At 33.9% G+C, this 72,089-nt stretch overlaps 4 protein-coding genes, 2 non-coding genes and 1 pseudogene across 6 annotated transcripts; 4 read left to right on the top strand and 3 right to left on the bottom strand.

The window, feature by feature from the left end:
* The first annotated feature begins 18,951 nt into the window (after positions 1 to 18,951).
* Positions 18,952 to 22,280, top strand: LOC141692906 (uncharacterized). Its single transcript, XM_074497863.1, has 5 exons — positions 18,952 to 19,240; positions 19,332 to 19,811; positions 20,545 to 20,703; positions 20,864 to 21,351; positions 21,658 to 22,280. Exons 1-5 carry the CDS (start codon positions 18,958 to 18,960, stop codon positions 22,267 to 22,269), a joined length of 2,022 nt encoding a protein of 673 aa, XP_074353964.1. The 5' UTR covers positions 18,952 to 18,957; the 3' UTR covers positions 22,270 to 22,280.
* A 701-nt stretch (positions 22,281 to 22,981) lies between these two features.
* On the top strand, positions 22,982 to 26,890 carry LOC141693536 (uncharacterized). The gene is made up of 7 exons (XM_074498676.1): positions 22,982 to 23,161; positions 23,234 to 23,399; positions 23,676 to 23,819; positions 23,990 to 24,469; positions 25,248 to 25,382; positions 25,512 to 25,945; positions 26,190 to 26,890. Exons 2-7 carry the CDS (start codon positions 23,240 to 23,242, stop codon positions 26,799 to 26,801), a joined length of 1,965 nt encoding a protein of 654 aa, XP_074354777.1. The 5' UTR covers positions 22,982 to 23,161; positions 23,234 to 23,239; the 3' UTR covers positions 26,802 to 26,890.
* Positions 26,891 to 29,801: 2,911 nt separating this feature from the next.
* On the bottom strand, positions 29,802 to 34,631 carry LOC141690327 (uncharacterized). The gene is made up of 5 exons (XM_074495081.1): positions 33,654 to 34,631; positions 32,464 to 32,943; positions 31,711 to 31,851; positions 30,957 to 31,396; positions 29,802 to 30,525 (listed from the first exon to the last, which is right to left on the bottom strand). The coding sequence occupies exons 1-5, from the start codon at positions 34,474 to 34,476 to the stop codon at positions 29,911 to 29,913; spliced, it is 2,499 nt and encodes an 832-aa protein (XP_074351182.1). The 5' UTR covers positions 34,477 to 34,631; the 3' UTR covers positions 29,802 to 29,910.
* Positions 34,632 to 46,848: 12,217 nt separating this feature from the next.
* Positions 46,849 to 50,974, top strand: LOC141689419 (uncharacterized). The gene is made up of 5 exons (XM_074493700.1): positions 46,849 to 47,876; positions 48,272 to 48,754; positions 49,087 to 49,227; positions 49,525 to 49,964; positions 50,085 to 50,974. The coding sequence occupies exons 1-5, from the start codon at positions 47,108 to 47,110 to the stop codon at positions 50,454 to 50,456; spliced, it is 2,205 nt and encodes a 734-aa protein (XP_074349801.1). The 5' UTR covers positions 46,849 to 47,107; the 3' UTR covers positions 50,457 to 50,974.
* Positions 49,291 to 49,394, top strand: LOC141694633 (U6 spliceosomal RNA). Its single transcript, XR_012563921.1, has one exon. It is a non-coding gene; the product is annotated as a U6 spliceosomal RNA (small nuclear RNA).
* A 3,076-nt stretch (positions 50,975 to 54,050) lies between the features above and the next one.
* Positions 54,051 to 55,228, bottom strand: LOC141691345 (uncharacterized; annotated as a pseudogene).
* Positions 55,229 to 57,504: 2,276 nt separating this feature from the next.
* On the bottom strand, positions 57,505 to 57,611 carry LOC141694774 (small nucleolar RNA R71). Its single transcript, XR_012564057.1, has one exon. It is a non-coding gene; the product is annotated as a small nucleolar RNA R71 (small nucleolar RNA).
* Positions 57,612 to 72,089: the final 14,478 nt, after the last annotated feature.

The raw sequence follows: 72,089 nt of genomic DNA, 5'->3' as shown, positions 1-72,089 counted from the left end.
ATTCCTAAGTCAAATGAGTTAAGACCTAAGAAACAGAAGAAGAAAGCTAACAAGGCAGGACCCAAGGAAACTTGGGTACCAAAATCAACTTGATTTGATTTTGATGTGTGCAGGGAAATAGAAGGAATCTTTGGTACTTGGATAGTGGTTGTTCAAGACACATGACTGGTGATTCTACCCTGCTCACAGAGTTTGAAGAGAGAGCTGGCCCAAGTATCACTTTTGGAGATGACAGCAAAGGTTATACTGTGGGATATGGCTTGATTTCAAAGGACAATGTCATCATTGAAGAGGTTGCCTTAGTGGATGGTCTCAAACACAATATGTTGAGTATCAGCCAGCTTTGTGATAAAGGCAACTCAGTAACCTTCAACAAAGAAACCTGTGTTGTGATTAATAATCAAAACAACAAAGTGGTTCTCACTGGTGTGAGAAGAGGAAATGTGTATCTAGCTGACTTCAACTCAACTAAAGCAGAATCTATAACTTGTCTTCTCAGTAAAGCAAGTCAAGATGAAATTTGGCTATGGCACAAGAAGCTATCCCATTTGAACTTCAAGACCATGAATGAGCTGGTAAAGAAAGAGCTAGTTAGAGGCATTCCTATGGTGGAGTTTACAAAGGACGGACTGTGTGATGCCTGCCAAAATGGGAAGCAGATTAAAGCATCATTCAGAAAGAAACTTGATTCAGCAATTGAAGAGCCTCTACAACTGCTTCACATGGATTTGTTTGGACCAGTCAATATATTGTCAATCTCAAAGAAAAGATTTTTCCTAGTAATTGTAGATGATTTCTCAAAGTTCTCCTGGACCTATTTCCTAAAGTCCAAGGATGAAGCTAGTGAAATCATCATCAATCACATAAGGCAAGTTAACAATCATCCTGATTTCAAAGTTAGAAGGATCAGGAGTGATAATGGAACTGAGTTCAAGAACTATGTCATGAGAGCATTTTGTGAGGAAAATGGAATCTTGCATGAGTTCTCAGCAGCAAGGACTCCACAACAGAATGGAGTAGTGTAAAGAAAGAATAGATCTCTTATTGAAGTTGCAAGGACAATGCTTGAAGAATCAAAACTACCAACATACTTCTGGGCTGAAGCTGTAAACACTGCATGCTACACTCAGAACATCTCTCTGATTAATCAAGCAAGATGCATGACACCTTATCAATTGTTCAAGAATAAGAAGCCAACTCTGAACTTTCTTCATGTCTTTGGCTGTAAATGCTATATTCTGAGAAATCAAACTGATCAAAATGGGAAGTTTGATGCTAAAGCAGATGAAGGAATTTTTGTTGGATATGCTGTTGGTAAAGCATATAGAGTCTACAATCTAAGAACCAACATTGTTGTTGAATCTATACATATTGTGTTTGATGATAAAAAGATTGAAGGACTAAAAGATGGAGATTACCATGAGAGCCTCAAATTCGACAATGTTGAGATGGTCAGTGATGAAAGTGATGATGAGAGTGATCAAGAAACAGTGTCTAAGGATAATGCAGACAAATCTACTACAAATGAAGCACAAAACTCAACATCCGTCGAGTTACATAACGCTTCATCTGTCGGAAGGCAATCTGTATTATCCGTCGGAAGACAACCTGCCTCATCCGTCGGTACTCAAAATTCACCATCCGTCGGGTTATCAAAAGGAGCAGGAAGTCAAGGCAGATCACCCATAGAAAGCACCCCAATCTCAAATCAAAGATCCATAAACTCAGGGGGAGTTTCTAGCAATCAAAACTCAATCACACATCAAGACAACATTGAGGTCTCTTCATCTAGGGCTATCTACCTCAACCAAGAAAATGGACAAAAGATCACCCCTTTGAACTGATTATTGGTGACGTTTCTTCCAGAGTTCAAACCAGGAGAGCAACTCAAGAAGAATGTCTATACAACAGCTTCCTGTCTAAGGAAGAACCAAAGAAGGTAGAAGAAGCCTTGTTAGATCCTGATTGGATTTTAGCTATGCAGGAGGAGCTAAACCAATTTGAAATGAATAAAGTATGGAAGCTGGTACCCAAGCCTACAAGAAAGAATCCAATAGACACCAAATGGGTATTCAGAAACAAGATGGATGAAAATGGCATAGTAGTAAGGAACAAAGCAAGATTGGTTGCTAAAGGCTATTATCAGCAAGAATGAATAGATTTTGATAAAACATTTGCTCCTGTTGCAAGACTTGAAGCCATCAGAATCTTCTTAGCCTATGCAGCCCATGCCAATTTCAAGGTCTATCAAATGGATGTCAAAAGTGCCTTTCTGAATGGAGATTTGGAGGAAGAAGTGTATGTAAGTCAACCTCCTGGCTTTGAAGATCCAAATTTCCCAGAGTATGTCTATTATCTACTGAAAGCACTTTATGGACTGAAGCAAGCACCTAGAGCCTGGTATGATACTTTATCAAAGTTCCTTTTGGAAAATCACTTCACAAGAGGTACTGTAGATAAAACTTTATTTTTCAGAAATGTGAATGGCTCTAGCATACTTGTTCAAATTTATGTAGATGATATTATTTTTGGCTCTACAGATGAAAAACTTTGTAAAAAGTTTGCCAAATTGATGCAAAGCAAGTATGAAATGAGTATGATGGGATAACTAACTTACTTTCTTGGTTTACAAGTTAAGCAAGTTAGTGATGGAATATTCATTAGTCAAACTAAATATATTTTTGATCTTTTAAAGAAGTTTGATCTAATGGATTGCACATCTACAAAAACTCCCATGGCCACTGCAACTAAGCTTGAACTAAACACTACTGAAAAGTCTGTGGATATTTCAAGTTATAGAGGCATGGTTGGCTCACTTCTATACTTAACAGCTAGTAGGCCAGATATAATGTTTGCTACATGTTTATGTGCTAGATTTCAGGCTGATCCTAGAGAGTCTCATTTGATAGCTATTAAGAGAATTTTCTGATATCTCAAAGAAACACCAAACCTTGGCATTTGGTATCCTAGAGATTCTGGTTTTGATCTAACTGATTATTCAGATGCAGATTATGCAGGTTGCAGAATTGATAGAAAAAGCACAACAGGAACCTGTCAATTTTTAGGAGACAAGCTTGTGTCCTGGTTCAGTAAAAAGCAAAATTCAGTTTCTACTTCTACAGCTGAAGCTGAATATATTGTTGCTGGCAGTTGTTGTGCACAGATTTTATGGATGAAAAATCAATTGCTAGACTATGGTTTGCAAGTTGAAAGGATTCCTATTTTCTGTGACAACACAAGTGCAATTGCCATCACTGAAAATCCAGTGCAACATTCAAGGACAAAGCATATAGACATCAAGTACCATTTCATAAGGGAACATGTAATGAATGGTACTGTAGAGTTACACTTTGTTCCAAGTGAGAAGCAACTTACAGATATTTTTACCAAGCCACTGGATGAATCCACCTTTTCTAGGTTGGTAAGTGAGTTAGGTATGCTTAATTACTCTTGAATTTATCTGAATTATTTTACAAGTTGAAAAGTAGCCAGAAATTTAACTAATTTTTAGTCTTGGATGAAAATTTTGGCTAAGTCAAAATTTGCATCTCGACGGATGACCATTATCCATCGAGTTGAGTCATCCGTCGATATACAAATTGTAAATAAAAATCAATTACTTTTCTGGAGTATTTTAAAGCTCGACGGATATCAACTTATCCTCATCCGTCGAAGTGTCTAAATCTTAACCGTTAATTCCCTGAACATTATCCATCGAGTATACTTACAGTTTGTAAGCATTACACGACGGATAATGGGTAGAATTTTTACAGTTTATTTTAAATCGGCTGTTTTAGGCAATTTCTTTTGGGTAATTTACTTCTCTTTATTATTTTTTATCCGTTGATTTTGAGTAAAGTATAAAAGCTTATTTCATTCTAATCATTTTGTTTTATCATTCTCAAATTCAATTGTGTTACTTCATTCTCTCTCAAGCAAAAATCCTCTTTCTCTTCAAGCTTTTCTTCTCTAACAATGGCACCCGTAGTTAAGATCATGTCACAGACTGGGTTCATCTATGAGAAGAACAACTTCACTGCCTTGGTCAATAAGGGGATTCAGCAATCTGAAGACTATCATAAGATGATGGACTTCGTGAACAACTGCAAGTTAAGTTTTGCCATGCTGGAATCACCCACAATTTATTGTGAAGTTGTTGAGGAGATGTGGACAACAGCAATCTATAACTCTACTGACAAAACCATCACTCTAACCATCAAAGGTAATGATTTCTGTATCAATAGTGATGTCATAAAAGCATGTTTCAAGATTCCTGATGATAATATATCTGCACCACACACTGACACTAATATTGTCAATATGCTCAATTCCATTCATTATGCACTTCCTACTACAAAACTAAGTGAAATTAGAAGACTAGGTCTTAGGAAGGAATGGAGTTACTTGTGTGATGCAGTAACTAAAGTCTTTTCTGGAAAAATCAGTAATTTTGATTCTGTGAACATTTCCATAATTAACATGCTATACATGCTAGTTACAGACAAATATTACAATTTCAGTGACCTTGTTGTGTATGAGTTAGGTTTTAAACTAGGTGACTTAGCCAAAAGAGGAAAGAATATTTACTTTGCTAGATTTTTTATGCTTTTGGCTAACCATCTTTATCAAGAGATTGAACTTGAGAACCCAAATAACAAATTAGCTTGTTGGGTTCAAGAGAGAAGAATCATTGCAGACTTGAACAGAGCCAACCATCACAAGGATGTGCCAATGTTCTATTTTCCTATAATGCTGACACCTCAGGTAAGTGAGGTAAGTTCATCCAGGCCCTCAACTATTCCAATCTCTTCTATTTCTTTGACTTCAGGCATAGCTATGGCAACTGTGACAATGACCAAACAGTTGCCTACCAAAGTTGCCAAAACAACTGCAATTTCTAAATCCAAATCAAAGAAAACCCCCTCTGGTATCTCTCAAAAGATACCAGTTGAAAAATCTACCAAAGCCAAAGAGGGGAGTGTGAAGGAGGGTAAGATAGGTGAGGGAAGGGGTGAACATCAAAGAAACCCCAAGGATAAGGTTGGAGAGTTGAGTGAATCCCAGCCTAGCCACACTGCAGTTTCCCAACAAACTGTAGTGCTTAAAAAGGACAAAAGCTCACTTTTAGCTGCATCCTCCTAAAAGGATGTGGCTATTGAACAAAGCTCTCATCCAAGAGAATAGGCCAAGAGGGTTAGGGACACAAGCTCACACCAAACTTACACTAGAAAGAAGAAATCCAAAACAACTGGGGATGCACAGGGCACACACTTAGTGCAAACTGGTGCTAAAGACACAGTCCCTGCACCTTCTCAAATTCAGATTGATGTGGCTCCAATAAATGTGGAGTCACAGCCAAAATCTCTCATAATAGAAGCCACAGAAACACAATACTCACCAACTCACTGGAAGTGGATATGATAAACACTTCAATTCCTGATTCCCCTTCTTTAACTCTGTTGGGGAAGCCAAAATCTAGTGCAAGTGAGCATCATCTTTTAGATGATTTGTTGGCTCACTTGCCAATTCTTTCTGATTCTATTGTGACATCTGTGCCTCAAATAACTTCAATCAACATAGAGTCAACAATAGTTTCTCTTCCCACCTCATTAATTTCTACTCTCTCGATGGATATTGCTCATCCGTCGAGTAGTGATTGTATCCCGACGGATAAGCTTAACAGCAGTTATCCGTCGGATAGCTTTACCACTCACCCGACGGATATCACTTATCCGTCGAGTGTCTCTACACAACTTCAAACTTCAATAATTTCAAGTGCAGAAGATTTGGTGGTAATACAATCACTCTTAGGACTGAGAGAGGAGAGTGCATTGAGTGAGAGGCTGGGTTGCTCCCAGGCAAAAGGAGAGGAAAAGAGTGAATCTCAGCAATCCATTAATTCAGAATTGGAAAAAGTGAGTGAGAGGAGTCCCACCTTAGTAGGTGAAGGTGAGGGTGTGAGGGTGGGGAGCCAGGGTGAGACCCTGATGCAACAAAAGAGAGAATATGAGAGAAAGGGAGGTACTGGAGAAATAAGGATGGAACCAGCCATTGCTAGTGAGTCAATGATTGTGGATGATGCTGAAAAGGAAAGACAATTTCAGCAACATTACAAAGTTGTAATTGATAACATTTCCTTGGATGCTGACACTTTTACTCACCCTGTTTCAGCCTATCAACTGTTGGCTGCTCAGGGCAATGTGGAGGCAGAGCAGACTTTGAATTTAGTGCACACCACAGAATCTCTTCAAAGAGATAAAGCTGCTGTGAATAGAATGCCTTCTCAAGCTGGAGAGCCATCTGAAGAATTTGGAGTAAATTATGATGATGATGACTCTGGTTCTTTGGATGGAAGCATGAACTTAGGGGGAGCTGAAGGCCCAAGTTCTGCTTTCAGTTTACCTAAATGGGCATGGGCAAAGGAATTTTCACCAGGGCAATTTGAGGTGTCTTTGGTAAAACAAGTAATAGCTATTCAGCAGGCCCTTCAGGAAGCTTCAGATGCTGGTACCAAGGCTGTTCTTCAAGCTCACCTAGACTCTTTACATTTAATGAAGATCCAACACTCAAGACATAATCTCAGTGTGGATGAATTGAAAAAGGAGATAGCTGACTTAAAGACATATAACTCTGAGAAGCTGGATTCAATAATGCCATATGGTACCATACATGATCTATTACTAAGATTGAGGAGAGAATCAGATTCTGACAAGAAGATAGCCAAGCTGGAGAACAGAGTTCAGGTTATTGAGAATTCAGTGGCTCTACTTCTTCAAAATCAACAGACTCAGACAAATCTTCTTATGCAACTGGCTAAAGCACAAGGCCTAACTCCTCCACTTGATGATAACAAAAAGGGGGAGAGAGAATCAAGTAAGGGGGAGAAAGGACCAACTGAGGGGGAGAAACTTCTAGTTCAAATCAGCAAAGTAATTGTACCTTCAATTACTATCTCCAAGCCACCAGTTGCAGATGGTATAGATCTTATAAATGCAGCAGCAGAAAATTTGAAAGATGCTGATAAAGGAGAGTTGACTCTGATCAACTGGAAAACGATTGATGAGGAAATACAGAAAAAGTTTCAATTAGTCAATGAACCAGATCAGTCATCCATCCATCACTCTCATGTCAAGCCAATCAATGTGAATGAGATGAGCATGAACTATCTGGAGAAAGGACAATCTTCCTGCATCAAGACTACAAAGGCTGAGATAATTCTTAAACCAAGGGCAAACTATCCAAAGTTATCTTTGAAGAACCCTATGGATTCTGTGTATGAGACACCCAAGCCTGATGAAAAGAAGCTTCTGTCAAGATCTATTCTCCTCTACAAAGATCTAGCTGATTCAGCCTCAAGAAAGAGAATTGCAAAGATATTCAGAAATGGGAAGGAAATTTGTGTGGTAGCTGGACATCCACAATTTGCTCATGCAAAGGAAGAAGAAAAAGCCAGATTGAAGCAGGAAAAGAGGCAAGCTGCTCTAGATGCAAAGAAGTCTAAACAAAAGAAAGAACAGTTTGCTATCTTGGCCAAGCTACAGGCTGTGAATTCTTCTCAATAAATTCCCTCTCAACCATCTCAAGCTACTGAATCAGAGAAGAAGATTGAAAAACAGAAGAAATCCCCAAGAAAGAAAGAACTGGCTAAAAGAACAAAAAGAAAGTTGGATGTTGTTGACAAGGAATTGGAAGATCAATTTCCAAAGGAATCCACTCAAGCTGAAACTCAAGCATCAAAACCCTCTGTGGTGTTTGAAGACATAAGGGTGGTGGACCCCTACAGGAACATATATGGAGAGCCTATTGTGCCAAAGGATGAGCCAATAGAGTGGGATAAATTACCAATTCCTGACTTCAACTTGCCAATTCTTACTAAGCCAAGAAGGACAAAATCAAGGGCAGTCAAGAAAGTGAAGCTGTCACCTCTCAAATCCAAGTCAGTAGTCAAAGCTCAACTCAAGGTCAACAGGGGAGACTACTTGTACTTGTGTGACATCAAAGAATTCTCAGATCTAAACCTTTATCTGGAGGAGCTGTATGAGGTAAGGGCAATTGATGCATACAGAAACCTACCTGAAAGGTTGGTGTTCAAGTACAAAGGGGGAAGGGAGATTCAGTGGCCTCATCACAGGATACTTCAAGAAAGCCAAGCTGTGTTGATCAAAGTCTATTCATCCTTCAAGAAAAACTTTGGGTTCAATGTAACTGCAAGAAGATTAGTATTGAAGAAGATTGAAGAGCTAAGGAGTGTTAGAGCCAAAGATGCACTACCCAAAACTCTTATCATCCCATACACAGGGAGAAGAGTGCATCTAAGGCCCTATTGGCTGATGGAATTCATGGATGACAAGGGTGTGAGAAGATTCTTCAGATTAGAAGACCAATTGAGTATCTCTAGCAATGAGACTCTCTTGGAAATGCAAGAAATGTTAGATCTCTTAGAATCTGATGAATTAGAATTCCACAGACAGCTCCAGAATCAAATTGAAGAAAACAACAGAAAGCTTGGAAGAAGATCCAGACCTTCAAGAATCTAGAAAAATCTGCTCAGACTAGAGGAGCATCTTGAACTGACTGTGAGCCAAACCTTGTACATTTTTGTTTAAATTGAAGCACTTTCAGTTTTATCTGCTTATCTTTAAAGATATATGTTTAGGATGTTTTGTTATCATCAAGTATCTCTTAATTTATGGCTACAATTCCAGTAGACATAAATTGGGGGAGATTGTTGTGAATATGTTGTGTACTTGATGATTACCTAAACAAAACATCTAAGTAGATTTTACTTAGTGAAATAATGTAGCACTCGACGGATAAGAATTATAGTCCCGACGGATGACTCATTATAATCCCAACGGATGATTAACTTATTATCCATCGAGTGAGTAGCTTATGTAATAATAAGTTTGTAGCACGGTGTTGTATGCACCTTTGTATAGAATCTGGAGTATCATATAAGTCATGTTGACTTTAACTAGATATACAGAATAGGTTGATTAACTGTACATAAGCAATGTCTTGTAATTCTGTATAAGTGAAATAAAGTCAAGTGCCAAAATAGCTACCAACGGATGATTAACAAAGCTTCGACAGATGACCAAAATAGCTACCAACGGATGCTTAACAAAGCTTCGACGGATGATCAAATGACTATCAACGGATGTTTAACATAGCAGTCGACGGATGATCAATTAAGTCATCGACGGATGATCTGAAAGTCGACAGATGATCATATCAAGATTCAAACATCAGTTGAACAGTGAAAGCTGACACACAACCGTTGAGTTGGATACAAGTACACTGTGGAAGCCCATTAACTGGGTAATAGAGGACGAAAAGCAGAAAAGATCAAGACAGTTAGATTTTATATTTGTTCAGTTCTTTTGACTTTGTAATCTTGGTAATATATAAACCAAGAGAGTAGCAAATAGAAAAATAACTGAGATAGCTAAGAAACAACAACAGAGGAATCTTTGTAAGCACTATCTTTAGCATTTCCTGTGTTCTTAACAGTTCTATTTGTGTAAGCAGCTGTGAGCATTTCTGCACACAGAGTCCTCTCGATATATTAAATATATCTCTGGTGGAATTGTTTAAATCCACCAGAAAGTTTTTAAAGACTCTTGTTTTTAATTACTTATGTTTTGATTCATTCAAGTTTACATTCCGCATTGTGCTAATCAAAATAAATATATTCATAATCGAGTTGAACATTTTTGTTTCAAGAAAAAGGTTCAAGAATTCCATTCAACCCCCCTTCTGTAATTCTTGCTATATTGTTAAGGGACTAACATACGTTGAAGAGGATGCATCAACTAAGAAATTTCTTGTGAGTGATTTTAATAATTATACGATGATTGATAATAGGCCTGTAATGGAACAATTTCATGAAATTCAACATCTTTTGGGATAAATAAGATTACATGGTATGAATATGGATGAGGCTATTGCAGTTGCATTTACAATTGATAAATTACCCCCATCTTGGAAAAATACAAAAAACTTCCTAAAACACAAAAATGAGAATCTGACCATGAAATAATTAGGAACCCATCTCCGCATTGAAGAGGGTATCCGGGTTCAAGATGGTACTAATGATACTGGTTCCAAATACACAAGTGTTCATACTTCTTCCATTTATGTAGTGGATGAAGGACAATTTAGTGGGAATAAAAGGACTAACAAACGTCCTTTTAGGTTCAATAATAATAAACCTCCATACAACAAGAAGGCAAAGAAAGGAAAACCGGGAACTTGTTGGGAATGTGGTGATCCTCATTTTAAGAAAGACTGTCCTTTTTGAAAAATAAATAAGGCAAATCGACAATGTCAACAAAATGACAGCCAAAACCAAGGTATAATTTCACATGGTGCTACAAATTTAGAAATGAATTTTGTGGCTATGATTTCTGAAATCGATGTTGTGCAAGATGATGATTCTTGGTGGGTAGATTCAGGGGCTTCTAGACATGTGTGTAAAGATCGATATTTTTTCAATACTTTTCAAGAATTGAAAGATGAACCGATTTTGTACATAAAAAATGATTTTACGGTTAGAGCCAAAGGCATGGGTCATGTAGAATTGTTGCTTACTTCAGGGAATAAACTAACTCTTACTGATGTTGTCTATGTTCCAAAAATTTTAAAAAAAATCTGGAGGTATGTTGTAAAGCATGCTTTCAAGATGGTATTTGAAGCTGATAAGTTTGTATTAAGTAAATTGGGTGTTTATGTAGATTAAGGATACTACTGTAATGGAATGTTTAAATTAGAACTTGATAATAAGATTGCTAATTTTGTGTATGTGATTGATATTTCATCTTTATGGCATAGTCGTCTTTGTCCTGTTAATTATCATCATTTATATAACATGTCAAAATTAAGGTTAATTCTTCTTTTTAATGTCAATGTAGAAAAGTATAAAATATGTGTGCTAAATAAAATTACAAGAAATCATTTCTGTATGGTTGAAAGACAATCTATTTTGCTGGAATTAGTACATAGTGACTTTTATGATTTTCATAGCACTCCTTCTTTTTGAAATAAAAAATATATAGTATCTTTTATTGATGATTTTTCACGATATTATTACATATATTTGTTATCTTCTAAAGACGAAACCCTTGATAAATTTAAGATTTTTAAATCTGAAGTTAAATTGTAAACTAGTGAAAAGGTTAAGAGACTTCGCACGGATAGGGGAGGTGAATATTATTATTCAAGTTATTTTCAGTTCATAGAAGTTGTCCATGAATTAACAGCACCTTATTCTTCACAACAAAATGAAATTGCGGAAAGGAAAAATAGAATCCTTAAGGAAATGGTCAATTCCATGGTGTCTAATTCTGGTCTTAGTATTTTGAGGGAAGTCATGTTAACGACATGTTATATATTAAATATAGTTCATAATAAAAGGAATAAGGTTACCCCCTATGAACTTTGGTAAAAAAATAACCCGATCTTACTTATCTCATGGTATGATGATGTAGAGCAATTGTAAGATTGCCAGGACCCAAAAAGAAAGGCATTAGGTGAAAAAGGAATCGATTGTGTTTTTATAGGTTATGCTGAACATAGTATCACCTATAGATTTTATGTCATCGAACCCAATGATAATGTATTACTTCATGCTGTAATAGAGTTGAGATATGCATTATTTGATGAAACACGTTTTTCATCAATCTCAAGGCCAAAAGATATTGTACTTTTTATAAGGTGTACAACAATAGAGGATTTTATAAATGATCATGAAAATATTATTCCAGAAATTAGGAGAAGCAAGAGGATCAGAAAAGAAAAACCCCATGGACCTGATTTTCAACTTTATTTGGTTGAATGGTCTAGAGAATCAGTTTTGACTCAAACACTATATTGTTATAGTGTATAAGATGATCCTAAAACATTTAATGAGGTCGTGAAATCTCATGATTCATCATTTTGGAGGGAAGTTATAAATGATGAAATGGAGGCAATAATTGGAAATAACACTTTGATTTTATCAGATTTGCCCCCTGGTTGTGTTGATTTCGGTAGTAAATGGATTTTTAAAAGGAAATTGAGAACCGATTGAACTATTAAAAAATACAAAGCTCGTTTAGTGGTTCAAGGATTTAAGCAAACTTGTTGTGTTGTTTATTTTGACATTTATGCTCCGGTGGCAAGGATTACTACTATAAGGTTATTGATTGCACTTGCAGCAATAAAAAAATTGGTAATTCACCAGATGGATGTCAAAACGGCCTTCTTTAATGGTGATTTGGAGGAGAAATTATACATAAAACAACCAGAAGGGTTTGTGATTATTGGACAGGAAAACAAGGTGTGCAAGTTAATCAAATCTTTGTATGGGCTAAAACAAGCACATGTACAATGGAATAAAAAACTTATTGAAATAGTTTTGGCTAATGGATTCAAAACAAATCAGCCAGATAAGTGTGTCTATAGTAAATTTGATGACATCGGTAACAACATTTTAATTTGTTTATATGTTGATGACATGCTCATTTTTAGAACTGATTTGATGATATTCGAAAGGACTAAACATTTTCTTTCTTCTTGTTTCTCCATGAAAGATATGAGAGAAGCATATGTTATTCTTGGGATAAATATAATGAAAGATAATGGAAATTATATTTGACACAATCATATTACATTGACAAAGTGATTAGAAGATTCAATGAAGCAAATTCTTCTCATATTTGTACTCCTCTGGATCTAAGTGTAAGTGTTAAATTGGTTCCTAGTAAATGTCATCTAGCGGCATAATTGGAGGATGCAAGTCTAATTGGCTGTTTGATGTATGCCATGATAAGTACTCATTCAGATATAATTTTTGCTCTAGGAAAACTTAGCAGATATATTAGTAATCCTAGTATGTTTCAATGGTAGATTATAAGGAGGGTGTTAAAGTATTTAAAGAAAACCTTAGACTATGGTTTAACATTTAAAGGAGATCCTTCAATTTTAGAAGGGTATTCAGATGCTAGTCTGGAATCAAATGAAGATTTATTTTCTACTAGTGGTTGTGTGTTTCTTCTTCGAGGAGGTGTTATTTCATGGTATTCCAAGAAACATACTTGAACCGCTGAATCAACTATAAAATCTGAGTTCATAGGCTTAGCTTCGGCTTGTAAAGAGGCAGAGTGGTTAAAGTATTTTTTAAATGAAGTTGATTTATGGCCAAAACCAGTCCTCCTATCGCAATTTATTGTGATAGTACTTCAACAGTTTCAAATGCTTATTGTCAAGTTTATAATGGGAAATCACGACACATAAGTATGTGACATAGTTGTGTAAATGAGTTGATAAATGATGGAGTCATTATCATTGATTTTGTACGGTCTAAGTTTAATGGCAGATCCATTTACTAAAGCTATGCCAAAGGAAATGGTGTACAATACATCAAAGAGGATGGGAAAATCTATTCAACGTCTAATACAACATTAGATCTTGAATTCAATGGGGATACTACTTTAGTTGATGGTTAAAAGCACTAAATAATGAATACATCCCAAGTAAGTGCTTTGGTATTGTAATGTTCTAGAGATTGAAATATTTCTTATTAGACTTTTGACAAGTTATTCGATTGCATGACATGTTTCAAAAGGTTTACCAATTTGATTATGAAATTTGGCCGCTTCACCAAATCCAGGGCTTGATTTGTAGTACTCGTGAATGGCTATGAGCACAAGGCTTTAAAGTGTCTAAGAAACATTATATTTTGTATAATTCTTGTGTGTATTCAATTCTTCAACAATTTATAGTGGTTGTATGATTCAAAGATAGTCTATCATTATGATTATAATTGTTGTAAATAATAATATACTAAGTGAAAATTCAATCGTTAGATATTCTCATTATGCACGAGTATGTTTGTTTTTGTTTATTGGAAGATGGTAAAAAATTTCACATTTATTTTATAAATGGAGGAGGATTGTTGGAATTTATAGATAAATGTGTATGTACTTAATATCTAAGATATTAAAGTATACTTATATGTGTTTTTTATTTAGTTTACATTGTCTGTTAGGTCAATAAATATATCTATACTTGAATATACATGTCTTCAAGATGAGAAGATACATCTCTTCAATTTCTACAAACAGATTGTATGAGAGGAATGGAGTAAACATAATGAAAAAATTCATCATCCTGCTTTTGGTAAAAGAAAATTTCTGCAGAATTCTCTTTTTTCTGGACAAACACAATCTACACAAATTTTATGTGAATTGGCTTTGCAGAACAACAAAAGTCAATTAGTCTTCTTTGTATCCCAATAGTATTATCGTACAACTCAGTTGTTCCTAGAAAGACGATAAATAACTATTAGGAAAGCGATATCATGATTTACGCAACTTAAAGATTATTATCTTGTGTCTTTGTTCAGAATTGTCCTTAGTGTTCCAACACATATTCGATCAAATTTTAACATATTTGAGATTCTGAAGTAACCTAAATTTACAAAATAACCTTGTATCCCGCTTTGATATTTAATCTAAAAGTATGCGAACATTACTCCAACTATTTATTTGCAAATAAGTTAAGGGCATAAAATCAAAAATTTGCAAATATTATAACAACTCTTTATTTACAAATAAGTTAAACATGTAAATCAATTAAATTCAATTAGTTGCAAATTTATGTACAAAAGTTGTACTCATGTATCAATCAAATCTAAAAAGAGAGAGAATGAGAAAGAAGAGAAAGAAACCCCAAAATTAACTTGTCAAGTAGATTAAAAATTCAAATATCACCCATCGTCAATGATTGTCATACTCGAATATACATCAATGCCATAATATCATATATATCGAGTCAGGGACAGAGACAAAGGATGGTAGGGAGGTGCATATGCAACCCTAAACTCCGATATAACCATGGTAATATTACAATTTACGGGGAAAAATCAAAACTAGGCAGGATAACTTGACTAAATTATATATATAGGGGGCTGTTCAAATAAAAACTGACTTAAAATGAAAACTAGAAACCTACACACCAGTAGCTCTAATTTTAACACACCAAGGCCCAACCCAATATTTAATTAGTGTTTTAATATACACAGTTCTTTTCTCCCATCTTCATCTTAATATACACACGATAATAAATGTACATACATACACCATCATCATCATTTCACGTCTGAACTGAAATAATTATTTTATAATACTGATCACCACCATATATGATCTTACCCAAAATCACTATATTTTATTACTGAAATACCTGAATCGTTAAAATCACTAATTTATCTTACACAAATCACTAATAAGTACTAGAAAAATCACCAATTTATATTTAGAAATCACTACAATTTGATGCAGAGTCATTATATATTATATACAACGATTATACCACTGCCTCTTTCTCACCGTCCCCATCACCATCACTATCACTTTCAATTTCAATCACCATTATTTTAGATATGGGTGGATAATACTAAATAAGAAGGTTTTTAGTTTTTATTTTAAGAGGAGTTTATATTTGACCAAAAGGCTATATATATTCAATATTAAATATTGATTTTTTAGTTTTCGCCCCCTCAAAAAGATCTGAATTTTATGAATAAAATAATAAAATTAATAATATTTACAATAATTATGAATTTAAATACGTTAATTAAAGTATATTCATATATTGAAATTATTTAAAATATTTTTTACTAATTTATTTGATATGTAATAATTATAAAAATATATATTAATTACTCTAAAAAATTTGACCCGGCAAACTCATGTTTCTAACTCTGCTCTCGGTACATGATAAATATATCAATTTATTAGAGAAACCTTAGGTTATATTTGGTTGGGGTGAATGAAATGGAATGAATCTAATAAAAGGAAATAAATGGGAGTTGGAGGGAAGAGTTGAAAAAAAAATAGATGGACAAAATTATTATGATAAGAATTGTGAAGAAAATGAGGCTAGTAAGAAATAGAGCATTTCATTACAAATTGGGAGTGTTTAATTATAATGTAGGTGGTTTGGAATGAAATGTGTGAAAGATTGAAAATTTTATTAAATTTAATCATTTTTCACTTAAAATCTCATTTCATTCCATTTCATTCACCTCAACCAAACATAATATTAGTTTATAATTATCTATGAATTTCACATATATGCCCGTATTTTGGGTAAAATATTCAGAGCTCGGCAAGTGACGACACAGGGCTGTCAAATGTTGTAGGGCACATCCTTTTAAGGTGTACCATCTCACAAGCCTTGCTAGGGCGTAGCATTCGGTTGGTTCGGTCCAAAACCGGACCGAACCGAATAGACCGAACCGGACCAAACCGAATAGACCGAACCGGACCAAACCGAATAGACCGAACCGGACCAAACCGAATAGACCGAAAACCGAATTAACATATTTTTTTTGGACCAAACCGGACCAAAATTATATTATGGACCAGACCGAACCGAAGCGAATTATTTCGGTTCGGTCCGGTTTTGGACCGAACGAACCGAATTTTTTGGAAAAAATAAAATTGTATCAAAATTTTAAACCAAAAATTATGAAATCTAAAATATAATTAAAGTAAGGTGATATGTAGAGTTCTAAGACTGTATAAATATAATTACAAATTAAAATTTATGATTATATTTTTTAAGATATATATAAAATATATATAATATAAAATTATAGTATTTATCATCTGGTCTATTGGGTCTATTCGGTCCTGACCGAAATATTTTTTACAAGAACCGGACCGAACCGAATTTTATTTCGGTCTATTCGGTAGACCGAAATTCTGAAAAATCAGGACCGAACAGAACCGAATTAGCACGGTTCGGTTTTTCGATTTCGGTTCGGTTTTGCTCAGGCCTAAGCCTCGCACACTCATGTAATCTCTCAACTCTTCTTTAATCTAATCTTTTAAACCTTCTCAATTTAATTATTTTCGATCTCAATCTTCGCTTTTTTATTTTGCAAAACAAAGCCAACTTAAAATTAGGTAGTAGAGGTAGTTTGGGAAGTGTAATTAGGGCAAATAATCATTAAACTGTTTCGGTTGAGGGTTAGGTTTTCGCGGATGACACATATACGGTCCATAATTTGATTGTATAAACGTCGGCTTTTTTGTCCTCTTATAAGTTCTATCACGGTTCCGGTGCCGTGTCTAAATATCACAAGTGATTGAGTTAATCCTTAATTTCTGTACATAATTTCTGTACATGATGTAGTTGTAATCGAGAGAAAAGGTTGCACCTAAAATTTAGATATGACAACGAGTGTGAGTTTTTTGCCCCGACATTAAAAGTTAAAGAGGAAAATTGTTCTTATGACATACGTAAGTCTCATGTCAATAAAAGTATATATTATCCCGCTTACTTTTACGTATTTGTATGTATCAATAAATTACTTTGTACCTACAACACATGTATTTACTGTATAACCTCACCAGACACTGTCCTATAATATGATTGATTGATTGATTTACTATATAATAATCAATACATGCATGAATGACGACAGTGGTGAAAAAATGTTACGCAAGGAGGGTCAGTGACACAGATAAGAGAGAATGTCGTATTTTTTAAAAAATAAATGAAGAAATTAGAATTGAAAAAATTAATACATGTGGTATTTTTTTAAAATAAGATAAAATTGGTTGGTAACCCGTGCGATTTACAAGATTAAAAATAATTTTAAGTTATTATTTACATAAAATTAAATCTGATAATAATTTATGCGAAATACAGATTAAAAATAAATAAATAACTGTTATTAAATTACGTAGTTTAAAAATGGAAGCAAATGTAATTATAAATTTCACTTTATATTTATGTTTTACTAATATGACTTATAAATCTAGTTATAGTTCTAGTTATGCACCTAATTATTTTACTTGTTATACTAATTTAGCATGTTAACTTTTACTAATACAATTATTTAAAAATATATCGACGTTTGGATGAACATTAACAAATAAAAATTAATTTAAAAACAAAGTATAGTAGAAGTCAATTCGTGTTAGTTGAGATTTAAGTATATAAAATTTTAAATATAGTTATATAATTTTTTTAATGAGTACCAAGATTTTATAATTTTGTGTTCTAATTGAACATGATACTCGGGATTGTAAATGGATTCGAGTACCATTCTGATCGTTTATTAGTATAATTAATTGATAGTTGATAGTTGATAACACGCGGGAAACAGAATAAAATATCGAATTAGTAATTGTAGCGCGAAACACGGATCAAAATTAATATATTAATATGAAATACTAAATTGGTACTTGCAAAAAATAATTATGTTGTTAAAAAGAATCAAATCAGATGTGAAATTTTTCATAATAATTTTAGTTATTCATTATTTTACTTGTTATAGAAATCCAACATATTAATTTTATTTTTGTAAAATAAATTGAATAATTACCTAATGAACGAAATATTTGTTAGTTTAGATAATATAATATTAATTTATATTATTTGATAATTATCTTGTAATTAACTTTTTCAATATAATTTATTTAGTATACTTAATTATTGATAAAAATATATTTGTTATTTTAGATAATTTTGTCTTAATTAATCATTGATAAAAATATTTTTAACATTAGAAGTAAATACACGTTTGGATAAATACTAGCTAATAGAAACAAAATTGAGATAGAATAAAAGTTAATTTGCGCTAAGTATCAAAATTTAATATTTTAGTTCTTCAATATTTTTGTGTACTAATAAAATATGATTTCAATTATTAATAAAGAGTATAAATTAAACTATTGAAAAAAAGTAAAGTCCCCGTAACGGCTTTAGGCAAACGCTAACATTTAAATCGATTGAATACTGCACGTGACAAATACTTGTAAAAACAAACCACAAATTAATTGACTGGCTGAGGTCGAACAATTTTGAATTTCCTAGTTCTTACCTAAGTCAAGAAATAATTATACAATTTAATATTACTTAAAGAAGGACTCTAATGGAGGAATGTTAGTATATATTGACATGCGGGGTACTCTGAAGGAGTTTTACCTACAATTTTTTCTAAGCCTTAAATTCATTTTCCACGAAGGTTTTCTGAAACAAGTAACAATGGCAGAAAAGAGGTTAAGCACAGCTGCACGAGTTGCGGCGATGGATCTGCATGATGATAATGTTGAAAACACAAATAATCGAAAAACATTGTCTCTTTCAAATACGACTAGTGGTCGAGAAATCAGAGCTCCACACCATTATTCTATTGAAATGCCTCAGCAGCCTTCACCAACAAAAAAAACAAGAAGATCAAGTACTTTTGTTGCCGCAATTTTATATAATCTTTAATATTGTTAGTTGTTGTTGGTAATCTTACAAGGTCATGCTGTTTGATTTCTATGCAGAGGAGCAAACAGATGATTACAAAATGAAATGTGTTCCTCTGTACAAAGCTGCGATGAGAGGTGATTGGCAAGCTGCTGAAAAACTTATAAATAACGATCTCAAAGTCACAAACATGAGTATTACAAAGAAACAAGATACTCTTCTTCACATTATATCCACAACAAAACACACTCAATTTGCTCAAAAGCTGGTGAACATGATGAAAGTTGACGACTTAAAACTTCAAAATGCACTGGGGGAAACAGCTCTCTGTTTAGCGGTGGCTTCAGACGTTAAGATGGTTCAAGTTTTGTTGGAAAAGAATAGCGGGCTTATGAAGATACGTAAAAATGGTGACCTGCCGTTCATGCTTGCGGTTCGCTTTGGGGATAAGCACATGGTGGAGTACATTTATTCCAAGACTAATATGAACGATGAGGAGTGGACTTACTTGGATCGGAAACTTATACTGGAATATTGCCTTGCTTTAGGCCTATTTGGTAAATATTTCAACTCTCTCTTTCTAGTACAAATTTAGCTCTCATTTAATGTCAGATAATCAACTATACCAAAATCTTGAAGTGTTCTGGAATACTAGGTGAGCCTTCTTCTACAAATGATTTCTGTCTACTTATAAATCAAAATTTATTAGGGTCTGAACTCGAACTCCAGACCTCCATATTGATGCCAAATTATAAGTTAGAAGGTTTAATTGGATGTATCATATCTTTAACAATGTGCATAGCGTCACCTATGTTTAGGATAACAAAGAAATAAAGACTGCAAGGAGCCAAGGACTATCATACTCGGAACTGCATATAAAAACCGCAATGAGTTTAATTCTCAGCACTGATTGAAAGTCGATAACTCATCACACATTAAGCAAATAAGTGTTATGATACTGAGGTCTTTGTATCTTCTATTCCCTAGCTAAGGGGTGTTGAAATTGTTGATAGGTATAAACAGTGGCCTTTTAGCAAGGTCTTCATAATTAAAGCAGATTTTAGACTGGGACTTGCATTCGGATTCAGATTCTAGGGCTTTCCTTGTGAATGATAAATGTGTGCTCTGTTTGTGAAAATAACAGTGCCAAATGCTTTTCAGTTGTGGCATTTTTGTCCTGTTTCGTTGAATGGGTAAATTAAATCTGCCAGATCAAACAACATAAACATTGTTTGTTCTTGGTTTTTTTTATGAAATTAGAATTCTAACTGAACATTTCTAATTCTGCAGATATTGCACTGGACATATATAAACAGTGCCAGGATGATCAGGAAAGAGAAAAGATAGAAACCGATATACTGGGGTATTTGGCTAATTGTCCTTCTGCATTTGATGGAACAGTGCTACCTGTTATTAGAAGACTCCTACATACCAGGAATTTTTCTACTGGTAAATGTGTTTTATATTATAATGTCCCATTGAACGCGATAGTTTCAGTACTTATTAAGGAAAGTAAATTTATTTCCCTGTACAATGTATCATCATTTCAGCATTTACTCTACACATAATCATCTATTAATATCAGATTATTGATAATTCTCTTTTCCAGAACTCCGAGGAAGCATCGATGACATAAAACTGCCAAAAATAGTCCGTATAATATTGAAGAATATTGTTAAACAGAAGTATGAAGACGTGTGTAAACTAGTTTGTCCTAAAGTTCCTCCACTGAACAGTGGTACAGAATCATCCATTGAGATCGTTTCTGGCCAGCCATCGAATGAAAAAGATGAAGGGTTTCTATTTGCAGCTGCTAGATTGGGAAACTATAAATTCATAAGGGAGCTTCTTACGTCGCATCCTGACATTACATGGGAAAGAGATGGCAATAAACACACAATATTTCACATTGCAGTTATACATCGCCAAGTGAATGTGTACAATTTACTTTATGACCTTGGCTCCAAGAAGTTCGCGATGAAAGACAATGATGGAAATCATATTCTACATTTAGCTGCCATAACGCCAGCACAAAGTCGTCTAAATATTGTGTCAGGAGCGGCTCTTCAGATGCAAAGGGAACTACTCTGGTTCAAGGTACATATTCCTTGATTCTCGAAAATTAACTTGTGAACACACCTCTAAATTACTGATTAAGACTATTTATATGTAGTTTTACAAATTAAGCTATTTATTCATATAACTACGTGTGATGCACGTGCCTATTCTTAATTTTGTCGCACTTTTACAATTTATTTTTTTTAAATAAAATTGAGTAAATACTTGTAGACGACAGGTAAGTTAGTGTGAAAATACATTCGAGTTAATTTGTTTATCAACTACCATACTAATTTCCCGGCCAAAAAAACTATCATACTAATTCAAGTTGAAAATTTGTAATAGGAAGTAGAAACAAGGGTAAGTCCAGCAGACAGAAGACAAGTAAACAATGAAGGGAAAACTCCTCAAGAATTATTCACTGAGCAGCACGCAGGATTAATGAAGGAAGGAGAAAAATGGATGAAGGAAACAGCGTCGCAGTGCATGATTGTTGCAGCCCTTATAGCCACAATTATGTTTGCAGCAGCTTTTACTTTACCAGGTGGTACCAACGATAACGGGCAGCCAATATTCATGAAGCGGAGTGCCTTCATCGTGTTTGCAGTAACAGATGCGATATCATTATGCACCTCTTCAGCTTCCATCCTTGTGTTCTTGGCCATTCTCACGGGACGTTATACAGAAAACGATTTCTTGGTATCAATACCGATGAAATTGATGGTTGGACTGGTAACACTTTTTATCTCAATCACTACCATGATGATTGTTTACGGAGCCAGTTTCTTCCTACTTTACCCGGAAAGTATGAAATGGATTCCCGTACTAGTGACCGTGTTAGCTGGTCTGCCTGTTATTTTGTTTGCTGGGCTACAATCTCGTCTACTTTCTGATGTGATTAACTCAACATTTAATTCCAGGCATCTGTTTAGGCCTAAGAGACATATGCTTTATTAGCAAATTTTCATAATGCAAATTCTCACATATATATAATTTTTATTAAAATAATTGTTGCTTGTATTTATAAATATAAGACTTTAAATATTATTTTATATTATTTAGGAGAATATAATTGTAGTTCAATTCTATTCAAAAATATTTTAAATCAAATTTAACCATTGAGATTTTTAACAATAATACCACTTTAACCCAGTTGGTTAATTTTTACTCATATATATATTTTTATTAAATAATCGTTGATTGTATTATGCATATGACTTTTAATATTATTTTATATCATTTAAGAATATATAAATATATTTAGCAAAAAAATTAAAAAGTATATATAAATATAGTTCAATTTCTTAATTAATTACCTATAATATTTATCTATACAAATTATTAAATATTATAATAGTACAATACAATAAATGAAATAAATATTGTATATATTATATGTATACCTTAGCACTCTTTAAATTACTAAATTACTAACCCTTATCTCAATGAAATAAAGTGATAAATGACCGATTTTTGATAAAATACTAATAGATATCTCAGTCATTTTTTTTCATATTTTCGAAATTTACTACCATGATAAGTATAGTAGGAGAGTAGATTGAAAGCTCGAAACCATTAAATTTAGTAATTAATAATGAGACTGATATTGATGTTTGGATTTGAATTTTCTTTAGGCATTATTGTTGGAGTAGATGATGATTAGAACAGTTGAAAACAATGTTGCACAGTTGTCCGAGACCTACATTGAACATGATCATTTAAGTAACCAACAAATATAATCGAGACTCTGCATTCATGAATTCTATATATTCACAAAATTATCTAAAAATCCGAAGAACTCCAAGATCATACTTGCAGTAGCTAATTGTGTAACCATTACTCGTAGTAGGTGTGTGTTCCAACATTCTGTCATCTTAAATTCATTCCATACAGTGATGATCATGATTGTTTTTGGATACAGGTAAAAATGGCGGAAACAAGTAGGAAATCGACTACTACAGATGTCGAAATGGAACAGAAGCATCAGCATTCTATTCAAATAAGTTCACCGGCTCCACCACCACGACAGCTGCCCCCTCCACCTCCACCTCTGCCGTTGAAGTCAAGGAATCACCGCAACCTTTGGGGTAAGCTTTTCTTGTCCAATGTTAACTGATTAAATTGAACTGCATCTTAATTTTTTGCTAATTGATTTACATGTATAGCACATTTTCATTAATAAATTTTGCAAGAGTAGCTAGAAATATCTCAAGTTTTGTAAGATAAGCAGGTTTTTAGAATGTGTGGATGATATCTAGTAGAGTAATTTCGTCAGGTTCTTAAATTTTGAATGTCACGCTTTAGAAGACGTCGTTTTTTTACGTGACGGAATATTGATAATGAAGATTGATTTCGATTACAAGGTATCATCGGGGAAAGAAAATCAAATAATCAACAGAAAGATAAAAGCAGCCATCATTCTATCAAAATGCCCAAGGCACCGCCCCAGGCACCGCCGTTGCCACCAAAGTCTGGTCCAAAAAAGCCTTCAATATTATACCTCTCGGGTAAGTTTTTGTAATTGACAAAAATAAATATGGCCTGCACTGCACAAGTAAATCGATTAAGTTTGATTTCGATCAAATATTGTTTCGTTGCCACAATTTTATATAATCTTTATTAGTTAATTGTTATTGCTGGTCATCTTACAAGGTTCTGCTGTTTGATATCTATGCAGAGGAGCAAAGAGATAATTACCTTAAGATATGTGTTCCTCTGTACAATGCTGCAATTAAAGGTGACTGGCATGCTGCTGAAGAAATTATAACAGATTGTCCAGAGGTGATAAACACCAGCATTACAAAGAGGCAAGATACTGTTCTTCACATTATATCATCAACAAAACACACTCACTTTGCGGAAAAGCTGGTGAAATTGATGGCAGTTGAGGACTTGGAACTTCAAAATGGACTGGGGGAAACAGCTCTTTGCTTAGCAGTGGCTTCAAATGTTAAGATGGTTCACATCTTGTTGAGGAGAAACAGTGGCCTTTTAAGGATACGTAAAAATGGCGACTTGCCTTTCATGCTTGCAGTTCGATATGGAGATAAGCACATGGTGGAGTACATATATTCAAAGACTAATATAGATACCGAAAAGTGGTATTACATGGATCAGAAACGTATACTTGAATCTTGCCTTTCGTTAGGCCTATTTGGTAAAAAATTAACTCTGTCTTGCTAGTACAAATTTAGCCAGTAGCCATCATTTTATGTCAATTGATCAACTATCCCAAAACCTTGAAGTGTTTTGAAAAGCAACTAGGTGAATCTTTTACAATATCTTAGGCTTCTTCCACACATGATTTCTGTTTAATTATACAATAAAATGTATTACATGTTATATGATCATTTCTTCAGGGTGCGTGTGAGTGGATAGGCTTGTGTTATAACGTGCTACTGATTAGGAAATTAAAAGATGTGTGTCATGTTACTGGAGGTTTTAGACGGAGGTCTTAATTAGATCATATTCCTCCTTGGTAATATAAACCTTTATGTCCTAGTTAGAGACTGTAGTAGTATTGAGTTTATCAAGTTTCAAATGACCTCCATAGTGCCATATTTAGTTAGGCATAAGGTTTAGTTAGATCTTTTAAGTCTTCAATAATGTGCATATCTTAAACCAAACACCCCTTTGGTAAGGCTTCCATAACCAAAGCAGGTTAGATTAAGGCTTGCATTCAGATTCTAGGGGTTTCCTTGTGATTAAATACTCTGTTCAAGACCTAGTTTTTTGGGAAGTAGCAATATGCCAATTGTGAGTGGCTATTGTGGAAGATATCACATATAAGCACAAGCATGTCATTTTTGTTCTTTTTAGTTGAATGGAAGTTGTATGGGTAAATTAAACCTGCTAGACCAAACCACGTAAACATTGTGTGTTCTTGTTATTTATTTGTAAAATTAGCATTGAAGTGAAATTTCCTAATTTCGCAGATATTGCACTAAAGATATTCACACACTGCAAGGATGATCATAAAATTGAAACTGATATACTAGGGTACTTGGCTAATAGCCCTTCTGCATTTGATGGAACAACACAATCTGTTATTAGAAGACTCTTGCATACAAGTAAGTTCCTCTACTGGTAAATGTGTATGTTATTGTTTGTTATCTACTACTGGTAGGTTTGAAGTGTGAAGACACACCGCCCTATGTAATGTATAATCATTTCAAAATTTTATTAATTTTCTTCTTTAGTACTCCCTGGAAGCAACGATAACTCAAAAGTCGCTGAAATAGTCAGGTTAATATGGGGGAAGATTGTTAAACAGAAGTATGAAGACATATGGAAACTAGTTTCTGGCCAGTCATCGAATGAAAAGGATGAAGGGTTTCTATTTGCAGCTGCTAGATTGGGAAACTATAAATTCATAAGGGAGCTTCTTAAATTGTATCCTGACATTACATGGGGAAAAGATGGCAACAAACATACAATATTTCACATTGCAGTTATACATCGCCACGAGAATGTGTACAATTTACTTTATGACCTCGGCTCCAAGAAGTTCGCGATGAAAGACAATGATGGAAATCATATTCTACACTTAGCTGCCACAAAGCCAGCACAAAGTCGTCTAAATATTGTATCAGGAGCAGCTCTTCAGATGCAAAGAGAATTACTATGGTTCAAGGTACATATCCCTTGATTCTTGGAAATTTACATTGTCTGTAGTTTTACTGATTAAGACTGTTATTTAACTACGTGTGATGCATGTGCCTATTCTTAATTTTGTACCTTGACAGTTTAGTTTTTCTAAACAAAGACTTGTATCAATTAAGTAAATAGTTGTCTGACGGGTAACTTAGTATTATAATATATTCTAGTTAATTTGTTTACAAACTGCTATACTAATTTAAGTTGTAAACTTGTAATAGGAAGTACAAACTAGGGTAAGTCCAGCAGACAGACGACAAGTGAACAATGAAGGGAAAACTCCTCAAGAATTATTTACTGAACAGCACGCCGACTTAATGGAGAAAGGAGAATCATGGATGAAGGAAACAGCATCGCAATGCATGATTGTTGCAGCCCTTATAGCCACAATTATGTTTGCAGCAGCTTTTACTTTACCAGGTGGTACCAACGATAACGGGCAGCCAATATTCATGAAGCGGAGTGCCTTCATCGTGTTTGCAGTAACAGATGCGATATCATTATGCACCTCTTCAGCTTCCATCCTTGTGTTCTTGGCCATTCTCACGGGACGTTATACAGAAAACGATTTCTTGGTATCAATACCGATGAAATTGATGGTTGGACTGGTAACACTTTTTATCTCAATCACTACCATGATGATTGTTTACGGAGCCAGTTTCTTCCTACTTTACCCGGAAAGTATGAAATGGATTCCCGTACTAGTGACCGTGTTAGCTGGTCTGCCTGTTATTTTGTTTGCTGGGCTACAATCTCGTCTACTTTCTGATGTGATTAACTCAACATTTAATTCCAGGCATCTGTTTAGGCCTAGGAGACATATACTTTATTAGCAAATATTTATAAGAGTAGCGTTACATGTACAAAATTTGTTACAAAAAAGTTTATAAAATGATGTGTGGAATGAGGTGAAATGTTTTAACTGATGTTATTTATGTGAATACGGCAACCCACTTTAATTAACACTTGTCACGTGCCATTTTGTGAAAAAATTTGTATCCAATTTTGTGGATTTAGCATTTTTTTCATTAATCACTTGATAATTTGTTTTATTGATCTACGTTCATAATGCATAATTGTAGCAAATTACTACAGTCATACTCGTACAAAATACTTCTTAGTTGAAACACTTTATCATGTTGGGGGCAAGCCAAAAATGTTGAAGTGCCTAAACTTAAACCAACTCAACTAGCTTGGGCCTAATGATTTATAATTTGTATAACTAAGATAGAACCATACAGTAGACTATGCAAGTTAAAATATGAAGTAACTGGTTAAGTAAAACAATAATTCATCTACTGTAATGGTGAAGATATGACTCAATAGTGAGTACAGGACATGAAGTTGGGCTCATGAAGTGAAACCTAAATGCTTCTGGACCGCTCCATGTGAATGGGCAGCTAAGTGCATGAATGAATTTATCTATACTCTTTTTGTTTGTCCCGAAATTTATCTACAAGTGAGATGTCTAACCTATGATCCTAATTTTAGCCTTACATAAAGTAAGGTATCAACTTAATTTGTGGGTTTAACCACATATAAAATATTAAAATACCATTTCGATAAATTATATATAAATTTATATAGAAAATAAAATATATAATTTCTAGTCTCTACCTTTTTTTCCTAGTACTCCTGGGAAATTGCATTTCAAGATAAAAAAAAATGGAAATATGGTGAAGAAACAAAATGAAAAAACTGAACCAACATGTGTAAGTTACAAGTCTAATGGCCCCCTATTGATTCTGCTTCTTTAGTTCAATTCTTTAAATTCCTTTTCACCGTCGAAGACGTTCATATTATAGTATGAGCATGATAGCCCGTGTAAAGTACGGGATCCATTTGAATCCTATAATTTGATCATTTTGATTTTTGAAATAGATTATTCGTAATTTTTGAAATATTATACGTTATTAGTTTGCTTTATTTGGTAAAAATATTTCTTTTAAAAAAATGATACTAACTTAAATTTCTTATCTGAATTATATATATAATCATAACGATTTACTCTAATGTAAGAATTTTAAGGAATCTTATATATCATTTAAAAAATATAACTTATAAAGACAAAATAACACAATTTTTTAAAAACTGATGACAGTTAGTAGACTGACCGTGTGTCTAAATGCTCAAAGTATAATTAAGAACTAATCATATACACTTATTCTTTATAAATATATTTAATCATAATAAATATTCAAATCTTATACATTTTTCACCTTCATCTTGCACATCCTCCAAATTTTATACCCATTTTCAGCAACAATGACATTATCATTACATATCATCAACTTTTACATCATCATCATCATTATCGTTCCTACTACATACACACCTATGTATATTATGTGTACACCATCTTTCCTTAACCATTCCTTCATATCACAAAATCGACCACCATTCCCACCACCACTTACGGACAAATTTGTCATCGAATATCAGCTTCATTCCACACAACTTATATCATTTTTCATACTCCAATAATATATACGAGTTAAAAATAATTTTTCTAGGTACACATCTCCAACCAGTACACACAAATTCATTAACTGCATACACAAAAAACTCACTACCTGCATTTAGTATAATATTTTCTCCGAATTTAATAAATACAAAATGATCAAATTATTCTTCCCCCGCTAATTAAAATCTCTTTGAATCAATTATGTTGCCTATATAATATATTTAGTATATGCCAGCATGATTTTATATAAGTTGTGAAAATGCTAATATACGTTTTTTAGTAATTTAGAAATTGACATTGACAAATTACAAAAAGACGAATCTCCTCTTGCATCAAAACAGAATCATTAAAAATCTGTACTAAAAAAATTACTTACTCGAATGATGGTTAATTTCGTATCACATTTCCAACCACTTCATCAAAAAAAATTAATAATACTCTTTCACAAATTTATTAATTACATGCACAAGAAACTCACTACCTACATTTAATATAATATTTATTCCGAATTTAATAAATATAAGATGATCAAATTATTCTTCCCCACTAATAATTAACATCTCTTTGAATCAATTAGTCATGGTGAAAGGGGTGGTGATATTGCTATATTAGCAAAAAATGATTTACAAATATATTACTCAACTTATATATAATTTTTTTATGATATAATAATGAATAATACTATATGTTATATATAATTTTACATATAATTCTTTTTCCCTAAAATTCTATAATAATTATATATATGTGTGTAAATATATATTTCATATAGTCTTACATTAAAAATTCACTTATATTAACTTAAAATCTTGAAAATTAATAAATAAAATTAATTGGTTATTTTAGAATTTATCTTTTTAAGTATAATTAATTTACTTATATGTAAATTAAAATTATCGATTATCATTATTTGTGTATTGCATATAATCTATTATCATTTTATTGAATTGAACATTAAAGTTGTTATAACATGAAAGTTATTTGCAAATATAGTTAGAGTACTTCAGTCGATTGGTCAAAAACTCAAGTTTTAAATTTAAAGAAGGTGTATAATAGTATTTTCATAACTGATAAAAAACATGTTCCTGTACTACATATAATATATAGGCAATATAATTCATTTAAATAGTATATTATTTATTAGTGGGGAAATTGTTATAATAATTATATTAGTATTAAATTGAATTTAGTTAGTGAGTTTTTTTATGCAGGTAGTTAATGATTTTTACAAAAACATCATAAATATCTTTGGGGTAGTGGTTGTAGATGTGAACATAATCATTTCATAATGAGATGTTCAATTCTTAGACGAACATACAGTACATGGGTAAGAGGCATCCAACAAACAAATTATGAGTACATACATAGATGAAACAAGCAAATAAACTCAATACATTTAATTGGCTAGTAGAGCATACGACACATTATGAGTACATACGTAGATGAAACAAGCAAATAAACTCAATACATTGAATTGGCTAGTAGAGCATACGATTCTTAGGCCTAAACAGATGCCTGGAATTCAATGTTGTACGAATCACATCAAAAAGTAAACGATATTGTAGCGCAGCAAATAAAATAACAGGCAGACCAGCTAATATGCTGACTAGTACAGGCATCCATTTCTTACTTTCGGTGTAAAGTAAGAAGAAGCTGGCGCTGAAGGCGATCATCATATTAGCAATGGAGATGAAAAGTGTTACGAGTCCAACCATCAATTTCATAGGTAAAGATATCAAGAAATTGGTTTCTGTATAACGTGCAGTGAGAATTGCCAAAAACATGAGCAGGGAAGCTGTGGAAGTGCATAATGACACGGCGTCTGTTACCACAAACACGATGAACGCACTCTTCTTCGTGTGTATTGGGCGCCCGCTATTTTGATCGTAACCACCAGGTAAAGCAAAAGCAGCTGCAAACATAATTGTAGCTATAAGCGCAGCAACAACCATGCACTGAGCAGATGTTTGCTTCATCCAACTTTCTCCGTTGGCCATTAATTGTGCGTGCTCGTGAGTGAATAATTCTTGGGGAGTCATCCCTTGATCGTTCACCTTCATTCTATCAATTGAATTAAGCCTTGTTTCTACTTCCTATTCGAATATTTAAGTAAAACAGTATTACGACTGATAGAGGTAGGTACTATATACAAAGACGGTACATGAATATAAGATTGGCATAATCCAAAAGAGAAGGACAATTGTATTTTGAAATTTATAAACTCTTTCTTTCTGAGTAGAGTTCCTTCACTGTTTTACTCGAAACAAAGATCCCATAAGCAAGTGTTATATGAATCTGGATGACAATAAAAAATTTTAAAAAGGTAAATTAGAATGGGAAATTGTAAATTATATTTTCAGTTGCCTCAGTTAGTATCTGTGGCGGGGCACTATAATAACCTCTCAACTCTATGAGCCACACGTTAATAACCCTCTTTACGTCCAGCTCTTTTAGTGTAAAAAGTGAATATGTTTCCACTTCCTTGATTGTAGTTCTACAATTTTAAAAAGCATGGAATATGTACCTTAAACCACATCAGTTCTCTTTGCATTTGAAGAGCTGCTCCAGAAACAATATTTAGTCGGCCTTGTGCAGGCAACTTGGCTGCTAAATGTAAAATATTATTTCCATGCCTGTCGATTGTCGCCAGCTTCTTTGAGCCAAACTCAGATAATAAGCTGTACACATTCTCCTGACGATGCAATACAGCAATGTGAAATATCGTGTGTTTGCTGTAATCTGTTTCCCATGTGAGGTCAGGACACAACCTAAGGATCTCGATTATGAATTTGTGGTTGCCCAATCTAGCAGCTGCAAATTGAAGCCCGTGTACACCATTTCTCTTTGACTTGCCAGAAATTTCATTCAGTACTTTCTCCTCTTTGACAATTTCTCCCAACATTATCCTGAGTAATTCAGCCGCTTTACAGTCATCTACTGGTCCTTTTCTTGATCCAGGGAGTACTGAAATAAAAATTACCAATAGTTGAAAAAATTATATAGTGTGAGAAGTAGAAGCCGAGAAATGATACATTCTTTAAAACCATTTGCTTTTTGTCAAACAGCATAAGCCATGGCAGATGCAGTGGGCCTTGTCTATATAAGCTTGAAGTTAGTGTGTAGTATCAGAAAAACTACGTGTTAAGTACAACAAATGTATTTTGTTTCCTAACGAATGTTTCTCTCTTGAAGTTAGTGTGTAGTATTAGAAAAACAGCGTGTTAACAACACGGCCATGATAATTAACAAAAATAAAAAATTACCGGGAAAAAACTTACTTGTATTCACAAGTCTTCTAATGACAGGTTGCTCTGTTCCATCAAATGCAGAGGGATTATACGCCAAGGACCCCAATGCAAGTGTATCTATAGTCGGAATTTGTTTCTCCTTGTACTTATTAAAGATCTCTACTGCAATATCTGAAAAATCAAAATTATCCTGATTTATGGAGTTCTAAATCACTCAAGAGTTATATTCAAGAATATTAATTTAAGAAAACAGCTCATTTAATCCACACAAACTTGCATGATTTGACCAGTCAGCCACGCCAAAACAACTTGAATATTCAAAAAAGTTCAAACAAAAATGACATGCTATTTTGCTCCTATGTAATCTTTCTCATTTTTTCCTACTGTGAGCCCAAGCTAGCTAACTAAAAATTGGAACACAGCTTACAACAATGAGGATTCAACAGAAAACTCTTCAAAATCACAACTGGTCTTGACAGATTCTGAAAACCTGTTACGTTTTAAACATTGATTGACAAAGCCCAGCAAGCAACTAACCATCTGATGCCTTGAAATTACATTTTCTTTTTCAAATCAATTTAAAAGTGTAGCTATAATCTCAATGACATTTATCAAAATATAATGACAATAGACATATGGTAGCCACACCATAAGAGATATGAACCAAACCAAACCTGAAGTAATCCTCAATGTAAATAAACCTATATAAATTTTTAGAATATGCATAAATTTTTCTCCTTAATTAGTGTACGTGTTACTAGCAAGAGAGTTTTTAAATTTTACCAAGTAGGCCAAAAGCAACGCAAGATTGGAGTATACGTTTTTTGTCGGAGTAAGTCCAGCTTTGATCAACCAGATTAGTCTTGGAATAAATATGTCTCACCATTTCTTTGTTCGAACAGAAAACCGCACATATGAATGGCAAGTCACCGTTTTTACGTATCTTTAAAAGCCCGTTATTCCTACTCAGCAAAACGTCAACCATTTCGACAGTTGAAGCTACAGCTGCACAGAGAGCTGTTTCCTCGTCTCTGTTTTGAAGTTCCAAGTCCTTAACTTCCATTCTGTCCACCAGCTTTTGGGCAAAGTGAGTGTGTTTTGTTGATGCTACAATGTGAAGAACAGTATCTTGTCTCTTAGTAATACTCATGTTTATCACCTCAGGATGGTCATTTAGAATTGCTTCAGCAGCATGCCAGTTGCCTTTAAGCGCCGCATTGTACAAAGGAACACATATATTCACGTACTTCTCTCTTTGTTCCTCTGCAAAAAATTCCCACAATATTAGGTTAAATTTTAATAAGAAAGCTGGCATCAGCTCGGGAAGCAATTAGATTAGAAAGAAAACGGGATTAGATTATAAAATTTTGCAGTGAAATCTAAAAAGAAAACTGGAATTTATTCTAAAAAGATTATGGTTGAAACTATTTTTACAGAAAAACACAAAATAGGAAAACTATTCTATAATTTTTTATCTAAAAAAGTTTTGTGAAATTTAAATTGTGGACAAAAGCCATGATGTGCTAATTCTGTAAATCTACTGGACTTTGTATGTTCCATTTTTTCATGAATACTTTATGCAATGAGTTTTCTAGCTCCTGTGCATACACTAAATTGGGGCATAACCTGATTGATTTTAATCTCATTAATAAAATAATGGGCTAATAATGATGAATTTCGCATGCACAAAAATTTACCGATTAAATTTACCTATGAAAATTTAATTTAATCAATTCTGAAAAAGTAGATGATAGTACTGCTTAGATTGTACGCAGTGTAAAACCCTTTAAGCAATATCTCATTGTTCTTTTATGGGAAGGCAAAATAATCAGATCTCTGGCAAAAAAAAAAACAAGAAGATGCAAAAAGACATAAACAAAACCGAAACAATTTAAACATCTAAGTGGAATCTTTGTAAAGTAAAAGAAAATTGTGGGAGGGTAAGAGGAAGAAAATATCTGTTAATTACTAACCCCAGAGATAGAACGCGGAAGGCCTTCTTAGACCGGTCCGCTTCCATGGCAGTGGCGGTGGCGCTGGTGGGGACAGCACTGGTGGCCTCGAGGGTGGATGTCGCTGCCACGGTGCACTTGCATATGCATAGGTCGGTGCCATATAGTTACGATATGGTCCGTCACCATCTTTTTTTCCGTCTTTCTTCTCCTCTTTCTTCTCTTCTTTTATCTTCCCCTTCCCAAAATCTTTTGGCTTCTCCTGTTTCTTTGGCTTGGGCAATGGTGGAGGTTTTGGCACTGGCTTTGATACGGTTTCATTTTCATTAACATATTTACGATGACTAATAAAATCTTCTTCACCATCAACCGTGATTAAAAGTCGATAAACATCCCATCGCGGTGCCCTTATTTGCCCTTGCCCGGAAATTTTGATATGTTGATTATCATAAACATTTTGAAATGAAACATATTGATCTCCATCCAATGTAACAAGGAGTTGATTAACACCCTGCTTAGCCTCCCACATCCGTGGCGGACCTGGTATAGGATTATTATCATAATGAATATTTTCACAAGCAACATTATGTTCAACATCTACAGTTACATGTAGTTGATGAACTTCAGGCCCGAACGCCGACTTCCGTCGCGATTCCAGTTTCGGTTCATTATGGTAAACATGTTGAAAGTAAACGATATCACCATCTACTGTAACGAGAATTTGATGAACATCCGGCCATAATGGTCGCGAAGCCTCTGCTGAAAGTTCATTTGGTTTTCTTTTTTTCTTTTTTGTTCTTTTCTTTGGCCAAAAAAATTCATTTGGTGGCTGCGGTTGAGGCATTTGAAATGTGTAATCGGAAAATCCAATGCTCAAAGACAAAGAACTTGTAATACCATGCTAAGAGTTACCCGAAAAGAAATTAATTAACAAGAAGCAATAATAGTTGTGTACGAGAGAGAAAAACAGCATGAAATGTGTTAGAATTCACACTCGAAGTCATATAAATATACTTCAATAAATAAATGAAGTATCAATATCCAAGTGGAAATGTTTCTCTTTAAAAAAAGCTAGTGGGAATATTTAATAAGAACAGAATAAAGTTCAATAGTCCAAAAAATGTAGTCAACAAAGCAAGCATGTGAAGACCCAGGTGAACCCGGAAACCTTTAAATGCACTGGTATGTGAAACAAAGAAGGACATTGTTTATATTTCGTTTTTTCATCGTATTTCCATTTTTTTCATTTGACGTTGATGTATGTGTATTCTATTATCCGAAATTGGGTAATTACTGGCTTATAAGTCTTTAACAAGTCAACTATATTTATATAATCATATAAACTACTTGATAATCTGTGCGAAATACGGATCTAGTTAATTTATTTAAATATTTATTAAAAATTATAATAATATAAGTGTCATGTCAAAATTTCTAATTTTACTTAAAAAATCCAACCCAAATTATTGAGTACAACATTTTTTTATCGTAGGTAATCGCAGCCGCTACCCTTCGGGTACGCACTGGGTAAACCCTACGGGCTCAAGCAATAGCCTCCAAATCACATGAACCAAGTTAAACCGCATTTAAGTTAAAATCAAATATAAGAATTGCAATTAAAAAACGGGTTAAATAATACATTTAATATTATAAGTCATGTAGAAGTAAAAAGGGAATAAAAATTATAAATTTAGAGTTATAATGAAATTCAAAAATGGTAAATCAAAAGTTGATGAAACCAAACACATATAATATATTGAATTAGCAATACATAAGGGAATAAAAATATAAAGTTTAAAGCCAAAAGGGTGAAACAAAAATAAAACCAAACTTAATAGGTAGAAGTATAAAGAAACAAAAATAAAACTAAAATTAATATAATCATACAATATGTAGAAGTATAAGATAAAAAAAATAAAACCAAATTTAATAGAATCATAATACATGTACATGTAGAAGTATAACACATGTAGAATTATAACACGAATACATGGTGTAATCAAAAGTTTGGTAGAATTAAAAGACATACAAAAGTAGAATTATAAGATATACATGAATGAATAAGTGAAACCAAAAGTTAGTGGTACCAAAAATTGTTGAAACCAAATTAATAGTACCGTTTAAAAAGGGGTTTCACTTATTAATAAAGGTTATTAATTCAATATATGTAAATAAATGAATAATCTATTCAATTATGTGAATTGAATATATTTATCTAACCTGATAGCATCTCCAATGAGTTTGATTGTAATGGTTGACTAAATTGGGTCTGTAAGACATTATAATTTAAAATAGTATGTTAATAATATTTTAGATTGTTATAAATAGAATATATCACTCTAATAATCTTCTTACGTATTATCTACAGACATGTAGCGGATCGACAAATATAGTCATCCATAGGAGGTTTGTTATATTTATATGGGTATGGTTGTAGTATGACTTTTTAAAGAGATTGACTATATTTTTTTATTTTTGGTATGTCAACTCAGTTTTTAGCTAAGGGCTATTCATGATTGAAGATGCTGAGGGGAGACACGGATTTGGAGATGCTCTGAGGTAGAGGTGTACACGGTTTGGCCACCCGACCAATCCAATCCGAACCGACCCTATTTCGGTCGATCCAACCCGATTTTTTTCAACCCGATACATATTTGGGTTAAAAAATGTCAATCCGGTTTAATTGGGTTGGATATGGATTTCGAAATTTTTAAACTAATTCAACCCAACCCGATTAAAAAATATATGTACATGCTAATAAGTTAATCTAATAAATATATTTAGGCTCATTACATATATCCATTTATCTGTAACTCTAAATGTAACTTATAAACTCCGTATTCATAGTTCATTTTGTAACAACTAGTAATATAGCCCGTGCTTCGCACACGGGAATTTCTTGCAATATACAAAATTTATTTTTAAATTTTTTTAGTGCAATATCGCAAAATTCATCATACCTTTGTATTGTTAAAAAAATGCAAAGAGTGGCATAGGTGTCTGATACTTGAATTAGTATGTTGAAACACATAATTATATTTAATTATTTACGATTATAAATATGTACATGGAGAAAATTTTAAATTTGTTAAAAATATTTTTAAATTAATTATGTTAGTGAAATTACATCACTAAAATAAATTGTGCGTGCATTACTGTATAATAATTGAAAGACATAAAATTGATAAATTGCTAATAAATATAAATAAAATTTATAATGCTTTATGAATTCCCACCACAAATATTCAATGAACCGGTTAAAAGATCCAATATCCAATACCACTACGCATTTAAAAATACTACGGTCTTAATATTTTATCGAATATATTGGCAATTTTAAATCCTTAACATCTTTGATGATGACTAATAATTTCACTCGGCAAAAAGCGGTCCATCAAATCCTTTAAATTCAAGACTGAAACAAAAAAACATGATAAGGTATTAACAAAAAAATGTATAAACAATATAATTGTAATTTAAAAGTAAAAATAAATAAATTAAGTTAATATATTTAATATTTAATATTAATATAACATAACTTATAATAAAACACATTTCTCTCATTATTATTACCACCTCCAAATCAGGATTAAGATATATCTTGATGTAGGGAAATTGGTTACTGCTATTGAGGCTTTTAAAAATATAAAAGTTCAATAATTTTTAATAAGTTATAAATTATTATGTGAAAAATATGAACCTAAAAGTAATAATATTAACATTATGTCATTTAACGATGACCTTGTACAAAATCACAACTATAGGAGTTTCTAATGTTTGGTCAAAAACTTGATTCATAATCTTTAATTGTTTTTTCACTACATTAATTGATTGATATGAAAAGATGAAATTGTAATGATTTATGATTGATAGATATAGATACAAAAGGAAGGAAAAGTTGATAAGCGATACCTAGGTAATTTTAAACTTTCCTTTATTTAGTTTGTAGAAAGAAGCTAAAATAATTATTTCTTTTTATTTTATATTGCTGATAAATTATACAAATGATTATTGAGAATCCGAGTAAAAATATTTTAAAAATAAAAGCGTATCCGAAAAATAGTTTATCAGTTTTAATTTTTTTTATTTTAACTTTGGAAACAAACACATGTTTTCAAGGAAGCATGTAAATTACAAATTTCGTTATTCTAGATCTTATTTTTTTTAAATTTGAAAAGATATCGATTGATTCATTACAAATCTTCATGAAGATTTTTCAGTGATTCTACAAAATCATATAAAGATTTAAGTAAGCTAAATATATGAAAAATGTATTGTTCATAAATATATTAGTTGTCTTATTTTACCTAAAACTGTCCAATATGTTAAAAAACCTATATATATATATATATATATATATATATATATATATATCGATTTGGTCAAATCTTCATAAAGATATTCATTTAATTAGATTGAAAATCATTGCAACAATTAAGTAAGCTGCATAAATACGAAAGATACAATGTAAAAAAATCCTACAAAAACCAAGATGCATTGTAAAATGATCTTAGATTATAAGTTCTATTAATATAAAATATCATCGTATTGGCTCTTGTTGCAAGTCACAGTTTAGCATTGTACCATCTCTCTCGTGCAAAAATGATGAAAGTTAGTTTGTACTTAGTTTGAAAGTACAAAAATACATATATTCTACATCACCACTTTTGGAGAGTTATAGTATAATGTGTTGTGTATTATTATTTATAATTTAATATGATTTACATAACAATCTTTTGCTAAGTAATGTCAAATTATTTTATTATTTATAATTTATACATTGCTTGTGATATTTAACCTCTACATTATACTCCAAGTTGATGTTTGGATGAATAAAAAGTTAGCCTAGTTAGCCTAGTTCTGACATATTTTTTGAAAATTATGTAATGATTTCAATATTATCAATTTTTGCAAGGTCGCTTATCAAGCACAGAAGAAGGCCTTAAAGCTAAGAGGAAAAGCTTCTTAGTCGGAATTTGTGAACATAACTCTTTTGGTTCATTGGTATGTAATACAATACTCAATATAGAGTCGTTGACAATTAATATAAATGTGAAATTGATCGTTTGCGTATATATTGATGACAGAGAGTACCAAAACCATTTGCCATGGAATTTTGTGCCAAACTTCCTCGACAAATCTTTCTTATTTGCAGATGATGAATTAATTGTGAAGGATTTTATGATAGTGATAATAAAAAATTACTTGGATTTGAAAATTTTATGAAAAGCCATAATGTCCGACAAATGTATACGGTATTGTTGAATTATATTGGAGGTGAAAATTTCTTTATTGAGATATATAATTCATCTGGTCTAGCAATAGATTATTCTGGTTGTGATTCACAAAATTGTGTGAATATACCTAATAATATAAAAGAAAAAGAGTTCATTCTCGATTTGGATGATTTGGAGGATGAAAAGGCGAGGATGTGGTTTTAGCGTAATTGGAAGGGAATTAAGTTTTTACGAACATACCATCCGCCCATCTGATATTGGCCCATGGATAAGTAAAATGGTTGGTTGATACATAAATATTTTCTTATATCTTTTTTGTGTTATAAATGTTTAACTTTTTGATTATTTTACTGATACAGCTATTTCCGAAAAAAATGTTAGAATTATATGGACAATGGAAAGACGGGGACACAATACAATTGTGTTTTCTGTATAAAACCTGGGAAGTTAAAATTGAAAAATCCCACAATGATTGTTATTTTGGTAATGGATGGAAACAAATCGCGAGGTATAGTAGAGTGGAAATATTTGACATTCTTGTGTTCGATTCACTTATTTCATTGGACGAACACCTGGTTCATGTTTGTCTGTTCAAAAGTGATGATATTCGACCACATGAAATGTCATTAGGTAATATTTGGCCTTTGTGCTTTATTAGTAATAATAATATTCATTATATGAGAATAGATGATTAATGCTACATCTATGATTCTTTTTAAGTATATATCTTTTGAACAGGAACTGAAGATAGGACTGCATCTTTTTTACATGTAATGCACTTGCATACGTGGCATTACAAAGAAATTGTAAGTTGACTTGGTACATACATTAATTTTTTAGTTTACTATTTCAAAAATATGTACTACAATGTCTTCTAAACTATTGTTACCTGACAGATTCCACCAATGCTGGTTCGTCTATTTTATGATCATATGCTTTCCAACGCGAATACAGTACGTTGCAGATATATTATTTTTCCAGTATCGTATAAAAAAGACACAGGGTATTGGAAAAGTGGGAAAATCTTCAAGTAATATAGTCTACAGAGACGTGATACCTTTTTAATCACGATTGATGAAAATCATAAAGCCAGGATGAGAATTTACAGGAGCGATGGGATGGAGGTGGAATATGATTTAATATCTTCGAGACCTGATATTACACCTGGGCATTGGTTTATGAAAGATATGCGAAAAAAAGAATATTCAACTACTTTATAAGTTTTTACACAATTTAATATATCATTATAATAATATAATGAAGCATAATGTATCTTATTACTATATTTTCAAACGTGGATTGCATAGATTACACAAAAATAATATCAGAAGAAGGAGAAGAACTAAATAATGATATAATTGTCCAAATTAGTGATGATAAAGATGGTCATGATAGTGAGACCGAATACAATCACATAGATAATCTTGATATTATTGATAATAGTGATGGAGACGACAATATCGAAGATGGACTTGAGAAAATGGGCGAAAACATTATTGAAGAAGTTGCATTTACTCTTATGAAATCTCATGTGGGTACACACTGTAACGAATTGGTAAATTTTCAATATATTGTTTTTAGTGTGGACAATAGTGGAAGATTCTTAAATACCCAAAATTATGAATTGGAAACAATAATTTTGTAGTAAATTGATGGGACCCTGCATCCTATCATAGAAGATTTGGGCAAATTTGGAACACTGGAATTAACGTGACTAATGGAAAGAGAAGGTTCTCGGCCGGCTGGAACAAATTTGTGCGGGAAGACGGACTGAAAGTTAACGATGTAGTTGTTCTTAGTTTGCTGGCAGATGAAGTAACTTTTGTTATAGTAGTTGTTGAGTAGTATTTGGTAATCCTTGTTTATGCTATATTTTTTTTTACCATTTTGGCCTGATTTTGCTACTACTTAGTTGCAGTTTACTATTTTGATTCTAAATATTTGTCAGTAGTCTTCCTTATAGTTTTTAAAGCAATGTACGCTTGTCCTTATGCAATTTTGTTAACTGTTAAACTGCATTTTTTCCAAGATTTCAGACTGCTAAACCGCAGCATATTATCACTATGACTTGTCAACTATTTCCCCCATATTTATCCTATACATCATTTTTTATATTCTTCATTACTTCTTGGTTTGTTAATTAACTCTCCAATCTTTAAGCCATGTGTAATACCTGCAACCAAGCACTGGTCAAGTTTTAGCGGAATGTGAAATCTGCAATGAGCGGTTTTGCCTCCTGGAAGAAACGTAGCTGCAATTCCAGAGTAGGCCACGTGAATCACATTATTTCCTAAACTATGTAGTCTGCAACATAGTGTTTTCCAGATAAACGTCTTCCTAAGGCCACTTGAAGCATATACAAAAAACACGCCACCAGCATTATTTGTGACACTGCTGAGCATAGAAGTATATGCCTGAAGTTGGTCTTCGTTTAAACTTGTAAACAGTTTCTCATGCTTCTCTCGCTGCTGAGTTTGGTTGTAATCAAGCTCTAACGTAATTAGCCTGTTCTCTAATTCATGTAAGAAACTGGCATCAGGAAAATAATAATGGTGAAATCCTTGAGGATCTTCCCAACATCTTTGAACAATTTTTCTATTTATGCAGTAAATGGTAGATAGATAAATAAGAACTCTATAATAGGAGAAATGATATACAAATGTAGATTACTTAAATAATAATTGCTTGTAATTCTATAAAGGTGTCGACAAATTGATAAGGTACATGATTCATTGTTGCGGGCAAATTTTGGACGGTGGACCAAGGTCCATGTATCCACTCCAGAAATCTGTCATAATCCACATGGTCAGATGATTAGTTTGATTGTACTTCCTACAGTAATTAAAATAAAAATAATCATTGTTAGATTTATTCGATTATATGTATCGGAGAAACAATCCAAGCCGACATTCCTTTTATTTAAATGTTAACTGTGTCTGCATCATTTATGATTTGTAATGACAGACATTATGGAAAATGACTCTTGTCATTTTGTCCTTATATTTAAAGGTTATAAACCCAAACATATAAATATTATTTAGCAATCCTTCAGCGAATATCACCCCAAATAATAATATTTACAGTTAGGTTTCCACGGTGCTCGTATGAAGATGCTCCCTGTTAGTGCAGGTTTCCACTGACAATCTTGAAAGTGTTTATCCTAAATCCAATCATGTATGATGAGTTAGGAAGAACTTTCTTGTATTCCTATTTGATTTCATTCTGAATTAATAAAAGACTTGTTATATTTTTATGGGCTTTATCTATTTAAAGTGTATTAAATATGATGTTCCATAGTTTAGAGTAAAGCTTCTAGAATTATAATGAGATTATAATAATGGGATCTAGAAGATGACAACTCTGGACTTAAACAGTTCCTGATCATAGGATAACTAATCGGATGTTAGTGGATCCGCAAAGATTGGTACATATTATGCTTGCTCCCTTCAGGAGGATGTCTGTTCTCATAGGCATTTGTGTGGTGATATTATAGCTGGTATGTAGGTGCTTATTAGGGAATAAGTTCACTGAACATGACTTGATAAATTGAACAACTAATGGAGATTACTCACGTGTCAATAGTTATTCACTGAGTGATAGTTGTACAAGTGTCCTTAGACTTGAGATCGTTAAAGGTATCTTATATATAATGAACTATGCTTTGGTTTAGTCCTTAGTCTCAAGGACATCCATTAGGTCTATTCTGGGCATAGGGATTTGTGTATAGAGATAGTTAACGTCAATAGAGGATCTACCCCTTCCAGTATAGGAAGAGAATATCCTATGTTATTCTTAGTATGCGAGTTCTGGAATCTCTGGCCAGAGTGTATGAAATTAGAAAGGAGTTTCTAATTTGCATTAATATGAACTTTGCATTATGAATAAGAAATCATATGATTACATTTGATAGGCTTGACACAAGATCCATGCCTTGTATTTAATCGGGATATTATAAGGGTAGAAGGAATTCATTGTACGGTAACTAGTCACTGACAGGTTCTTGATATTCTAAGCAGTGAATTCATATTATCCGGATAGTCGCGATATGTTGAGAAGCATCACTCACGATGTAGAATAAATATAATTAATCAGTTAATTATATTTAGTGAATTTTAATATTCATATAAATAATTAATAAAAAGTTTATTATTATTTATTTCTACGACCGACATAATATTGAACCTACAGGGTCACACCATAAAAGAATGTTTCTTTTGATGAATAATGAGAGAGAGAATTATTTTTCTAAATAGTTAAGAAAAAGAAATAATGATTAAAATAGTTTTAATTATTATTAAAGCATTTTATGAAGATAAATGTGGGGGTTAAAATATTTAGGGGGCGTTTGGTTCATCTCGGGGAAATGTAATGAAATCGAGAAAGGGAAAGGAAGAGAAAGGAAAGTAAAGACCCAGAATTGTTTTACGTGTTTGGTTCAGATCCGGAAACGGAATGAAAATTTACATGATTACATTTATTTTTTATTTTTTAATATTAAACAATCTCAATATAGTCAAATATATTTATATTATAACAGTATAATATATTAACATTATAATAAATAAACAAATTTAATTATTTAATAGCATCATTAACTTTTTTAATAAATTAACATATAAATTTTTATCAAAATTATTTTTAATTTATAAAAACTAAATTATAAATATTTTTAATTTTTAAAATTAATTTTGCATACTGATGTATATTTTTGGTCCAAGATTTAAATTATAATTGAAATAAGAAAATAAAAGTGAGAAAGGGTGTTCAAATACCTAGTGGGAGGTGGGGAATGGAGTTTGAGGAATAAAGGTAAACCTACAACTAAAAAAAGGGAAAGGGAATGATTGTTTTCACTAAACAAACATCAACAAAAGGAATAACCCAAATTTTTTCCCTTTCCCTTTGTTGAATACCTTCTACCAAACGCCCCTGAATATTGTCAAGTTTAGAAGCTAAATTTAAGTGAACGTGATCAAATATAGCCACTAATTTCATCCGGGTGAGATTGAATTTAGCAGTTAAGAGGACGGTCGATTTCTAACAGTAAAATAAAAAGGAGAGAACTTTTTACGTAATTTGCCTGCTTTTTATAAGAAATTATTTTTACAGAATTTTTTTATAAGAGGTTAATTAAAGTAGAATTCTATTATGTAAAACTCTCTCATATGATAACTTTTCTGGTGATAGAAAGTTTCTCGATAGTAGATAAGTACTAGAATATTCACATTCTTTTTATTGAAATATTATTTTATTCCACTGTATCAATCGTTTTGTAAGGTTCTTCTACAGTATCAAATTTATATAAAAAATCTCAAACCTACTGAAAAGGAAAAGTAAACCTTGAGAAACCAAGAGCGGAGACAAACCCCTAGTCAAAAATATATCGTTCACACGTAAATTTTAATATTTTTGTGATGCTAACAAATTCATATTTGTCCTCTAGTACATTTTCTTCACGTGACTGTGTTGGACTTTTAATGATGTTCCTTGTATTTCTGTCCTCCTCTTGTATTTCTGTCTTGTATTTTATATTATTAATTTATTAGTATTTTCTTTGACAATTTTGACTAGTTACTTTTTCTTCCTGACTTAAAAAATAATACTATATATAGTCAGCAACAAAGGAAACTATGACGTCACAATAATGTCGTCATTTTGTTTCGACAAATCAATATTGGCCCAAACATTGCTATTTGAAGAGATGGGTGATTTCTTTACCTGTTTTAGGGAAGAACATTTGTTAGCAGCCCGAATCGATAAATTTAAAATCACATGTTAATAGTACTTTTTGGCAGTGTTCATGAGCGGGGTTCACTGGTTGACATGATTGTATCTCGAAGTGTTGATCATTAATTCAATTTAATAAAAGTAAGTATTGATAAAAAATCACATGTTGGTATTTGTTTTTGCTAAAGTAATATAGGGTTAGCTAGGTTTGGAGAATCAGAAGCCACCTAAAACAAAACAAAATTGTAGGGTTTTCAAATCAATTACTACCTGTCCATTATACAATATACTTTCCTTTTCAAATTTACCTACTACATACCATTGAAGTACACGACATTACAAATTCAAAAATTTTAACTAACAATTATTTTATAATATTTTAGATAATCAATTTACTTAGTGCATCGAAAATAATTTAACTACACTATTAATATTTTCTGTAGTGGACATGCTCTGGCATCCATGATATCTTTATAAAAATGACAAAAAAAATTCTTAAAATTAACTCTAACAAAATTATCTAAAGTTATTAGGATTTTGTATGTAGAAGTTAAATTATATTTTCATAATAACAGAATAAATTCCATGTATTTATAAAAATAGGCTTAGTTTTATATTGAAAAATCACTTAAATTTAAATAATTATCTACGATTAATTTTGAGATTCTTAAACCCGATAAAAATATCTACTCCATCTGTCCCATTTATTCTCTTACACTTTTGTTTTTGGAACATCTCTTTCAATTTGTTCCAAAAATAATAAAGTGTTATAATATACAAACCAACAACAATCACTACATTCAGTACTTTATTATACTATAATTATTATATATATTAAAAATTAATTGATCTAATCACTTTACCTATTTTCCTTTTCTCATTAAATTATTTTTTTAACCTCCATCTGTGTACCACACCCTATATATATGTATAATTTAATGGGACGGACGGAGTAATTTATAGGATTAATTGGTAATTCTTCAAATACAGATAAGGTTGATTTCACATTTATTTTTTTATGCTTGGAATGAGTTGTGCATGAGTACATATAAATGTATAATCATGTTTAGTTTGTTACAAAAATATCAAATTTTAATATTTAATTATTATTTTTATTCTTGTATAGTTATAATTAAATTATATTCTTAATTAAATTCTATTTATTAACATTAGTCATATTCTCCCTCAACTTCATGTTTCATTAGTTATATGTTGGGTCTTTTTTGTTCACATCGATATCTATATACATTTAAATTGAAAGACCCGTCTAAGTACGTACTCTACGATCTCTTTTCAAATTAATTTTTTAAACTTAATTTATGAATTGTGTTTCAATTTAATTAAGTAGAATTTAACTAACATTTATTTACTTTTAAATTAATTTAATATTCACTAAATAATTATATAACTATTTTTTAAACTTTTATACTATTAATTTTGAATTACTAACACTAATTGATTTCTACTCTCAGTAGACTTTGTTTTTAATTAGTTAATTTCTATTCGAGTGTCGATTTACTTTTAAATTAAAAATCATTTATTAACAATAATTAAGTAGAAGTAAATGAATTTATTGATATTTATCTTTAGTTTAAACCTAAAATTATTGGTTTAACTATTTGTTACTGTACATCTCATCGTCTAATTACTTTTAATTTAAGAAAATATCGTTGAATTTAGATTCATTAGGTAAAATAACATCTATTTGCTTTTAATTTCAATTTGTTTTTATCAAAAATTAAGTAATATTAAATAAATTATATTAAAAAAAATAATAATCAAGTAATATTAAGTAATATTAAATTTAAAATACAAATATGTTTGATTCATAAGATATTTATACAATTCGTTTCACAAAAAAATCAAATTAATAATAACGTGTAATTTCATAACTACTGTACAATGTGTTTGAACATTTAACTAAATATTTAACATTTATTTATTACACATTTTCATCAAATTCATTCTTTAAAAGTATCAATTTAATATTTGATATTAAAATTTTAATTTCAATTTTAATTTTACTAATTATGAATTTCAAATATTTATCAATACTAATTTGATTTTTTTTTAATTTCAGACCCGTTTCGCGGATTAGGAACTAGTTTTTCTAACCTTTTAAACACATGTATAATGTATTTTTATAAAATTAAATCAATAAATGCTATCAACTATAAAGTCAAAGTCAACGTGGAGGTATCATTAAATAGATGCAGTAATGCAGATATGGATCTCAAGCTCAACCAAATCCAATCCACACTCGATCGTAAAACGAGAGTACTGAAACATCATGTCTAAGAAAAGCAGGGAAAATGTCTTAACTCAGGAATAATACAAAAATATGCTCAACTATCAAAACACTTCCGGCTCACATTTTTCTTATAACCAAGTATCAGAGCCAACTTAAGCGCACACGGACTAATATTTCCGGCTCTTGTTGCATGTACTTGTCCTTATTGTTTGCATGCCCGTTTCACGTTTCGTCAGTGAGTGATTTCTGATACATGAAAAATGTCCCAAACAGAACATCGCGATTATTCTGTTCAGATGCCTCAGCCGCCTTATCCATCGTCGCTGCCAGCAACGACATTCCGAAAAAAGTCTGCATCAGCACAGCATTCGGAGGAATTGTGGCAGTTTAAACGTGGTATTCATCAAATTTTGGTAACAGTAGATGGAGATTTAGTTGTGTCTCAAAATGTTTACTGCAATGATCCGATGGAACAGCGACGAATGTCAGCGTTTGGGCCGGATATTCATCAACTCTCTATAACCGTAGATATTGAACATATTATTGTCACTGAAAATATATCTCATGATAATATGCCAATACCGGGGCCGCGCCGAATGTGGGCGTCTAAGTCGGGTGTTCATCAACTTCTTGTTACTTTAGATGGCGAAAAATTTGTTGCGTATCAAAATGTTTACGATAATCAACAATATTTTGGGCCTCCTCGAATATCACCACTGGGGCGGGATGTTGATCAACTCGTAATTACCGTTGATGGTGAAGATTCTGTTATTGATATTAATGTGCAGCCAGTGCCGAAGGCTCCGCCTTTACCCAAGCTAAAGGGCCAGGAGAAACCCAGGAAACTGGAGGAGCTGGAGATTCCAAAGAAGACAGAGTTGAAAGCAGATAAACTAGTACATAATGCGAATGATGGGAAGAAACAAGCGATGCCGTGGCGGCTTCGACCCTCTGCACAACCAGTGCACCCCCCACCAGCGCCATGGCAGCGGACTGCTCTCAGAAGGCCTTCCGCGTTCTACCTCTGGGGTTAGTCGTATTACTTTCATCACTCCTTACACCTACAGGCTACAAGTCTAAAACTTGCAAAGTTTTGTTTGAGATCATCACCGAAATTGATCCTTTTTTTCTTTTTCACTAATATGGTTTATAGACTAATTGAGTATGTGTTTCAAAAAATCTCTGGTTGAGCCAAAGTCAAACGTGCAATCTGGGACGATAGAGAATAAACTCTCAATTGATATAGTTTTTGAGTCGATGAAATTAATAAAATGAAGTTTCTGTTTTTTTATAGATAATCTAACATATAAGCTTTGATTACATAAACTTAACGAAATACAACATCTATACAATTAAGTTATGTAAAAAAAATATAAGTAATGAATATGGAGATTTTAACACCGCTTAGCGAAAATTTTGTGCAGAGGAACAAAGGGAAAATTACGTGGATATATGTATTCCATTGTACAATGCCACGATTAAAGGCAACTGGCAAATGGCTGAAGAAATTCTAAGCAATCATCCGGAGGTGATAAACATGAGCATTACAAAGAGACAAGATACTGTTCTTCACGTTGTATCATCAACAAAACACACTCAGTTTGCTCAAAAGCTAGTGGACAGGATGGAAGTTGAGGACTTGGAACTTCAAAACATAGAAGAGGAGACAGCTCTCTTTTTAGCATTATCTTCCTCTAAAGAAATGGTTGACATTTTGCTGAACAGGAATAAGGGGCTTACAAAGATACGTAAAAACCGTGACTTACCATTGATGTATGCGGTTTTATCCGACGACAAAGATATGGTTAGACATGTTTATTTCAAGACTGATCTGCAGGTTGATCAAAGCTGGAATGACTCGGAGATAAAACGTATACTCGAATCTTGCATTACTTTTGGCCTACTTGGTAAAATTTTAAAACTCTCTCTTTTTATTAACACAGTTACGAAGTTAATTTTAAGCATCTTCTAACATTTTCATATATTTACTCCTGGATTGTTTTGGTCCATTTCTGTTATGGTGTGACTGTGGCTTGGCTACTTGTCTTGATATTTTGATACATGTTTATGGAATATATCATTAAACTCTTAAATTGCTTTTTTTTTAAACATTTATTCTAAACATTTCAGGTTTTCAGGATAGATCAAGACGAGTTATTAATGTTGAGGAGTTGTATTTAGGATTGTTATTAATATTTTATTTGTACACAGTTGTATTTAGGAGTTGTTAATTTTGCAGATATTGCAGTAGATATCTATGATAAATGCAAGGGAAATAGGTTGCCGACAATCGACACACTTGCGCTGAGGTCTTTAGCTTACAATCCCTCTGCATTTGATGAAACATTGCGACCTTTCATTCGAAGATTCGTATATATGAGTAAGTTTTTGTTACCTAGTAAACGTCTTGTCTATATTGTCTTGTTGTACTTAACTGGAAATTGTCAGAAGGGGACATTCGATAAAACTGGAATGTACAAGCAAGATTAGCATGATGACCCCTGCACAAGGATGTAACACACAAATTGATAAATGATCCATGATTCTGAACTATAACATCCTAGATTAACAAATGCACCGTGTGTCTGTTGTTTGTAAAGAAGCACATGGTTTCAGTTTTTACTTTTAAGTTTCAATGCATAATGATCCTTTGAATAATTGATATTTTTTGTTTCAGTACTCCCTAGATCAAGAATAGGACCGCTGGATAACTCTAAAGCGGCTAAAATAGTTAGGATAATGTTGACAGAAATTGTTAAAAAGGAGAACATGCTGAATGAGATATCTGGAAAGTCAGAGAGAGGAAATGTGGAAGGGCTTCAATTTACAGCTGCTAGATTGGGCAACTATAAATTCATAACCGAGATCTTCAGGTTGTGTCCTGACCTTGAATGGAACCAAGATCACAAGAAACACACAATATTTCACATTGCGGTTAAGCATCGTCAGGAGAATGTTTACAACCTATTACATGAGACTGGCCCAACGAAGCTGGGGACAATCGACCACTTTGGAGAAAATATTTTACATTTAGCTGCTAGATTGCCAGGGCAAGAACGACTTAATATTGTGTCGGGAGCTGCTCTTCAAATGCAAAGAGAATTGCTGTGGTTTAAGGTACATAATCTGTGCTTCTTATATTCAATAAGAATAGTTCTATCACTTGCCGAGAGCTAGGTGGTTCGAATTTTTATAAATTTTTATTTGATATTATAATGACTTGAAATTTCGAAATAGGAAGTACAAACAAGGTTGAATTCAGTTGATAGAACGAAGGTGAACTATCGAGGAGAAAGTCCACAAGCATTATTCACTAAAGAGCACGAGGATTTGATGAAGAAAGGAGAAAAATGGCTGAAGCAAACAGCTGCTCAGTGCATGGTTGTTGCTGCACTTATAGCCACTATTATGTTTGCAGGTGCTTTTACTTTACCTGGTGGTAACGATCAGAACACGGGGAATCCATTACTCATGAATAAAAGTGCGTTCATCGTGTTTGTGGTAACAGACGCCATAGCATTATGCACATCCTCAGCTTCTCTGGTTATGTTTTTGGCTATCCTTACTGCACGTTATACAGAAACGATTTCTTGGTATCTTTACCTGTAAAACTGATGGCTGGACTATTCACACTTTTCATCTCTATTGCTACCATGATGATTGCATTCAGCGCGAGCTTCTTCCTGCTCTACGCAGAAAGTAAGAAATGGATTCCTGTACTAGTCAGTGTATTAGCTGGTGTTCCTGTTATTTTATTTGCTGGGCTGCAATATCGTTTACTCTTTGATGTGATTCGGACAACATTGAAATCCAGACATCTGTTTAGGCCTAAGAATGGTATGCTCCACTAGCCAATTCATTGTTGCCTAATTTGATGATGTATTGAATTTATATGCTTGTACTAATCTATGTATCCACATACTCATGATGTATTTGTTGAATCCCTCTTTACCTTCAATTATGTATTTGGATTATTTGATGAGATTAATTCTACATTCAGTTCAGGCCCCTGCCTAGAAAATGTATGCTTTACTATCAAATTCGATTTGGCATCATTGATGATCCAATTAGTTTGTTGTATTGATCTATGTTCCTCTTAACGTGTACTTTGGTGTTAATAAATTCCAAATTGATAAAAATATTGTACAGAAGAAAGAAAATTTTGTAGGGTCCGTGTTTTTCTGGAGTAGAGTCCAGCTACATTTTACAATTAAAATATTAAATATTACAGGAATATATTATTTTGCCGAATCATTTTATATAAATAACATTATTCAAAAGAAAATCTTGCAAATTTATATATTTTATATTTTATAAATAAAACATGTATATCCTACAAAATAAAGATGCATGTTCTGCAAACTAGATAATTATTATAAAATAATATGATTTATAATTTTTTACTCATTTGTTTTTCATAATTTTTATTAAAATATTAATATTTATGAAAGATGATTGTGGATCTCAGCACTCCACACAAAATGGGAGTACCTGTACAACTTAACTCCTAACTGTATGTATACTGGTCCAGTCATTTGTATATAAATTTATTTGGATACGGAAAATAAGAAAAATATTAAATAAATATTATTTTTGATAGACAGTGAGATGAAAGTGAAAAAAGTATTAAAAATTTGATAAAATGATGAGACTAATTAATATAAAATGGATATAGTGGAAAAAAGTGCATGATATAATTGATTTTTATATTATAAAATTTTTCTATTTTTTAATATATTTTAAAATGTATAAAATTGAGTGACATATAAGAAAATATAGAATTGAAGGTATAAAGGGGAGCAAAATTGTAGGTTTTAATTACATTAGATACGTGTGTGCACTGTGGCCCTATCCATAGGTGATTTAGGCGGTAGGTAAGACATGTAAAGCCCCCAAAATTCATGTACTTAGTCTTAAACATATGTTTTTAATTGATAATTAAAAAAAATTAAAAAATTGTATTCATACTTATATTTTAAGACCCCAAAAATATAACTTTTTATTGTTAAAAAAGTTTAAGGCCACAAAAATTGTATTCCTTCTAATTTAGTGTTAAACTTCAATTAATAATTACTTCTAAATACATAAAGTTTTTATTTTAAATTCCGTTGAATTTAAGCTTATAACATTATTAAGTGGTTTTTTCATCAATACCTAAGTTTAAAAAATCACAAAAAGACTATCATTTTTAAAAAATATTTGTAAAATAAGTTTTGCAACTATATTTGTAACACGAATTTGTGAAAATATGTTATGTAACTTTGCATACATATTTGTAACCTAAAATAGTAGCATTTTAAGTAAATGTAACAAAAAATGCAAATTATTATGTAAAATCATACTTTGCAAACCTTTTTGGAACACAATGATATTTGTAAATATTTGATAAAATCGCAAATAATTTTACATAAAATAGTATTTTTGGTTCGTATTATTAAATTATTTGATAAAATATGTATATATATAATATTAAACTTTATAACAAACAAAAAAATTTGATATAAAAATAATCAATAATATAAAAAGAATTTTACATAAAAATATCACTAAAATTTAATTATAAAATAGTAAGTAAATTTAATTCAATTAATATATATTTAAGTTTTTTTTTAAATCAAGGCCTCGTATTTTAGATTTTAGGAGCAACTCTGCCGGCAACAAATTTGTTGCCCACTTCCCACCTAGGTCAATAAACAGGGACATGGACGTGTATAACTCGGCCAAGAGGAGAAGATTGAAAAATTGATCACATGTACTCTTTGATAGCCATTGTCCACCTGCTATGGCTAGTATCTCAACACAACACCTAATTTTTTTTAACACCTATATTATAAATAATCCATCAGTGGAGCCCAAATATAAAAAACTATATTTTTAAATTAGGAATCCGGATAATAACGTTGGAGGGAGATTGACTAGGGGTGTACAGATAAACGAACCGCTCAACTGCATCCAACCGCTCTACTGCTCGCAACCGAACCGCATTTTGCGGATAATCGCGAAACGCGGGTTGGTTATGGATTTAAATTTTAAAAACCGCTCATTCGCGGTTTGGATGCGGTTTTAAATTCTTAAAAATCGCAAAATCGCAACCGCAACCGCAAAATCGCAACCGCAACCGCAAATCGCAACATATATTCATAATAAAATATATTTCCAAAAATCTACTTGATATCATATAAATTAATAAGTATACACATTTATTAACTAATCTTAGGTTAATGTTAGGACTACGTTCATAAAATTCACAATCATTATAAGATATATAACCAAGCAAATGGAAAATGTAATCAACATGTAATCTTTTTTATCATTTTCTTTTTTATTTTCGCTCGCCTCCATATTTTTGTATGTTTTAAATTTCCTTGATCCACACGGAGCATTAGTTTGTATTTTATTTTTCAATGTAAATTTATCACGTAACTTAAACTTAAATTTATTAATATTTCGAATTTAATTTTTTGCAAATTATTAATTATTTTAAAATAAGTGGTTGAACCGCAAACCGATCCGCAATAAGTGCAAATTCGCAACCTTAATTGACGCGGTTAACCGCAACCGCAATTTGTGGTTGCGGATGACAATTTTCTAAAACCGCTCTTCGCGGTTTGGTTCGACTTTTACCCAGAAACCGATCCGAACCGCGTACACCCCTAAGATTGACCAACTGTGATATCATACAAATTTTATTTAGGTGGCAAGTTGGTGGGGCCAAAACATAAAAACTTGTCCAAGAGCATTGCGGTTGCTTTGAGCAGCCACAGCTTTATGTCCCCACCAAGCTGCCAACTAAGCAAAAATTGTCCTCGGAAAAATTGTATTCCATTCTCTCCAACACAGTGTCTAACTTTCTTATTACTTTATATTACTTTTTTATATTTTTGGACCCTACTAAACTCAATTATATATAATTTAATTAACATACAATTATTTTATAAAAAATTTGTTAGCATACAACTAAATTATTAAATTATTAATTTTAATAAAGGCAAATTTAAGTATAAAACTAAAATATTTTCATAATTCAAATACATGACATATAATTAAAAATATTAAGAGAACAACATAACTATAATTAAAAATATAAACATTTAGATAATTTGACGGGTAGCATGGAATTGTGAGATGTGTTCCACCAAGTCAATTTGTAGTTGACGATATTTTTGTCGGTCGCGGATTTGAACAGTTCTTTCGACATAATTTTCATACGGGAGAAAAGGCTCCTCGCCAACTTGGTTGTGCTATTCCATTTGTGGTATCATCGTAAGATGGTAGCGGACCAAATGGAGTAGCATATGTGTCTCTTTCATCCTCGACAATCATATTGTGCATTATAATGCATCCTCTCATTATTTTAGCAAGATCACCTTTATCCCAAAACCGTGCAGGACCACGTACAATTGCAAAGCGAGACTGCAGTTCCCCAAATGCTCGTTCAACATCTTTTCGTAGACTTTCCTGATATTTCGCAAATAACTTTCTCTTCTCACCTTGTGGACGTGGAATTGTTTTGACAAATGTTGCCCATTCTGGGTATATTCCATCCACTAAATAATACCCTAAATTATAGTTGTGACCATTCAACGTATAATTTATTTCCGGTGCACGACCTTGTAGCACTTCGTCAAGTACTGGTGACCGGTCTAAAACATTTATGTCATTGTTAGATCCGACAACTCCAAAAAATGCATGCCATGTCCATAAATCAGAAGAGGCAACCGCTTCAAGTAAGAGTGTTGGAACCCCCTTGTGACCACTAAAAAACATCCCCTGCCATGTTTTAGGATAATTCTTCCATTGCCAATGCATACAATCAATACTACCCATCATACCGGCAAAACCATGGGCCTCCCCCATCTCTAATAAACGTCGAACATCATTTGAGTTGGGCTTTCGCAAGTACTCATTTTCAAATATCAAAATAATACTGGTAACAAATTTTTTTAAGCATTCAATGGAAGTTGACTCGCCAATTCGCACATAGTCAACAGCATCGGCAGCCACTCCATATGCCAACATACGCATGGCTGCAGTGTATTTTTGTAGAGGTGATAAGCTTTTCTTCCCAATGCATCCACCCTTTGTTGAAAATATGAATCAAAATTTGAGAGTGCGCCAACAATACAAAGAAATATATGTCTTCCCATTCGAAACCTTCTACGAAATGTTTCCGCAGTATAAACTGGATTTTCTGCAAAATAATCTTTCACTATGCGCTCATGGCCTGCTTCACGGTCTCTGTATATCGTTTTCCGAGGTGTTGATGAAGAGCATTCGCCGTGAAGTTTGTTAAAAAGATGAAGTCGATATTTCTCGTATTCATCATCTTCAGTGAGCAGCTCCTTAACAAACTCTCTATGTATATCAAAATTATTTGTCATAGTGTATATTTGTTGATAAGAAGATATGTAATGAATTTGACTTTAATGATCTTATGTAGAGCATAAAACGAATTTATTCCAAAGACTTTCAAACAATCACAACACTACAGTGACTAGCTTCCAAACACTTAAATTCAAACGCTACAATCCAAACACTACAAGCCAAATACTATAAGGCCAAACACTACAAACCAAATACTAGAAGCCAAACACTACAATATAAATATTACAAACCAAACAATACTGATTGTTTCTACTTGCTCTTTTTCTTCTTATTTCATCAATCAACGATGCGTGCAATTCAAGCTGAGCTTCAGTCATTATACTTGTGTCTGCCATAATGATCTTTAATTCCATCTCCCTGTCCTTGGCTTCCATCTCTCTTTCATGGTTTTTATTAAATTATTCCAATAGAGATAACTTCCTACATTGAACAACTGTCATTTTGTTGTGTGGTATTTATGACACTTTATTATGCTCCGTAAAACTTTGAATTAATGCATTTGTACTCAAGTTGTTGGTGTTTTAATGTATTGTCTAATGTTTTTGTATTTTCAGGCATTATCTAGGTAATCATGTGAATTAGCATTATTTTGGTGCTAATTTGGTGTTAGGAAGGTGTTGGAATAAAAGCTCTTAGAAAACCGGCTCAAATCAGCAAGGAAAATAAAGAAGTCAGATTTTTATACAAGAGGTCAGCGCGTCCGCGCTATGATAGCGCGCGCCCGTTCCCGAAGTCCAGAAACTCAGCGCGCCCGCGCTGGTTAAGCACGCGGTCGCGCCAGGTCGAGAACAGAAATCCTGATTCTATTGGGCTTTTGATCTAAAAGACTTCTACTCTGCATGGGGTTGCTATATATACATAAATAAGCTCAGTTTTCATAGAGAGAAATACCAGAGCACAAGGAGAAGGAGAAAAGAAGACCATTTTAGCACAATTTAACCAAGGCGAAGAAGACCTAGTTTTAACTTGTGATTCTTTGTTTAAGTTGTAACGTTGGATGCTAGTTTTCTTATTCTTGAACCTATACTCTTATTTTGTACTTTGTTTATTATTCGTTTATAAAGACTATGTTTATTATACCATGCTTTCATCGGAATCCACGCTGATGATGAGTCCGATTATGGGCTAATCGTTATCGTGGGGTTCGAACGGATTTATTTATGGATTTTTTTAGTTGATTTATTTCGATGCCTTAGTGTGTGGTGATTGTATGATAGCCTAGTATTGGTTGTGCGTATTCGTCTTATGAGCGTCGCGAACTTATAAGATAATGTGTTAATTCTTAATGAAGCGAAAGTGAATTTAAGGATTTAGAACTTGCCATGTTAGCATAGGTTCATGTGTTATTATTATGCATGATTCGTAGGTAATTTTAACCATCTTACTTACCCTATGTAATCATGATAGATAACTTATGCGTTAAACCATTATGTTGTCAAATTCTTTAAACATATAGGGTCTAAATATAATTGGTGTCTATTCAGCTTCTATCTCTTTTATGGATGTCTGGTAGTATGATATTCGTGCAACGAAAGTTGCCGTTTATCAGTTTCATGTTATCTGATTAGTGTCATCACCATTACATGCTAAGGTTAAGAATGAAAAGGCTATTGAATGAAGTATCTAATGAAGTTAGAATCTCATGTTGGCCATATATATTAATTCAACCATTCTTATTCTCTTAGTTATAATTATTAGCTTAATTTTAGTTAAAAAACAATCTCAATTTGTTAATCGCCTTAGCATTGAATAATAATCATATCATTGTTGCATAGGTGCATGAATTGAAATTACCCTAAACCAGTCTTTGTGGGAACGAATCTGATTTATATCTTATACTACATGCGAACGCGTATACTTGCGTGTATTTTAGCGCGTGTTTAGCGACTAACAAGTAGAAATTCCTAAAGCTTTGATGAACTATTCTCAGCCTAAGATCAATGATATTCAGTCCAGCATCATCAATCCAGCCATCTCGGCTAACACTTTTGAGACCAAGTCAAGCACGATTCAGATGATACAGAACAAAGTTCAGTTTGGGGGTTCTCCTATAGAAGACCCCAACATGCACATCAGGGATTTCATCAAGATCTGTGACACTTTTAAATTCAATGGTGTGACTGAAGATGCTATCAAACTACGACTCTTCCCATTCTCTATGTGGTATAAAGCTAACTGCTGGTTACATTCTCTACCACTGGGGTATATCACTACTTGGGAAGATCTTGCTCAAAAGTTTCTCACTAAATTCTTCCCTATGGTGAAGACTGCTGCAATCAGGAATGCTCTTACTCAGTTTGCTCATCAAACTGGAGAATCTCTGTGTGAGGCTTGGGAACGATATAAAGAGATGCTAAGGAAGTGCCCACACCATAACATGCGTGATTGGATGCTTATAAACTATTTCTACAATGGATTGGGTGCTACTTCTAGACCCATGCTCGATGCAGCATCAGGAGGAGCCTTGTGGGCTAAGAGCTATAATGAAGCTTATGAATTAATTAAACTGATGGATGCTAATGAATACCAGAATCCTTCCCAGAGACTAAATCGGGGGAAAGTAGCAGGAATTCTGGAGTTGGATGCAGCAACTGCTATAGCTGCCCAACTTAAGGCTTTGACGATGAAGGTGGACACTTTGGCTAATTATGGAGTTAATCAAATCACTAGTGTCTGTGAGCTTTGTGCTGGTGCCCATGAGACTGATCAGTATGCTATTTCTAGTGAATCAGCTCAGTTCGTGAGCAACTTCCAACGATCGCAACAACCTGTGCCAGCCACCTATCATCCTAACAACCGCAATCATCCTAATTTCAGCTGGAGCAACGCTCATAATATGGTTCAACAGCCTTATCAGCAGTACCCAGCCAAGCACTACAACCCCCCTAGTTTTCAACAACCGTAATATGTACCAAGACAGTAACTTCACCGACAACAAGCTAATGAAAAATCTGAATTAGAGGAGTTGAAGCTTATGTGCAAAAGCCAAGTTGTTTCTATCAAGATCTTGGAAAATCAAATTGGACAAATTATCAATGCCTTTCTAAATCGTCAACCTGGTACACTACCTAGTGACACTGAAGTGCCAGGAAAGAGGGAAGCTAAGGAGCAGGTGAAGGCAATCACTTTGAGGTCTAGGAAGGTTGTGAATCCAGAACAAACTCAAGTTTCGAATGAAGAAGCTGGGGCTGAAGAAGAAGTAGAGCAGCAGGAAGTAGAAGTGGAACCAATGAAGACTACTGTTGATCACACTCCTTTTGAGGGTAATACATGGGAGAAACAGATCTATCCTCCACCGCCTTTTCCTAAGCGGCTGTAGAAGAAAAAGCTGGATAAGCAATTTAAGAAGTTTCTGTAGGTGTTCAAGAAACTTCATATCAACATACCTTTTGTTGAGGCTCTTAAGCAGATGCCTAGTTACGCAAAGTTTAGGAAAGGTATTCTCTCCCGGAAAGTGAAGCTAGATTATTTAGAGACTGTTGCTCTCATGGAGGAATGCAGTTATGTGCTGCAACAAAAGTTGCCTCCAAAGCTAAAAGATCCTGGAAGCTTCACTATTCCGTGTACTATTGGAAAAGTGTCTTTCGACAGATGCTTATGTGACTTGGGAGCTAGCATCAATCTGATGCCTTTGTCAATCTTCAAGAAGTTAAACTTACTTGATCCAAAACTAACTTATATGACTTTGCAGTTGGCCGATCGTTCTATTACATATCCTTGGTATTTTGAAGGATGTCTTGGTTAAGGTTGATAAACTCATCTTCCCTGCTGATTTTGTAATTCTTGATTTCGAGGAGGATAAGAAGATTCCCATAATCTTGGGAAGACCTTTCCTGGCAACTGGCCGTACCTTGATAGATGTGTAGAAGGGTGAGCTTACAATGCGAGTGCTGGATCAGGATGTAACTTTTAATGTGTTCAATGCTATGAAATTTCCTACGGAAAATGAGGAGTGCTTAAAGGTAGAGTTGGTCAATTCTATGGTAACTCCATAACTTGATCAATTGATAAGTTCTGAGGCCTTAGAGAAGGCCTTGTTGGGGAATTCAGATAGTGAAGATGACGAAGGTGAAGAGCAATTGCAATATCTAAATGCTTCTCCTTAGAAGAGGAAGATTGATATGCCTTTTGAATCTCTTGGAATGGATGAATTAAACAAAGCTCCTAAATGCCTCAAGCCATCTATTGAGAAAGCTCCTACTCTTGAGCTTAAGCCTTTACCTGGACATTTGAGGTATGCGTTTGTAGGAGATGCATATACTCTGCCTGTGATTATTGCATCTGACCTTTCAGGTAGCGACGAGGAGAAGCTTTTGAGAATTCTTAGAGAGTTTATATCGACAATTGGTTGGACTATAGCAGATATTAAGGGAATCAGCCCTTCATATTGCACGCATAAAATTTTGCTAGAGGAAGGTAGCAAGCCCACGGTTGAGCAGCAAAGAAGACTTAATCCAATCATGAAGGAAGTAGTGAAGAAGAAAATTCTTAAGTGGATGGATGCAGGGATTATCTATCCAATTTCTGACAGTTCTTGGGTGAGACCAGTTCAGTGTGTACCGAAGAAAGGAGGTATTACAGTTGTTGCTAATAAGAAGAATGAACTCATTTCTACTCGAACGGTCACGGGATGGAGAGTTTGTATGGACTACATGAAGTTGAACAAGGCCAGTAGGAATGATCACTTCCCTCTGCCTTTCATTGACCAGATGCTCGACAGGTTGGCTGGTCACGAGTACTATTGTCTTCTGGATGGCTAGTCGGGTTATAATCAGATTTGTATCGCTCCAGAAGATCAGGAGAAGACTACCTTCACTTGTCCATTTGGTACTTTTTCCTTCCGACGAATTTCTTTTGGTCTGTGCGGTGCACCAGCCACATTTCAGAGATGTATGATGGCCATCTTTTCTGATATGATTGGCCAAAATCTGGAGGTGTTCATGGACAACTTCTCTGTATTTGGCGATTCTTTTGATAAATGCTTGCAGAATCTTGGAAATATTCTCAAGAGATGTGTTGAGACCAATCTGGTTCTCAATTGGGAAAAATGTCACTTATGGTGTGACAGGGCTTTATTCTTGGACATAAGGTTTCTAGTAAAGGTCTTGAGGTGGACAAAGCCAAGGTGGGAGTCATTGAAAATCTTCCTCCGCCTATTTCTGTTAAGGGAATTCGCAGTTTCCTTAGTCATGTGGGTTTCTATAGGCGTTTCATCAAGGACTTCTCTAAGATTTCGAAGCCATTGTGCAGTTTGCTAGAGGAAGATGTCCCTTTCAAGTTTGATGAAGAGTGCCTTGCCGCTTTCGAGAAATTAAAGAAGAGTTTAATCACGACACCTGTCATAACTGCACCTGAATGGAATGAACCTTTTGAGATGATGTGTGATGCAAGTGACTATGCAGTTGGAGCAGTTCTTGGGCAGAGAAAGAATAACATATTTCATGTGGTCTACTACGCTAGTAAGACCTTGAATAATGCTCAACTGAATTATACTACTACGGAGAAAGAACTCCTGGCTATTGTGTATGGTTTTGAAAAATTTCGATCTTATCTACTTGGGACTAAAGTGACAGTTTTCACTGATCACGCTGCAATTCGATATCTCGTCTCAAAGAAGGACTCGAAGCTTAGATTGATTAGATGGGTTCTTTAGCTTCAAGAATTTGAATTAGAGATCAAGGACAGAAAGGGGACTGAAAATCAAGTCGCTGATCATCTATCTCATTTAGAAAACCCTAATGCTACTTCACTGGACAAGACATTGATCAATGAGTCTTTTCCCGATGAACAGCTATTTGGAGTGCAAGAGGAAGAACCGTGGTTTACAGAAATTGTGAACTACCTTGTGAGTAATATCATGCCTCCCGACTTATCATATGCTCAAAGGAAGAAGTTTCTACATGAAGTGAAGTGGTATATGTGGGATGAGCCGTTTCTTTTTCGACAAGGAGCTGACCAAATCATTAGGAGATGTATTCCTTACAGTGAAACGGGGGGATCTTGCGAGATTGCCACTCAACGGCTTATGGAGGACACTATGGTGGAGAAATGATAGCAGCTCGTATTTTTCAAGCAGGTTTATTTTTGCCAACCTTGTTTAAAGATGCTCATCAGTTCATTTTTAAATGTGATTGATGCCAATGTGTGGGTAATATGTCTAAGAGGGATGAGATGCCTCTTAATGTGCTTTTTGAGGTTGAAGTCTTCGATTTTTGGGGTATTGACTTCATGGGGCCATTTGTCTCATCTTGTAACAATCAGTACATCTTGTTGACGGTCGATTATGTGTCGAAATGGGTTGAAGTAAAGGCGTTGCCAATGAACGATGCAAAGGTGGTGCTTAATTTTCTTCACAAGCAGATATTTACAAGGTTTGGAACTCTAAGAGTCATAATCAGTGATGAGGGGTCATATTTTTGCAATCCCAAGTTCACTTCTATGATGCAAAGGTATAATGTGAATCATCACATTATTACGGCTTATCATTCTCAGACAAATGGTCAAGCTGAGGTGTATAACAAAGAGATTAAGCGCATTTTAGAGAAAGTTGTGTGTCTATTGAGGAAAGATTGGTCTTTGAAGCATGATGAAGTTGTTGGGCATATAGAACAGCATACAAGACTCCATTGGGAATGTCGCCGTTTCAGCTTGTTAATGGTAAGGGGTGTCATTTGCCTGTGTAGCTCGAGCATAAGGCGTATTGGGCTTTAAAGAAATTGAATCTTGACTTGGATGCAGCTGGAAAGAAGAGGATGCTTCAATTGAATGAACTTGACGAGTTTTGACTTCAAGCTTATGAGAACAACAAAATGTATAAGGAGAAAGTCAAGAGGTGGCACGATAGGGGTCTAGTACTCAAATCATTTGTGCTGGGATAACAAGTTCTTTTGTTTAACTCTCGTCTCCGTCTTTTTCATGGAAAGTTATAGTCAAGGTGGTCAGGGACCTTCATAATAAAAACTGTGTTTTCACAAGGAGCGGTGGAAATCTTTGAGAATGATATGGGCCAAGCATTCAAGGTCAATGGTCAGAGGTTGAAGCATTACTATGGTGACACGGCAAACCGCGAGGTAGTTATTGCCGTTTTATTGTCCGTTTGATCTCAAGATTCTACGTCGAGCTAATGATGTAAAACAAGCGCTTCTTGGGAGGCAACCCAAGTTTTTTGTACATTAGTAGGTAGAGGAAGCAAGAAGAAAAGAGAAAATCACAAAAAAAATCAGAAAAAGAAAAAATTCAAGGCCAACTTTAGAAGCTAAGCGCGCCTGCGCTGATCTAGCGCACGGCCGCGCTGTTTTTCCAGAAGGTAAGCGCGCCCGCGCTGGTCTAGCACGCGGCCGTGCCGATTTGGCAGAAGGTGAGCGCGCCCGCGCTAGTCTAGCGCGCGCCCGCGTCGGGGTCCGACTCAGAAAAAACAAAAAACAACAGTTGTGAAGAGAAAATCGGGATTTTTACTACAAAATCAATTTCTACCCGAATTTTACTCTTACACATCCTAAATTTGCCTCTCCAAATCAAACCCATTATTCCCACGATTCCCATAATCAATTCCCACTTCTATTCCATATATAATTCTCTTCTCACCACCTATATAAACATACACATATACACAAACTTCTCCACCACTTCACAAATTCTCAAACACAAATCTCTCTCAAACACTTAGCTTTTATTCTCTCTTATTCAATCCTAAGGGCACCTAAGAGACAAAGAACTCAAGTAAGCAGCAACACCACTGATTATTCATCTGCGGGTGGTGTGAGGCCGAGGTTTTCAACTCCCGAGGCTGAAGAGGAGTACACGAGGCTTCTCTCAAAGCTTATAGCAAAGGAGTGAGGTTTTCTACCATCAGGAAAGGATGGTAAGTTGTTAGAGATGATTCTGGAGATGGGTTGGGTTCCTTTTTGTGAGGCTCCCGCTTCTGTTCCCATGAGTGTTGTGCGAGAGTTCTATGCTAATATGAAGGCAGAGAAGAATGGCTTCACGGTGGTTAGGGGGATCACTGTGGAGTATAGTGCTGATGCGATAAGGAAGGTGATTGAGCAGCCCGCGAAGAAGCCCAATCAGGACACTTGGAACGATAAAACTCCAGAGGACTTCAACTTGGATCTGATCGTTGCTACTCTGTGTGTGCCTGAGACTCACTGGAAGTTCAAGAGGGGCACAACTGATTACTCCGCATTCCCTGCGTCGTGCATGAACAGGTTTGCACGGGCTTGGAATTCATTTATCTGTGCTAACATCATGCCATCTTCTCATGTGCATGAGATTACGGTGGAGCGTGCTCGTCTATTGTGGGGTATTCTCTAGGGCGATTATATTGATTTGGGGATGGTTATATATCAGGGGATTTTGAGGTTTTTGCGAGGAGGTACTACGGGTTCTATACCCTATGCGTCCGTTGTGACAAAGTTGTGCGTGGTAGTTGGTGTTCATTGGCCCGCACATGAGCAGCTACAGCTTCCCAGTGCTCCTATCGACAGTTCTACGCTGTTGAACATGACTGAGTGGTATGGTGGAAAGCCCGATCCTAAGGGGCTTGGTTATTCATATGATCATCTGCCAGGTGGTAGACCAGCGGATCAAACTTTTGCTAGTGGGACGCAGCAAGAAAGAAAGGCAGCTTGGAGAGCTCAGTTGGGAGAGGAGGCTGGTATTTCGCAGCAGGAGCAGGAGGAGGTATGAGCTGATGTTGGAGCTGGTTTGAGTTCGACGCATTATAGGCGTCTAGTGAGGAGGATGGATGCGATGCACGACATCTATAGCAGGTTTGCACGTGATCTTACCCAGGCACTTGGGACCACATTCAGACCCACCGGTGTTGACATCCATTGGCCAGTATTTGGTGAGGACTCCGTGTATCCACCTCCAGACACGCCTAACACTCCACCCGTTGAGGGTGATGATACTGATTCGGAGTAGGTATGCCTGATTCCTTACTATTACCTTCACTGAGGATAATGAATATTTTAAGTTTGGGGGTAGTAGTTGAAGGAATATATTTGTATGAGTCGCATAGAGTTTGCATATTCATGATAGTTTAGTGCATATAGTTGCATATTTTTTCATGTAGTAGTTTTTTTTGTTTTTTTTATTTTGTTGGTAGTTTTGATGATAGTTTGTTCATGTTGTTTCATGCATTTGCATAATAACATGATCCCTTAGATGATTTTTCCGATTGATTTATGATATTGATGCTAGTGTAGTGATATCGTATTTAGTGATGTTTGTAAGTCATATGTCATAGGCCTATTTGTATATTCGAGGATTCAACTCAACTCAAATAAGAATGTAATAAGTAAATAGTGGATCGACCGTCAGAGAGATCTCGCAAAGTAATATCTGTCAAAGGATTCAGAAACAAGGTTCATCTACAGACTTGAGGAGTTAATTCACTGGAAGAAGTTCAAGAAGTTGATCATGCCTCAGTGATATAAATCAAGATCGTGGATTTAATCAAGTGACAGAGATCTCGTCAGGGTATCATTAATTACAAGGATTTAATCTGAAGAAAATCAAAGTGTCAAAGTCAAGACATGAAGAAACGTCACGGAAGTTAGTCACTCATGAACCAGACAGTACATCGAGTGTCAACATTGAAGTGGTGGAATTGATTCATAATTTTCAGTGATTTTCAGAAGATCTGCAGAAGGATGGGTGCTGTTGAAGACTAGAATTAATTCTCTATTAATTAATTAAGTCATCTAATTTAATTAAGAAAATAAATTATATCTGCGAAGAATAATTTATTTATTAATTAAATTAATTGATTAATTAATTCTGAATTAATTTTAGGAATTTTCAGAATTTAAATTGGATTAAAATCTGCATTAAATCAGCAAGACAATTGAAAATGAACTAGCATGACAATCAGGATTGTCATACCGATTGTCATGCTAGGCCATTTTCAATAGTCTCACCGAAAGTTACACTAGGAGAAGGATTGTCTTGCTAGTTCATTCTGATTGTCATGCTAGTTCATTCAGATTGTCTTGCTAGTTCAATCCATTGTCCTACCGATTGTCTTGCTGAGCTCAGGATTGTCTTGCCAGTTCAATTCTATTCTGTTGATTAAAAAGAAGCAGACAAGCAGCAGAATTTTATTCAATCATATACACATCAAACAGAAGTCAACACCCAAGAACAAAAAGAAAAAGAAGCAGAGCAATATTTCATTTTCTCTGCAACTTCAAGATCAATTTCTAGATTGTAAAGTTAAATCCAATCAACTAGAAATCTTTATCTTGTTCTTGTGTAACAATCTAGCGGATCAAAATCCCTTGAACTTAATCTCAAATTGCGTTTAGCATTTGATTCTAATTATTGCAAAAATAGAAAAAGTTCATGTCGAATTTATTCTAAATTTGTGATAATTAATTTGAGATTAATTCCTTGTAATCGATACAGTTGTTGTAACACCTTTCAAGTTTAATAATATTTTTATTTAACTTGAATTTTGTTTCACATTTTTTATTCCGTATTTAATTCGATTATTCGGTACTGTTTGTATTCAACCCCCCCTTCTACAAACACATTGGGACCTAACAATTGGTATCAGAGCCTTCTGATTAACGAACAAATCAAGATCCTAGACTTTTGTGATTTTTCAACTCCTTGAATTTTTATTTATTCGAAAATTCATAATGACTTCACATAAAGTTGGAACCGTTAAAATTCCACAATTTGATAAAGAGAATTATATCATGTGGAAGAAGAAGATGCTATTATTTTTACAAGTTGCAAATCCCAAATATTCAAACTTGTTAAAGAAGGGTATAAAAACTCTGATGGTTATTGAACCGGAGGTAATAATAGATGGTGTGGTGACTACTGAAGCTAGAACCTATCCAAAAGAGCCTGAAGATTTTACTCCTGCTGAGAAGGAAGAAGCCTCCTTGGATGCCAGCCTTCAATTAATATTAATTGATTCCCTTGATCCCTTGATGAACAGACATGTGATGAACTGTAAAAATTCCAAACACATGTGGGAAACTATTGAGGTGATTAATGAAGGCACAGAGGAAGTTAGGGAGAACAAGTTGGAAATCCTAACCTCTGAATATGAACATTTCAAATCAAATCCAGGAGAAGGAATTACTGAAGTGTTTGAGAGGTACAATGCGTTGATCAACAACCTGAACATCAATGGAAAGTATTATTCAATCAGGGAGGTCAACAAAAAGTTCCTTTTAACACTGCCAGCTCATCTTGAACATAGAATCACTGCCATTAGAGAAGCTAGAGATCTGAGTGAGATTTCTTTGGACAGGCTCTATGGAGTGTTAAAAACCTATGAGTTGGAGCAGATTCAACAGAAGGAAGTCTACGGGAAGGATAGAATGGTCAGCACATCTACTGCACTTGTAGCTGAAGGTCAACAACAACAACAATCTCAACAGTTAGAAAGAATGGTACAGTTTTCCAAGGGTGAGGAAAATGAGTTAGTAGCAGAATATGATCCTCCTACTACAAATCAATCAAGTGATGATTTTTATTCCTTGGAAGAGCTGGAGCAATTGGAAGATGAATCAATGGCCCAAATTGTCAAGAGATTCTCCCATGTCAGATTCAGGAGGAATCCCAAGCTTAAGTACAAGTCCAACTACAACAAATTCCAGAAAGGTGGATCTTCATCCTCTAACACCAGCAGTGGTGGGTATAAAAAAGGGATGGTTGATCGGGGCACCATTAGATGCTATAACTGCAATGAGTTGGGACACTTTGCCACAGAATGTAGGAAGCCAAAGTAAGTAAGAAAGAACTCTGAAAGGGCTTATCTGGCAAAGGGAAGAAGCTGGGATGATACTGACAGTGAAGATGAAGAAGAAGGAAATCTTGCTCTTATGGCTATTGATGGAAAAGCTTCATCGTCAAGAATAGAGGTAAAACTTTCTGATGCTGAAATGGTTTATCATCTAAGAGGTAACTTAGATTGTGCACGTCGTGATAATGAACTGTTAAGTTTACAGATCACAGACCTTGAGAAAGAGGTCAATGAATTAAGACTTGTGCACATTAATCAAGACAAATTAAAAGAACAGGTATCTTTTCTAGAGAATAGAGTTGAATGTTATAGAAAACTCGAAACTATTCTCAAAGACAAGATCACCGGTCTTGAGACTAAGGTTAGAGCCTACTTCAATTCTTGTTCGAAGGCTAAAGAGTTCTACAGTAAGCAAGCTGTTAATCAAACATCTGGAATAGGTTATGATTATAATGCTGCTATTGGAGAATTAGGCATAAACTCCCCTCCTCATGTCTGTGCTAAAGGGAGGGAAGTACCACATGTGCTTAAGGGTGTTGATGAACCCCTCTATAAAGCATCAATTGCTGAACCATTTGATGCGACCTCTTCTGTTATTCAAGAAGAAATACGTGCTGAAGATCTTGCTAATGAGAAGGTTGTTTCCAAGTCAAGTGTGTCGAAAGTTCCAGTCAAAGTTGTGAAAGCAACTGAGACTAACTCAGACACACATGAGTTGGATAACAAAAATGCCATGTCTACCATGCATAAATTGCCTGCTGTTAATCACTCTCATAAAGCATGTGGTGTTTCTAATTGTATGTCTTGTGCTTTTAATATGATGTATGCTTATTTTAATGGTAAGCATGTTTCTAATGATAAGACTACTCCTCGTCAGCATGTGAATAACAAGAAGCATGATAGGTCTAAGACTGTCAGTCCTTCTAAGGCTAGAAAGGAGACATTTGTGCCTAAGCTTAAACAGAAATTTGTTAAGGCTGTTTACAAGGTCAAATGTTCAGTCATTGAGAATGTTGAGACCATTAAAATTAAAAATGTTGTTTTGTCTGACAAAGGACAGTTCTACAAGTATGCCGGGCCCAACCAAGTTTGGGTTCCGAAGAAGGTCTAATCCATTTGTAGTGCAGGGCATTAAACAGATGTAACCGGTAGTGTGGATTCTTGACAGTGGATCATCAAGACATATAACCGGAGATAGAGCCCTGCTATCAAATGTGGTTGAGAAAGCTGGCCCCCTGGTTACCTTTGGAGATAACAGCAAAGGTTTATCTGAGGGATATGGTTGTTTGCAAGCTGGGAATGTTATCATTATAATTTTGTATATTGTGCTAGGTTATTATCAGGAAGCAGTATCTAACATATAGCACTAGTGACGAGACTTGAGAATATTACGACATATCAGGCACCTGATGCACATTACACTTGGAATTGGACTCTAGTAAGATGTGTACAAGTGTACTCCTGGTTGGTGAGTCAAAAGAGGAAGTCAATGCACCACAGTTCATGGACTTTGCAGCTGCAGATCTATTGGACTATGCAATCTCTTCTTCACAGTCTCACTTCAGGTTGGTATGAACTAGTATACTGCTCAAGCAATCGTCAAGGACATGGTATGGCACTCTAACAGAAGTTAAAATTTTATATGAACTAGTAGAGTCGTCATATTTATAACTCTCTTATCACTAGGCACAATCATATTGTTTTATATGTGCAGTGATATATTGTTAATGCAACATAACAATTAGTATCTAAAGTACTTGACAAGTATCGGTCAATGATATCTTGTTAACATTATGTTGCAGATATTTGTAAGCTTTTGACATGAATGAGAATTACTTAGACTTTACCCTAAGTGATCAATGTTTTATCAAAAACTCATTCATATTGAAAAACAAAATCAAACTTCTTTCTAAATTAGTGATTTCTTATGTCATGTAAAATCTTTTGAAATCACTATTGTAAATCATTTTCTCTCTATTACCATATATTCTGTGTTACAGGTTCAGTCTTCAATGGCTTTCTTTCATTGACAGTCATGAGGTTGAAAACCCACAACGTCTATCCCAGACTGTAAAGACAAACACAAAAACAGAACCAACCAACACTCTCTTACCACTAAATGTAGTATGAATGAGCGTGAGGGAGATAGTGCCTAGTGCACCACATAAGGAAGGTTCTGTAGTCAACCCAGTAGCTCTGTCTCCTACATAGATGAGTAGTATTTAAACCGAGACAACTGCTAGCCCCATACATCTTCTCAAAAAGATGTAATGGCTGAAAAGGCACAAAAACAGTTACTAGATTCATTCTCTCAACAGGGTGCGTCTATTGAATTTTGCCTGTCGGCCAAGGCATCCGATGTAGTGTCACCACTTCAAACATAAACAATTCTTGATGCACAAGGAGAGGTTACACACACAAAGGATGAGTTGACGGAAACAAGAGTTTCGACCATTTTAAGGTCAGATTCGATTGTTCAAGGTTCGTTAATGGACCAATTGCCTTTACAGGTGTTAGGAGAGGATACTGATCCAAAAGCCATATGTCAGTGGTCAGTGTCTACCTCCCCAAGCTTAAATCCCCTGGATGCATCTGCGGATAGTGGATCTGACATAGGCGCAGATCGGCAACTTGTTGACAATGATTCAGATATTACCTGATGAGTCACAAGGAAATGTCTTCACAGACATTAGAAGGGAACTTTGATCTTTATGCTAAATCCGATGGATCATTGTTTACCTTCCCAGAATTCAAATCTGGAACCCTAAAAGGGAAACTAGCAACTTGTAGATTATGACTCAGATTCATCTGACGAGTTTAACAAGGATGGGGATTTGTGAACTCCCATTGCACCACCTGTGACCTCCTTAAGGATGGCTAAGGTGATTTTCCTTGCAGGTACAGCTGATTTTTGGAGCTATGAGTGGAGTGATACACTTGTGAGAATGAGTGTAAACACGAGTGGAGAGAAGAGTGAAACACATGTGAGGTACACTAAACAGAATCACACACTCACAGTGAGGAAGAAAGAGAAACACTTGTTATTTCTTTTCCAACCAAGTGAAATATGAGAACTCCTTCAGACGACGGCATACATTCCTTCTTTAAGGGGGAGATAAAAGCTTAAGTAATAGTTTGGAGGATTCCTCAACTAAGGGGGAGAAATAGCAGAGAGGAAGAAAAAGATCATATGTACACTACTCCACACCATTGTTGTTTGTAACTACGGATCCTATTGTACGGGAGAGGTAGTAAACACAAGGTGATTTTCTGATAAGGGAAGAAGCTGTTAAGGGAGTACCATTGGTTTTATCTGCGGATCCTATTGTACGGGAGAGGTGGTAAACGAAGGTGATCTTCTTTAATCAGTTGATTCTCATAGGGGGAGAAGCAAGAGAGATATGGGCTTCTCAACAGGAAATGTTGTTGTACAAATGAAGATGGAACTACTTGAAGATATGTTCAGTCTAGAGGAACATCTACTTGGAATCTGGTAAATGTTAAATGTCTTCGAGAAACTTTTCTACTATTTACTTTGCATTTCTGTTTATATCTTTTTCTTATTTGTTAGTTGAGTTATCCTCTAGGTATTTGTGTGTTATTGTCTAACAAACAAATAGGGGGAGATTGTAAGTCATATGTCATAGGCCTATTTGTATATTCGAGGATTCAACTCAACTCAAATAAGAATGTAATAAGTAAATAGTGGATCGACCGTCAGAGAGATCTCGCAAAGTAATATCTGTCAAAGGATTCAGAAACAAGGTTCATCTACAGACTTGAGGAGTTAATTCACTGGAAGAAGTTCAAGAAGTTGATCATGCCTCAGTGATATAAATCAAGATCGTGGATTTAATCAAGTGACAGAGATCTCGTCAGGGTATCATTAATTACAAGGATTTAATCTGAAGAAAATCAAAGTGTCAAAGTCAAGACATGAAGAAACGTCACGGAAGTTAGTCACTCATGAACCAGACAGTACATCGAGTGTCAACATTGAAGTGGTGGAATTGATTCATAATTTTCAGTGATTTTCAGAAGATCTGCAGAAGGATGGGTGCTGTTGAAGACTAGAATTAATTCTCTATTAATTAATTAAGTCATCTAATTTAATTAAGAAAATAAATTATATCTGCGAAGAATAATTTATTTATTAATTGAATTAATTAATTAATTAATTCTGAATTAATTTTAGGAATTTTCAGAATTTAAATTGGATTAAAATCTGCATTAAATCAGCAAGACAATTGAAAATGAACTAGCATGATAATCAGGATTGTCATACCGATTGTCATGCTAGGCCATTTTCAATAGTCTCACCGAAAGTTACACTAGGAGAAGGATTGTCTTGCTAGTTCATTCTGATTGTCATGCTAGTTCATTCAGATTGTCTTGCTAGTTCAATCCATTGTCCTACCGATTGTCTTGCTGAGCTCAGGATTGTCTTGCCAGTTCAATTCTATTCTGTTGATTAAAAAGAAGCAGACAAGCAGCAGAATTTTATTCAATCATATACACATCAAACAGAAGTCAACACCCAAGAACAAAAAGAAAAAGAAGCAGAGCAATATTTCATTTTCTCTGCAACTTCAAGATCAATTTCTAGATTGTAAAGTTAAATCCAATCAACTAGAAATCTTTATCTTGTTCTTGTGTAACAATCTAGCGGATCAAAATCCCTAGAACTTAATCTCAAATTGCGTTTAGCATTTGATTCTAATTATTGCAAAAATAGAAAAAGTTCATGTCGAATTTATTCTAAATTTGTGATAATTAATTTGAGATTAATTCCTTGTAATCGATACAGTTGTTGTAACACCTTTCAAGTTTAATAATATTTTTATTTAACTTGAATTTTGTTTCACATTTTTTATTCCGCATTTAATTCGATTATTCGGTACTGTTTGTATTCAACCCCCCCTTCTACAAACACATTGGGACCTAACAATGTTAAGTCTTATTGAGTTGATTTACATGCTAGAGACAATTGTATTTCACTAAGTCATATAGGTTTCTAAAGTGCTAGATCATGGTCATGGTTTGTTTGTTTGTCGAGGTTTAATTGCTTGTTTATATTTAGAATTTAGGATATT

This window comes from Apium graveolens, chromosome 10 (assembly GCF_009905375.1).
Source record: "Apium graveolens cultivar Ventura chromosome 10, ASM990537v1, whole genome shotgun sequence".
Classification (NCBI taxonomy): domain Eukaryota; kingdom Viridiplantae; phylum Streptophyta; class Magnoliopsida; order Apiales; family Apiaceae; genus Apium; species Apium graveolens.
This window is presented reverse-complemented; position numbering and strand designations above follow the sequence as displayed.

Excerpts from the sequence above, each read along its gene's own strand:
- LOC141692906 (XM_074497863.1), top strand. The coding sequence starts at position 18,958 with ATGCGGGGTACTCTGAAGGAGTTTTACCTACAATTTTTTCTAAGCCTT. Across the intron at positions 19,241-19,331 it reads AAAAAAAACAAGAAGATCAA|AGGAGCAAACAGATGATTAC; the intron begins GTACTTTTGTTG and ends ATTTCTATGCAG. Across the intron at positions 21,352-21,657 it reads GGGAACTACTCTGGTTCAAG|GAAGTAGAAACAAGGGTAAG; the intron begins GTACATATTCCT and ends AATTTGTAATAG.
- LOC141693536 (XM_074498676.1), top strand. The coding sequence starts at position 23,240 with ATGGCGGAAACAAGTAGGAAATCGACTACTACAGATGTCGAAATGGAA. Across the intron at positions 23,400-23,675 it reads GAATCACCGCAACCTTTGGG|GTATCATCGGGGAAAGAAAA; the intron begins GTAAGCTTTTCT and ends TTCGATTACAAG. Across the intron at positions 24,470-25,247 it reads CCTTTCGTTAGGCCTATTTG|ATATTGCACTAAAGATATTC; the intron begins GTAAAAAATTAA and ends CTAATTTCGCAG.
- LOC141690327 (XM_074495081.1), bottom strand. The coding sequence starts at position 34,476 with ATGCCTCAACCGCAGCCACCAAATGAATTTTTTTGGCCAAAGAAAAGA. Across the intron at positions 32,944-33,653 it reads TTCCGCGTTCTATCTCTGGG|AGGAACAAAGAGAGAAGTAC; the intron begins GTTAGTAATTAA and ends AATTTTTTGCAG. Across the intron at positions 30,526-30,956 it reads GAGAACTGATGTGGTTTAAG|GAAGTAGAAACAAGGCTTAA; the intron begins GTACATATTCCA and ends ATATTCGAATAG.
- LOC141689419 (XM_074493700.1), top strand. The coding sequence starts at position 47,108 with ATGTCCCAAACAGAACATCGCGATTATTCTGTTCAGATGCCTCAGCCG. Across the intron at positions 47,877-48,271 it reads TTCCGCGTTCTACCTCTGGG|AGGAACAAAGGGAAAATTAC; the intron begins GTTAGTCGTATT and ends AATTTTGTGCAG. Across the intron at positions 49,228-49,524 it reads TCGAAGATTCGTATATATGA|TACTCCCTAGATCAAGAATA; the intron begins GTAAGTTTTTGT and ends TTTTTGTTTCAG.